Source organism: Sorghum bicolor, chromosome 1, assembly GCF_000003195.3.
Source record: "Sorghum bicolor cultivar BTx623 chromosome 1, Sorghum_bicolor_NCBIv3, whole genome shotgun sequence".
NCBI lineage: Eukaryota > Viridiplantae > Streptophyta > Magnoliopsida > Poales > Poaceae > Sorghum > Sorghum bicolor.
The window spans coordinates 76,238,652-76,297,535 of NC_012870.2; the positions used below are offsets into that span (position 1 = coordinate 76,238,652).

The following is a 58,884-nucleotide window of genomic DNA, read 5'->3' on the forward strand; positions in this document are numbered from 1 at the left end:
ACCCAAGGTGGCTTGGGGTCGGGGTTGGCGCTGGGGCGGAGCGCTGGCGCAAGGACGAAGGTGCCCGGAACGACGGCGCTTCGGAGAGGAAGTCGCGGGCGGTGCGGTCCTCGACGTAGGTGCCGGCGTAGGTGTTGTCGTGGCCGAAGAAGTCGTCGGCGTTGTAGGCATCGCCGTGGTAGCCGTCGTCGTTGAAGCCGTCCATGAAGCCCTGGATCTGGACGCGTAGGCGGCGGATCCGCACGAAAACCCGATGGATCTGCTGGAGGAAGCGCTAATGGAGCGGCTCCACGGCGGGGGAAGAGAGGGATAGGGAGAGCGGCGGCGGCGAGAGGAGGGGAGAAGGGATAGGGTTTGAGCCGGGACGCGAGTGGGAGAGCGGCGGCGGAGGCGAGAAGGGTTAGGGTTCAGGGTGGACGCGAGAGTGAGAAAGGGGGCCGGTCCACGCTTTTATATGGGCAGGTCAGCACAGTATTTTCGGGTGAACAGTGCGGCCCGAAAACTGAAATTTTGGCCCAGGCCCGTTTAGATGCGGAAAACGGAAAAGTGGCCCAAGGCCGAAATATTTTCGGTTTTCGGCCTGATCTAAACAAGGCCGAAATGAAAATGGCGATCGAAGTGATTATTAGGAACAGGAGTTAAGGAAGGATTATGGGATGGATGAAATTGGTACAGCAGATGCCTTCAACTCTCCGACTCCGAGAGGGACGCACAACCTCCTTTAATGACCAATGAACACGCACACACACACCCTAGCACACTATCTGGTCCGCCGGTCCGCTGCGTCGTCTTTTTCATCTTTCTCCCGGCAAATGCGCTGTGTGTGCGTGTTAGGTCGATGAGGCGATCGTGTATTGAGGCCAGCTCTTTTCTGATAGCCTAGCGTACTTGCCCCAACACCGACCGCCGGATCGGAGAGCCCAGAGCGGCCGCGTCGCCGTCGCCATTGAAGCGAGGGCGAGGGCGAGGCCCGGGCCCGTTTCCTGGCAACCAGGGCAGGCTCCATTGCGATGCAGCTAGCATAGATATATTTTTGGTTCCGGCCGGATTGCTGTTCGAGAGCGGCAGCAGCCGGCTGCCGGTTGCTGGCACGGTTGTTGCTTGTGGGTGGTGAAAAGGGATACCAGATCGTGGAAGCAAACGCCGCGCGCGGCAACGAACCTGTGGAGCAGTTTTTTGGACCTGGGACTGGGAGCTGTGGGCGGCAGTTGACGGCAACGCCACACTGCTGGTATCGTTGTTTTTCCTGGGTAAACCAGGCGTGTTGTTTGTCTGGAGTGCCAGGACGTACTCTCGCGACGGCTGGAGTGTAGAGTCTAGTAGCCAACTAAGGTCTTGTTTAGATGCAAAAAGTTTTTGGATTTTGACACTGTAGCATTTTCGTTTTTATTTGACAAACATTGTCTAATTATGGAGTAACTAGGCTTAAAAGATTCGTCTCATGATTTACGAATAAACTGTGTAATTAGTTATTCTTTTTATCTATATTTACTACTTCATACATGTGCCGTAAGATTCGATGTGACGGAGAATCTTGTAAAGTTTTGGGTTTTTTTTTGTTGTATCTAAACAAGGCCTAATATTGTGCCTAACCCGAACACATGTTCCCAGAACGCACGGGCCAACCACCTGGAGCTGACGTCCCGTGCCATGAATAACCCACTCCGTGCACACCTCGGGGCCTCGGGGGTTTGCTTGCCGTATGCCGACAATAACACAGACAGTGCAGTAGACTGTAGACATTCTGAATCTCTGATCACATGCGGTGCGGACATGCCTGATTGAGGCATGCAACGATGTACGGATTCACAATCCCGGTACATGAAAAGAGACCATGAGCAGTACATGACCCGTAAATGGAAGCGCCCGGATCGTACTGCGACCCCAAAAGGTCGTCTCAAGACAGGTTAGATGATAGGAGTCCTGCAAGCAAGTCTGCAACTTCAGCATAATCCATTCATAGTACACCCTTTACCGCTCACCAACCGATCGGTTATTCTGTCGTCCGTCCACGCGCAGGCACCCAGCGCAGCCGACCCACGTCGCGCGCCGCTATATAATCCCCTCCACGGTCTCGCTCCCGCCGCCACGCAACGCAACCGACCGAACACGCAGCTCCACTCCACAGTCCACAGGCCGGCTAGCACCAGCAGCAACCCATGCATGCAATGCCGTGGTGGGGCGGCGGCGAGGGCGAGCAGCCGCCGTTCCCGTCCGTGGACAAGTGCGACGCGTCCCGCCTCGGCCGGGGCTCCACGGTCGTGGCGGACCTGGACGGCGCGCTGCTGCGGTCCCAGGACGCCTTCCCGTACTACGCGCTCGTCGCCTTCGAGACGGGCGGCGCGGCGCGCCTGGCGGTCCTCCTGCTCCTCGCGCCGCTGGCCGCGGCGCTGCGCCGCGCGGTGTCGGAGTCCGCGGGGGCGCGGGTGCTGGTGTTCGCGGCCACGGCGGGCGCGCGCGTGGCCGACGTCGAGTCCGCGGCGCGCGCCGTGCTGCCCAGGTTCTACGCCGCCGACGTGCACCCGGACGCGTGGCGGGTCTTCTCTGCGTGCAGCGGGAGGAGGCTCGTGCTCACCGCCGCGCCGCGGGTCATGGCAGAGCCGTTCCTCCGGGGGTACCTCGGCGCCGACGCCGTCGCGGGGACGGAGCTCGCCGAGTGGCGGGGACGCGCCACGGGGTGGGTGGACGCGCGCCGCGGGGGCGTGCTCGTTGGCGAGAGAAAAGCACAGGCGCTGAGGGAGATGCTCGCCGCCGGGGAGATGCCCGATGTTGGGCTCGGCCACCGGAGATCCGATTACTCCTTCATGAGCATCTGCAAGGTCTCGCATATATATATTATCAGATAAATAAATTGGAACAAACATATGCCAATACCTGCAAATAAAAAAATTAAAATATTTGAATGTTAATTATAGTAACATAGTTCTTCAAAAAAATTATAGTAACATAAAAAATATATATATGCGAGACATTGTGAGTGAAATGAGTTGCTGAGAGTTAACCCGTCGTTCTTTTTCAGTGGGACGCCTCACCTTAGTGTTGGAACACTTTGATTCCTCCTCTCAGCGGGCATGGTTTCACCCCACTCTTGGTCTTAGAGGAGATTTTTTGGGAGATAGGTAGGCCAAACAGTGGTTACGAGAGAAACGGTGGCAAGGTGGAAGCGGTGGTGACGCTGTGGGAGTAGGCGGAGGAGGAGGTGATTGGACTAATTTAGGGCAAGGGTGGTCATGGCAATGACGTGGTGAGGAGATGGAAGAAAGGTCTCTGTGGGTGTCGTAGGGTCCCTACTGTAACGCTGCAGGGCGGTGGACGATGGCGGTGTGTTGGGAGGAGAAGATGCAAATATAAATGAATCGAGTGTTTCGGGGTCCCAAAACACTAGGGCTAGGGCTAGGATGGACAAACTCTTTTCATTTTGCATGTTTTCCTCCTTATTAGTTTTTTCCTCCATTCTAAATTATAAGATGTTTTGAGTTTTGTAGATACATTGTGTTTGCTATGCATCTAGATATGGTTGTATATTTAAGTGCATTTTAAAAGACATAAATCTAAAAAGCCAAAACGTCTTGTAATTTAAAACAGAGGGAGTAGTCAGGACCGTTTGGTTTAGACCATGTTCAAATATATTAGTTGCTAATAGTTACTCCCTCTATTCCAAAATGTAAGTCATTCCAAGAATTTTGAAGAGTCAAACTTTCATAAGTTTGATCAAATTTATATGATAAAATAATTATTATTATGATACCAACTAAGTATCAATAAATTCTTTCTTAATTATATTTTCATAGTATACTCGCTTTACGTTATAAATCTTAGTATTTCTCTTTATAATTTTGGTTAAACTTGAATATACTTTGACTGTCCAAAATTCTTATAATGACTTATAGTTTGGAATGGATGAAGTAGTTAACTAATAGCTCGTAGCTAATATTAGTTGTTATTTCTTGATTTTATTCAACTAGTAAGATAGTTGTTAGTTAATAATTAATTGGACCCGTTTGAGTCCAAAAAAGCTAATTATTAGCAGCTAAGAAAATCTCTAAAAGTTTTCAAAACCCACTCTCAATTGTGATTTTTTGGCAATAAAAAAACTCTCAAACAACTTCTTATCTCAACTCTCAATCTTTGCACTCTTAGAAAATAAATCCATTAGCGGCAGAAAGATATGCGTGCAAATCCAATCGAACGTCTCGAGGTGAAAGAATGTGGTGCAAAATAAGGAGAAAAAAGGGTTACCAATACAATACAAATGTATAAAAAGACAAAGAAAATATAAAAGTGACTAGGGTAATTTGGGAATAGTTCATGATTCCTATTAAAAATAACTATTAGATTTTAGAAGTGAGAAATGTTACAGAAAACCTTTTTAGAAAAAAATATTTATTTTGGTCTCTGCAAAAAGGTGCGACAACAGGATTTAACTCCTATTGTTTTTTTACCTTTTTAGTGACTTAAAAATATCATTAATTTACTAATTATTTTAAGAAATTATTGGAGATGCTCCTACTATCACTAGATCCGAACAAGACTTTAAGTATCGTCGTTACCTTTTAGGTGCACCCTCGCTAAAGCAAGTGAACACCATCGTTCTTCACAATTACAAAATTCAGTATGTACCACAAAAACCTGTTGACTCATACAGACATTTGATGAACCAGTACACCTCGGATCGTACGTACTATGTAGTATATACGTAGAAGAAGTTTTGTGCAGATAGATGGGGGTTGCATGCTGCACGCATCAGTTAACAGTGATATGACTTTTCTGGTTGTGCAGGAGGCCTACCTCGTGCCGCCGACGCCGGTGGAGGCCGTGCGCGCGGACATGCTGCCGAAGCGGGTCGTCTTCCACGACGGCCGCCTGGTGCAGCGCCCGACCCCGCTCGTGGCGCTCCTCACCGTGCTGTGGTTCCCCGTCGGCCTCCTGCTCTCCCTCGTCCGCGTCGCCACGGGGGTGCTCGTCCCGATGCGGTGGCTGCACGTCGCGTTCCACGCGCTGGGCGTGCGCGTCGTCGTTCGGGGAACGCCACCTCCGCCGCCGCGCGCTGACGGTGACGCGGCACGCACGAGCACGGGGGTGCTCTTCGCCTGCTGCCACCGCACGCTCCTGGACGCCATCTTCCTCTCCGTGGCGCTAGGCCGGCCCGTGGCCGCCGTCACCTACTCGCTGTCCCGCCTGTCGGAGTTCCTGTCCCCGATCAGGACCGTGCGGCTCACCCGCGACCGCGCCGCCGACGCGGCCACCATCAGGCGTGTCCTCGCCGAGGAAGGGGACCTCGCCATCTGCCCCGAGGGGACCACGTGCCGGGAGCCGTTCCTGCTGCGGTTCTCGGCGCTCTTCGCCGAGCTCACCGACGACGTCGTGCCGGTGGCGGTGGAGTGCCGGATGAGCATGTTCCACGGCACGACGGCGACGGGGTGGAAGGGAATGGACCCCTTCTACTTCTTCATGAACCCGAGCCCGGTGTACACGGTCACGTTCCTCGACAGGCTGCCGCCCGAGCTCACCTGCGGCGGCGGGGGCAAGTCCAGCCACTGGGTGGCCAACTACGTGCAGAAGCTTATAGCCTCCACGCTGTCGTACGAGTGCACCGGCCTCACCAGGAAGGACAAGTACAGGGAGCTAGCCGACAACGACGGCGTAGTCCCTGTAAACACCGACGATGGTGGGAACAAGCGCATGGCTTGGTAGCAGAGTCAGCAAAAAGTCTACCACAATTCCTATCTATCAGATGCCTGATTAAATTTTAGTCCGTTCAGGCGACGGTGCTTGTGCACCGGCCGCGGCCGCTCAGCGCATCGATCAGACACCCAATGCGGCAGACGCCTTTCGTCCCTCTCACGGTTTTTACATGGGCCGGGTACGGTACGGGTGGCCCACGAAAAAAGTGCATGCACAGGTGATGCAAAGCAGCATCTGCACTAGAGGTTGAAGGCGATGAAATGCAGTGATTCAATCAAAATTCAACGGCTGTAAAGCATCATCTAAAAGATTACTACTTTTCAGATACCTGTAAATTAGTATCCCCAAACTCTACTGTAGTTAATTTGTAACTTCACCGCAAAATTATTTTTAACTTTTTATTATTTTTGAAGAATGGTAAAACAACAACATTTTACTAAGTGTGAACAAAATTGATGACCTAAAATGGAGAAATGGGAGCCGCACCTAGACCAATGGTCGTACTAAGAGAACCGGGCCTTCCGTCGGCCCAAAACGAGCGGCCCATTTTTGGCAGCTTTATTAGAGCTAAACACTAATGATAATTGGTAGAACATCTTCAAAGACTTTGGCAAATTGACTTGACATTTGTTGTTGTTTGCAAACTCTCATAACAAAATGCAAAGGATAAAAATAGGACATCTCCAAGGGAATTGACATTTGGACTTGACAAAGGATAAAAATAGGAGGTCTCCAGACGCGCGCGCTTTCCTCGCGTGTGACTTTGCTCGCGCGATCAGGTTCGCAAAGCCGTCCACAGCTTGGCATTTTTGCCAAGTTTGCTCCCTCATTTGCCAAGTTGCCCAAATTGCAAACTCCAAATGCAAAACTGTTGGATACCTCTTTTGGAGCTTTTTGGCAAATTACTCAAATGCAAACCTCAAATGCAAAACCCTTGAAGATGCTCTAAGGGGTGGCATGGCAGTGGCGCTCCGGGCTTCAAACTTTTGATTCACTGGTGCTGGTGCTACCTGTTAGGCGCACCGCACCCGCACCCCTAATTTCTTGATCGCGGGTCCGGGAAACAGCAAAGCACACCCGCCCCGCGCCGACGAGCCCCACCGTGCCTGGACACCGGTTCGTCGGCCTCCTTCAACCGAGGCTCCTCGCTTCTCGTTGTTCTCCTTCATCTTAGGCTCCTCGCCTCTCTCTCAACACGGACGATTCCCTCCCCGCGGTCCTGAACAACCACGGCACCTGCTCCTGAACATCGGCGAAGCCCCTTTCTCCCGCAAGCCGGAGGTCACAGTCGAACGAAATCTGATACTGTTATTTCTGACAAAATCATTCTTGCTGATATGTGTTTTTCTGTTTTCTTTAGCAGTCGACTGGGCCAAGGATGACTTTTCTTTATTAGATAGATCTTTCTCTCTTTAGCCCAAGCTCTACCTACACCTCTAACCAATTGCTACAATGCTCACAGAGAATTAGTAATCAAACGATCATGATAAATGTGGAGTCGTGTGCTGGTTAGGTTTAAACTAATCTAGGGATGGTTAGGTTCCTCCCACTTCTTGATATCATGTTGTAATATTGTGCTAGAGAACAAAGACCTCAATTATAGTAGCGAACTATTTAGTTCAGTTGGGTTGGGGAAACAAAATCAAGTTTGTTGTTGTTTATCTTTAGCAATTTTATAATTCTTCAGACCAGAAAATATCAATTTACTAAATCAGTCTTGGTAGTTCACATGCTGCTGGTTGGTATAAAGATAGTTAGGACGTCTTGTCATGTTAAGAGTTGTTAAAAAAATCATATTCTTAGCATACACACAATCACACAAATGAACATAGTAGAGAGGGAATGGAGCACTTTATTTCTTTGTATTTGTTCTATACATGTACATCAGATGGAAGCACCTCCTATTTATAGAGGATGGAGGTTGGATATATGTGTGTGAACTCTTTTGACTTTCCCACCTCTCTTCATTAAATTTGGCCACACTCAAAGTCTTTTATTCATATATTATTTCTAGTCTTGCAAAGACTCTAATTTTCAACACTCCTCTTGGCCAAATTTATACTATGTGTATGCCTCGTTAAAAACTCCCCCAAAAACCTAGTGGGAAAAAAGGGTAGGAGAAAAGAGTACATCACATGCATCGCTTATATTGCACTTGTCGCCCGTTCCTCATGCCAAGGCATGGCACGCTATGGCAGACTATTCCAGTCATGGTTGTTTACCTACTATCACGTGTGTCGTGGGCATACAATGCGTGGCGTGGCCTTCGTCCTTGCACCTATTATCTAGGAGGGACGATGTGGCGTCTGGACGGAGGAATGACGATCATCCTTATCCACCAACCCTTCTGGTGGTGAGAGTGTGGACTCTAACTTCTTGGGGTTAGGTCAAGGCTTCCTTTGGCTTGGCCAATCCTAAGTGTACTGGCCCCTAGTCGTGTGACCCATGCCCATAGTAGGTGGGTTAGAACGCCCATGTGTCAAATTAGGCTGGTGTTGAGCCATGTTTGACGCTTCTGAGGTAAGGAGTGGCCTTGTCCAGCCGAAGGGTGGCGCCTTGTCCAAGGATCTCATGGTCTAAGGGGCGGTTGTCCCTTTTTGTCCAACTAATATCAACACTGGTATCACTTCATAGATTTATTAAACAATATATTTTGTTATATAGAAGTGAAATTTATTATGCATCATAAATATTAGTATTATATATACATGCTTGATTATAGTTAAAAGACTGATTAACTTCTCGAGAAATGAAAATGACATTCCTTTTCAAGGAGGGACTATGACCCAACATCAATTATGATGTATTATCATCCCAATGCCTTGTCTTGCCGATCCTATCATCTTCTTCAAGTTCTCATTTTCTCTCTGCCCGTGTACATCACCTACCACTTGACCTCCCTTCACCGCATCGTCGAAGTCCCCAATACTGATATGCCTTCCACCACCCCCTCCACCGCCTCACCTCTCCCCTTTAGTTGCTTGCCCCTCCCGCTATTGTTAGCCTTTCTCTAGTCAAACTCTGTCCAAGCCGACGGTGGTTGCTTTGCCTCCACCATTTTTTTGAAAAGAGAATATATTATAAATATCTCAACCTCTGCATCGACCGATGCATATAGTTGTTCCTTATTATAGACACCAAAACTGTAGCCCACACAAACCCAAACACAAAGTTCACGTCCAAAGAAACAAAAGGAAAAGTTCCCAAGCTCGACATTTAAAATGCAATTCTATTACTAAATTTCCAACTGTGTCTCGCAAACACTTCCATCGCAATTGTCTCAATTGTACTGCATCTCATTTTTATAAATTGGCGATCCTCCTCCTTCTATAAAAGGGACCAGAACCTGATCCAGTAAGTCCCCTTGAAGATAACCTGCAAGTAAGATGGTGTTGTGGCCTTGTCAAAAATTATATCATTCCGGGTTAACCAAATTGCCCAACAAATTGCAATTGCCGCTACTAAAATTTTAAATTTCAATTTCCTATTTATCCCATCTAACCAGCCTGTAAACATATTATGGATGCTAGTTGGAGGTAATAAATTAAAGGAAACATGAACAGTAGCCACATAAATTTAGCAAAATGACAGTCAAAGAATAGATGTTGTATAGACTCATCAGAAGAGCAAAAAAAACATTGTCTATCTCCTTACCACTGTCGTCTTACTAAATTATTTTTTGTTAAGATACTCCCTTATACAAGTATCACAAGAAAACTTTTATTTTGAGGAGCAATTTTAGTTTCCAAATAAGGGTGTTGAAGGGTACAGTTGTGCTATCAGTAGGGCTCTGTACATGGATTTAATAAAAAATAACCCATTTTGGTGTAACCCCATACAAAGCGATCCCTTTGGTTTGTTAATTGCACACTGACAACCATTGCAACCACCTGATGCCATGCTTGTAAATTAACCCCAACCATGGATCTCCTAAACGCTACCGTTCTTATCGACGCACTTTTTTCCTAACAATATTATATAGTGCAGGAAAGATAGATTTTAGTGGACATGATGCTATCCATGAGTCCTCCCAAAATCATACTTGAGACACCGGCCCGCTTACATCTCGCAGCTTTTCTAGGACATAGTCAGCCCTCACAGACCAACACTAGTCTTTTCTGCACACTTTGTCTTCACTCGTGCACACCCGGGAAGTACTTTCTGGTCGGTCACCCATCCCTGAATTTCTCTAAGCCAAGCACGCTTAACTTTTGAGTTCTTTAGAGATGAGTTTCTAGAAAGAAAGTTGCAACTTGTTTATATGAGTCGTTCTATTAATCCTATTAAACCCTGGGCCGGGATGTTACACCCGTCATCTAGATCAAACTTACCAAACGAGAGAAACTCCTCCTTGACCTTCATAAGGCCAGTCCAAAACTTAGAATCTCCAGGCAAGTGTTGAACTTGTGTCAATGTTTTGTCCCTTAGATATTTATTCTTAAGAATTTGTTGCCAGAGCCCTTCCCCATTAATCAACTTGAAAATCCATTTACTTAGAATACATTTGTTGTGGACATCTAGATTTAGGACACCCAACTCTCCTTGGTCTTTCGGAGTACACACTGCCTCCCATCTAGTTAATCTATATTTTTTCTTATAACCATCACTTTGCCAAAAAAACCTTGACCTAAAGTCCTTTTCCAGAACCCCTTTAGGTACTTCAAAAAAGGAGAACATGAACATGGAGAGACTACTTAAAATAGAATTAATCAGAATCAGTCTTCCTCCCACCGACAACAACTTACTTCAACAATTTAACATTTTTTGAAATCTTTCTTTGACATGCTTCCAATCTTTATTTAAGAGTGTTTTGTGATGCATAGGAATTCCTAGCTAGCGAAAGGGGTATGACCTTAAATCACACCCAAAGATTTGCGCAAACTCAGTTTGTCTATCCATGGTTGCCCCATAACAAAACAACTCACTTTTATGAAAATTGATCTTGAGTCTTGATAGCTGCTCAAAAGCACAAAGTAAAAGCTTCATGTTTTTGGCTCTCTCAAGATCATTATCCATAAAGATTATAGTATCATCTGCACACTGAAGAATCAAGAGTCTCTCGTCTACCAGATGTGGAACAACCCCATAGATTTGTCCCAACTCTTTAACCCGTGAGATAAGGACAAACATCATATCAACCACTAAATTAAACAGGATCGAGGATAACGGATCCCTGTCGTACTCCTTTTCTGGTTTGGAAGAAATGTCTGATATTATCATTGATCTTAACTGCAACACTCCCTCTAATTAAGATTTTTGATATCCATTCACACCATGTTGGTGAGAATCCTTTCATCCGAAGAACCCGTTGCACAAAAGGCCACTTTTATTTATCGTAAGCCTTCTCAAAGTCTAGCTTTAATAACACTCCATCCTGCTTTTTCCTATGTAATTCATGAATTGTTTCATGTAAGACAACAATTCCCTCCATGATATGGCAACCCGGAATAAATGCTGTTTGTGAAGGTTTTTGGCAATGCACATAAATTTTATATCTGAGAGGACAAAAGTTTTGCTAACCCAAGGTACAACAAAAGTGAAGAGAGTTAAAGAGATAACCGAAGATCTAGGCCCGTTGTAATAAGGATATATATAGGTGACCGGTGACCCATCCTCTTGTTTTAATCATGCAATTTATATTGTTCGTCCTCAAAGTTATGTACCTATTATATTGCATGACACTCACTAGATTAAATTGGATAAGGAGCTTAGCTCATAATTTAGGCTTCTTGTTAAAGTGCGCATAGCCACACTAGGTGAAGGAAAAAAACTTCACCGCCTCTTAGTTTATTTCGAGAGAAAAACAATCTCACTATGGTCTTATTTGGATAAAGTCGGATTCACTTTAATCCACGTGAGTTAGAGTGGACCATAAAATCTGAATGTAGTCATATTTATATCAATCGGGTTGATATGTATTGGATTGGAGTGGAATTTAAACTAAACTTTAGTTCCACTCCAACACACCCCAATCCACGTGGGTGAGGTGAAGCCAATAACATCCATTTAACCTGTTCGTTGGTCTAAAAAGTCATGACTAAAGTACTGTTCGTTGATTTATCATGAGAGAAAAAACACTGCTGGCAAAAAATACAGCTTATAAGACAAGTGAACATACTTAAAAAAAATCTAAACTAAATTTCACTTCATCCACACCAGCACATATGGACTGAAGTGAATCCGATAACATCTATATAGACCTATGTACAATGGACAAGAGCTAGATCGGAAGCCGCTCACGGTTGTAGCAAAGGGCATAAAAAAGAAACGATTTTATATTAGAGCATCTCCAAAAGACTAGATAAAATTATATTTTAAGCTACAAGATTTAGTCATTGTAAAAAATAAAAACCCACCTAAAGTGTAGAGTTCCACAACAAACTTTATATAAGATAGCTAGCGAGAACGGCGTGCTATCAGTGGTAAGCGAAAATTTAGGGATAATAAACTTTCTTTTTTAGCAAACTAGATATCACACCTATTAGACTTTAATTTTTATTTTAAAAATTTAAAAATAACCTAGATAACGTGGATAGAGTTGCTCATACTATTAAAAAGAAGCACGTGTATAGTTATCCAAATAAAAAGAAGCATAACAATATTCCATAATCTTGAAAGAAACAAAATTTGCGAATCTCCAGGCAACTGCGCGGCCAAATCCGTCCCTCTATCCGAGCAGCCGCCACGGATGCCGTTAAACCCTAACTCCAACCTCTTCCTCGTCACACTATTTCTAGGGTTTTACCCGCCCCAATAGCACCCCTTCCGTCTCTTCCCCTTCAACAACAGCAGCGCCGCCGCCGCCACCTACACCGACTCGCCGGTAGCGTCGCCGGAGGAAAGCGCCATGGATCGGTACCATCGGGTGGAGAAGCCGCGGCCCGAGGCCGCCGCCATCAGCGAGAACGAGATCCGCATCACCACTCAGGGCCTCATCCGCAACTACGTCACCTACGCTACCTCCCTCGTCCAGGTACCGAGCTCCTCCGGTAGTCTTTGCGCTGTTTGGACGAATTGTCGACCCCGCCCACGCTTCCTACATCGCCGAGCTCGGGCTCCGTGCGTCAGACCAGATCTTGCTGCCGCGTGTGGAGCCGGCAATAATTGCTGAACGCGGACGTCCTGCGGTGTTGAGAAGTGAGGGCTTCGGATCGGAGCGTACGGGTTTTAGAGTAGGCGTGGTGGATTACGGTGTGTCCTACTCCTATATGGTTGCCTAGTTGCGGGTGCGGTTTGTCATCAGTTTGGCGATTTGCTCCCCGTTGTGTTGTATCGCATATAATAAAAAATTAAAAAACCCGAAGTTTTGCAAGGTAAGGTGGAGCATGTATCCATACTTGAGCTATGGAACCGTGTAGAGTGGTGATTTATCGACCATTTATTCAGAATATAAGGTGGTTGGAACTGTGTACCATTGAGTGCCGATTTGTCGACCATTTATTCAGGATATAAGGAGGTTGAGACATTTTTTTCATTAATGGTGCTGACACTCTGGTCTAGTACTACTATCCAGGTTTTAGCTACTCTAATGTTGTGTGTAATGTGGTGTTACTGATACGCTTGATTTTGTAACTGGTGCGTAGTGTTGGTTAAGTGCTGTAAGGTTTGGTATCAACAATTGATTGCATGTGCCCTTTTTGGGTGCAATTGAAGTGTGCCGTGCAGTGTAACCATTAGCACATCTTTTGATGGTCTGCTGTTCATTAAGCTATTGTTATTGAATTGAGTGGTTGACTGGTTGTTGCCCATATCAATCGACAAAGGTGGATATCCCCTGATACCATGTTGTGCTGTCAAGATTGACACTTTTCTTGATTTGAATCGTTTATTCCAAACTAACCATATACAAAAGTTATCAGGATCTGAGGTCCAAATCACAATAGGAAATATTGCTAGTTATATTGACATTATGTCCAATCACTTGCTCATCCCCATATCTTGTATGTTTGTGTCTACCTTTCCCAGCCCTCTTTACCTTAGTTTTTAGCATACCTCCTCTTGCCTCAGAAAATGCTTGATGATGAGTCTGCAATTTGTGAGCAGTGTTGGACATTGACTGTCCTCAGTTCACCTCAACTTGTAGGATGGCATCCAGTGTAGACCTAACACATGACCTAAGGGATCCCATTTATACGATTACGATAACTCATCCAGTGTGCACCACAGCTCAGATATTACACTCAGTTGGTTCATGTCAACTGTTGTTTATTTGTTTGTTTGCAGTATTTCTCAGTAATCCAATGGATATCATCTTAAATTCCTTGAGACATTAAACAACTGTTGTAGACAATGGGAACTGTTACCTATGTTGATGTTGTATTAGTGGAGAAGTGTGATTGCAACCTCAAATTTGGGATCGGGAATGACAATGTCAAGCCAGCCCATAACACAATACTCGTGATCATTTTTTTCTTGTACAAATCTGATTTTTGCAATTTCTGCTTATATAGATAAAATCTGAAGTACAGACCATCCATATTAGTCACCTAATTATTCATATTATCTATCTTATATTAGCTTTTCAAATCAGGAAAAACGGGTGAAAGAAATTGTGTTGAAGGCTATGGGACAGGCTATAAGCAAGACTGTGGCTATTGCTGAGATCATAAAGGTTGGTTTGCCAATTCCATAAACTGTGTAGTTTTAGTCACCATCTCCTAGTCTCTTTTGTGTGATTCGTATCTCTACCGAACTGCAGAAGAGGATTCCTGGTTTGCATCAAGATACAATAATAAGTTCTGTCAGTATTACTGATGTATGGGAGCCCATTGAGGAAGGCCTTGTACCGTTGAGTACTGAGTTTCACAGCACTGGTTTTTTGGTTGATATATTGTTGGATCATTCATTTGCTTTTTATTGATTTATTATGTCGTATGATTGCAGATTGGAGATGACTCGTCATGTTTCAATGATATCAATTTCCTTGTCACCTAAGGAGCTTAACAAGAATTCTCCCGGGTATTGTTTGTTTTGCTTCCTTTATGATGCCATTTTTTAGTTTATCAACTGATACCTAGCTGGGTTATTAGAGTGCAGCATTATTTAGACTATTTGGAAGTAATATTTTTGTTCTTTTGCAGGTATCAAGCTCCTCTGCATTTAGATCTTAAGCCACAAAGATACCAGCAACCTCAGCAATATCAACAGCACCAGCCAAGACAAAATCCAATTCAAACAGGTGAAAATCTGTCAGCAAATTAATTCTGTTTTTTTTAACAAGTGCTAATCTGTTTATAACGTATTGAAGATTCATATGGACGCGGCCGAGGTAGAGGCAGGGGGCGAGGAAGGGGCTGGGGTAGCAGGGGTGGTTATGGTGGAGGCTATGGTGGATATGAATATGATAACCAAGGAGGTTATGGTGGGTATGGACACCAAGGTGGGTATGGACATCAAGGTGGATATGGAAACCAGGGAGGATATGGCCACAACCAAGATGGTTATGGTGGCTATGGTTACAACCAAGGTGGATATGGAGGCTATGGTATGTACTAAAATGGTTCAGCTTTTAAACAACATTGCTCTTTTCTTGGTTTCACTACGCCAGGAGTTCAGTCTACCAGATTGTTTCAGTTCATATGTTTAGCTTTTCTTGGTTTCATCTTGGTGGTTCTATACAATCATGTATGATGATCATGTTTTTGGTATCAGAAAATGGAGGTTGGAACTACAACCGGAACAGAGGTGGTGGTGGTGGTGGTGGCCGAGGACGAGGCAACTGGGGCTATGGTGGTATGTACAATCTGTCATTCTGTCAGTCTCAGTAATTTTTGCTCTATAGATTTTTGCATGAGTTAGACCTCACCTCACTGACTTGCTCATCTGACCATGACTGTTGTTTGGGTATATCAAGTAATAAATACTATATAGGGGATCAAGACTGTTAGTTTTCTTTTCTTCAGCAGACTCTGTCTCTCTGACCATGACTGTAAGATAGATTGGATGGCGACTATACTGTAGCAAGAAGGTTCTTAAAAAAATGTAGAATTGCAGCATGGTTGGTGTTTCTATTTTAATCATTATCTCATTGGTGGTTATCCCTTCAGATTAAGAAAAAGTTTGTGGGGTCCTTTCTTGTTGTGCACTGAAAGCCTTAAACAACTTGTGGCACTATTACACAGGTCCTGGATATGACCGGGGTGGCAGAGGCGCAGGTGGCCCTGGCGGCAGGGGCTATGTGCGAGGCCGTGGACGAATGGGTGGCGGCCGTGGGCGGGGCAACCAAAACTACTAGATCAAGGGTTGGATTTGCCAACCCGCTCTTGAGGTTCTGTATGGCATTGGAAAAAAACAAAGAAAAAAAAAGATAAGGGCATTTTCCATGGCTGTACTGCTGTTTCTTTGTCCTCCCAGATTTTAGTATAATGGCCAATGGTGCCTGTACCATTGCTTCAATTCAGTGGGATTTTGACATGAGTTGTTCAGTTTTCCCTGGGACATCTTTCCTGTATTTAAGAGTGCCTTTTTTTGATAGTCTATCAGTATCCAGTTACGCCTTTTTCAGCCCTATGTATTTTGATGATAATTTCGTCCACTTGATTGTTGTTTTGCTCCTGAAAAAAACTGTGGAATCTGTTGTACTGTAGTGATTTTATGGCCCAGATTGGAATCGCTTATATAATTTGATTCTTGGTGGCAATAATTTTGAATTCCACTCAAAGGACTTGATGAGATTCTTTGTTAGAAAATAATTGAGAATCCTACCTAAAATTACTCGATTCTTTCTTAATTATCTAAAATTGATTATTTAAACTTACTCGATTATTTAAAATTCAGGTGGTGAAAATAACCTGAAATTAAACTAGCACCTGACAATCCTGTACCGCGAGGGGCTTTCTGGATTATTTAAAAATTAGGAGAAAAAAAATGTGGAATTGACCTGGCACCTAACAATCCTGTACCGTAGGCTTTTCCCCACCGTCGATTCAGAAGAAGGCACAACTCGGCTATTTAAGGAATTATAACCGCAGTAGTGACTTGAGCTTGAAAGGAAACTATAAATCTCGGTTTATGCTTTTACCAGTACTCTCTCCGTTTTATAGTTTGTAAGTTGTTTTAGCTTTTTTTTTCTTCTAAATTTATAGTTTTACTATGCAGTTAGACATGGACACATGGTGTATATCTTAGTGTAAAGTCACATTAGCTTTGTCTTAAGTCAATTGTTGTTATCTTTGACCATCATTTAAAAAAAACCTTAGTTCCATAACATATGAAAAATATATTATGAAAGTACTCTCTCCATCCTAAATTACAAGACGTTTTAGCTTTTCTAGATATATAATTTTTGCTTATGCACCTAGATATATATACTACTCTACATATACCTAATAAAAGAAGTGTATTTAAAAAATCTAAACACATAATGTCATGAGCTCACCGTTCGCTTGTCTTATAAGTCGTACCTTTTCTACCAGCCAATAATCATGACTTTTCAGACCAGCGAACAGACATATAAATTCTTAAAATCAATGGCCAAAGGTACGACATCTAATATGAAAAAAAAATAAACGGAGTACGACCTTTGTCTCAAAAGTGACGAGAGGTACCAATATGGACAAATGTTTGTTTAGATTCATAGCCAAAGTGTCACTGCGATAGGGGTACCATGTATCTTTAAATTTCAAAATGACTTATAATTTAGAACAGAGGAATTAACGAATTTACTCAATGCACTACAGTGAAAAAAGGCTACTTATTAGTTTTACACCAATTTAATTTAATCATAATCATAATCATAATCATAATGTAAAAAATGTAAAATTGGGACAATTCAATTGGTTGGGATAAGTTCGGAAAAAAAAATGGTTGGGATAAGAGAGGTGTTGTCTCATTCTTTGTTGATCGAGTTGTTCATCAGGATGGTGATATATGCTTGATTATCAATGATAAATTCATCATAAGAATTTCTGGTGTTGAATACTACTCATTAGGCCGGTGAGATATGTTTTATTATATCACATGGAATTTCTGGCGTGGGCGATAGATAAAGCTTCTTTGCAGTCCCTTATCGAAACCACATCATTTCTCCGTGAGCTGTCTGAGGATGGGCACAGTAGTATCGAACGGTGGAAGCTGACGAGCCGGGCGTCCCACACCGCCAGTCGCCACACGACACCGGCACTCCGGCGGCAGCGGCTCATGATCATGACATGATGGATGAATTTTGTTCATTGGATCCCCCATCCCCTCCAGTCCAGCTCCAGTCTCCAGTCTCCACTCTCCAGTGCCACGTGCATCTTTTGCGTCACGCGAAGGGGTCGCCGGGTCGGGGCAAAACCGGCTGCGCTACTGGACACGGCCCGATGAACTTGCCCAGGTATGCAGGCCCCGGCGGCCCGATCACACTGGGTCGAGTTCTCAAGTAAGTGAGGAAGTGAACCTGGACGGGTTCCCGGCCTTGTGCGCAGCCCGGGCAGGTACACGATCTGGGGCGGCACGTCGCTGGTAGCTGCTTGCGCTGGTTATAAACAGGGATCGGACAGCTCCTCCTCCCTCGCCGTGGTGTCTGACCGTACGTCGTCGGCGACGAAGCATCGATCCGGCCGGCCGGAGAGGTTCATCATTACACAGCTGGATCGGAGGAGCTAGCTAGTAGGAAGCAGAGCAGGCATGGATCAGCTGGTCACCATGGCGATGGCCGCTCAGCCGGCGAGCCCCACCTCGCCGCACGTCGCGCACAAGATCCCCGCCGGCGACGGGCCTTACGCTAGGGCCAAGCACTTCCAGGTAAAAGCCTCCATCTATTTTGATTCCTGTATATATATGGGCAATGCTTGCTTTTGCTTATGAAGAATTTTGAGTTGGTTTTTCCACTTTCTTCCAGGATCTATATCGATCTATCATTACCTGTTAGCTTATGCTCATGCTCACGCTCATATATACGATATAGGTTGAGTATGTGAGATGGGACTCTTTTCCTTTTAATTGTTTGTCATTTTCTGTTTTTTGCGTAGCGCTAGCTTGTTTATCGCTTTGATGTCAACGCATGGTTGGTCTAGTTTAATTATAGGTCTCATTACTCATTATTGCAGTTGTAACCTGGTGATTAGATTAATGCCACACACACAATCACATATAAATCTTGAGATCTATAGGCACTTTCTGAATTTTGTATTACACGAGTAGAATTTAGCAAAGTCATTTCGGGTCCATTTTTGCAACAAAAAATGGTGAAAGAGCAAGCTTCTTTCCAGTAAGACTATCTTCAATGTTCAATCCAACCAAAACAGCACTACGATATGTGAAAACTATAGCTAGCTTATTAGCTACCCCCTTCGTTCCAAATTCTAATTAATTTGGTCTGATTTTTCTAGATATATACAAAGTAGCCCTTATTACGTATCTAAACATGATCTATATCAAGATTCATGCATAACAAAAAAAAATGAATCTAGACAAAACCAAAACCAACTTCCAATTTGGAACGGAGTGATGAGCAGCTCGAAATCAATAATCATTGTTAACATCTAGCTAGCACTAACTGACATGAACTTCATTCGAAAAACTAAGCTGGTGGAGAAGGACCTGGACGCGTCGATCGCGTGGTTCTGGAAGGCGATCAGCACGGGCGACAAGGTGGACAGCGCGCTCAAGGACATGGCGGTGGTGATGAAGCAGCGCGGGTACCTGACGGAGGCCATCGACGCCATCCGGTCGCTCCGGCACCTCTGCCCCAAGCAGTCCCAGGAGTCGCTGGACAACATCCTCCTGGACCTCTACAAGGCCAGTGGCCGGACCAAGGAGGAGATCGAGCTGCTCAAGCAGAAGCTCCGCAAGATCTACCTCGGCGAGGCGTTCCATGGCAAGACCACCAAGCGCGCCCGCTCGCACGGCCGCAAGATCCACGTCTCCGTCAGGCAAGAGACCTCGCGCATCCTGGTGCGTGTGCGTCTCAATCCCCGCCGCCGGCGGCTTTATATATATTGTTCATTCACTTCCGGATCGGAAGTTCCGGTGCCAGTGCGTGCCATTATATATGAATATGATTCGATCGATCTGTCTGACGCTAGCTAGCTTCAATTCGCCGACGGACATGCATGCATTGCAGGGCAACCTCGCGTGGGCGTACATGCAGCAGCGCAACTTCATGGCGGCGGAGGTGGTGTACCGGAAGGCGCAGATGATCGACCCGGACGCCAACAAAGCCTGCAACCTCGCGCTCTGCCTCATCGAGCAGACCCGGTTCGCCGACGCCGAGCTCGTCCTCGCCGACGTGCTCGCCGGGAGGTACCTGGCGCGCGACCAGCAGCAGGACGGCAAGATCGTCCGGAAAGTGGAGGAGCTGCTGGCCCGGATCGTGGCGCAGACGTGGCCGGGCGGCGGCGCCAACAGCGGACGCCGCCGGGACGAGAGCGGGAGCGAGAGCGACGACGACGATGACTGGGTCGAGAACCAGATGTTGGCTCTCCTGGACGTGGCGGTGCCGTACCGGAAGAGCAGCAAGAGGCTGCCCGTGTTCGAGGAGATCTCGCCTGTCTACAGGGAGCAGGTGGCTTGCTAGAAGCCATAGATCAGTAGCAGCAGCATGTTTTAGGGCCGCGGGAGTGTGTGTGCCGATCGAGCTCCATGCCTCATCGAGTCTCTTGTCCAGCTCGAGCTTTTGGATGAACTCCGTGGCGCTAGCAGTAGCATCAGCAGCAGAAAGGTAAAGCGTACAAGTGTGTGTGCGCCTTGTGAATCTGTGGAGCTGATGAGATAGCAGTGTGCAGTAGCATCAGCAGAAAGGTAAAGCGTGTGTGCGTCAGTGTGTGCCTGATATGCATCTGTGGATATTTTTTTGCATGCATGCATGCTTGTGTGGATATTTGATGTCATAGTCGTGTGTTGTATGTGCTTGTAATGTGTACATATTTCTTTGTTCTAAGTGCAAACCGGACCGATCCCATTTCTCAGCTAGCCATCAGAATTCAGAAAGTGGTACGTTTGAATCTAGATGTTCTAAAGTGCTCTCCATCTGGCACTGATGCAGACTATAAATAGATTTTTCTTTCTAGCAAGGCGAGTTTTTTTTCAAATTCACAGTGGTACATTTTCTAGCCGTCAATCAGCTAAGTGAATGTCTGTTGGCGAGGTTACTTGCAGGAGTGATTCAGCTTGTCTTGTATGGGATTGAGAGAGATTGAAAGAGAAATTAGTTTATTTTTCTGTCGATCTTAGCAGGATATTTTGGGCCTAAGGAAAAAAAAAAAGATATTCTCTCAAGTGGCGATGGCATAGAACAACTCCGAACTACTAGAGCATTGGGTTGGGGCTAGTCATTAGCTTTGTGACACCATTTTTGGTTTAGGTGGGGTAAGAGCAGTGGCGAAGCTAGAGTAAATTAGAGAGTGATGTACTTAGCTTGTGGGTGCATAGACGTCTTCCGTGGAGGATGCATATATGGTAAAATTTTGGATCTAATCACCGTTTTTATATATTTTTTGGGGGTGCCCTTAGTTGATGTGTAGCTTCGCCCCTAGGTAAGAGCAACTCAGCTAGATATACAATTGTCACCTAGCCTCCTCTATTCCTAAAACTTTGCAACATAAGAGGTGTAGCATCTCTAGCAAATCTCGTGTCACATTCTTTTTCCTTTTTTTTGAAATATCTCTTAAATCCCTCCTCATCTCTACTAAAGATAGGAGAGAAACTGAGAAAGTGAAAGGGTTGAGATGTGGGAGGAGCAAGGTGAAGACCCTAACAACAAAAAAGCTTACAAAGATATTAAGGAAACTCAAGTGTCAGCAACACAACTAGAAGTGGGTACATCAACAAGCTCTGCACTAAATTGCAGAATAATAATTACTTTATCGAATCATGATTCACAACATATTTGCTACTATTACAATTATTTAAAATATGAGAGAGCCCAGTTATAAATTTGAGCCCAACGATCTAGACATAACTAAGAACAATGTGATCAATGTCAACATCACACAAACGATGGATTTTGGTCCTGCATTGTGATGGAAATGCACTCTCTATGTTTTTCTTGCTCTTTCCTTTCTTGTGTTTCCTTCATATCTGTAGGAACAACAACATCAAACCAGAGGAAATCATGGCTATAGACGTAATAACATGTGAGATGGGCTCTATAATTTCACATCACCAGCAATTGAAGTCCTTGCAAATTGTCAAGACAATGAGGAGGATCAGTGCAACCACGATTCCGAAAACAATGAGCTTCATCTTCATATTCTCCCACCACATCTTTTGTCGTATCTTTGTTCCCTGTTTCCGGAAATCTTGTGCCTATATGCGGAATTAAAGGATGAGTCTGGTGATAGTCAAATAGATGGAACTAATGGATTCCACATGAGATCAATGATATGAACCTGTGATCGGAGATCCTCCGTTTTATCAACGAGTAGTTCAATTTTTTCACCACGATCTAGTACCTAATAACCAATGTGGAGCCATTTGAGTATCACATCGTTAGTGAAAGTAAAAAATAGTTGATTCGTAGAGCTTCATTAATCGACATAAGATCAACAATTGATAGCCACTATAGTAAAAGGACACATCCACCTTCTCAATGTTTTGCATCATTACTCCCTTGACCTCTGTGACCTGAGCCTTCACTTTTGCAAGTTTGTCAATCTCCTCAGGGTGCTGGTCACAATACCTCATGTGCTCTTTAAGTTTAGGCCTAAAAGAAAAGACTTTAAGTTAGTACTAAAAGACACCCAGAACATATGAAAAAAGGTAGGGAGGTTAATGAAAAGTATGAGGAGGCGATTAAGTACCCATATTCTCGCTTGAGGCCATTGGCATTAGCAGTTTTACCTTTCCCTCCGCCATATTTCTTGAAAAAATCTTCTTTCACTCTCTCAATAAATCCAATTGGAAGTTGTCGACCAGCTGATTCAGTAGCAACAACGCAATATGCTGTAGATCAAAGACATCGTCACATGAAAAAGCATGCACAACTCTTCTAGAATTTGTTATTGAGGAGAGTGATGCTGTTATCTTGTTACTACATACTGAAACAGAAGTACGTTGGAAGTGGAAGTTAGTGGGAACTCATGCCCGTATATATGAAAGGATAAACTCATGGTCCAAACTCAAAGCTCAAATATAATTTTTGTGTAGATGATTATTCTAGATCGCTATGAGATATGAATTTTGTGATAATCCTCGTATGTTCTACAAAATTATTTTATTATTATTCCTACATAAAAAGTTACTATAAAAAGCTAATGTTAACTACTTGTGTCAGAGTTATGTTTACCCAAGATATTAGAAAGGGTATATGCTCTAGACACACGTCTTAATCTATTACACAAGGTGAAAAAACCTTAACACTGTTGTTATGAAACCGTAAGCTTCTTCGTTGATTAAAAATATCTAAAACTTGTCCCGCAACCTACAAGTCAATCATACTATGACATTTTTAACCTCATTCTTAGATAAATAATAGAATATTATCATGCTAACAACATTGATCAAATCAAACACCGTAGGTAAAGTTTGGTACTACAATTATAGACACAAATTGTTGATATAATCTAAAATTCACTCCCCCAAAATGCAATACTGGACTTGGTTTCTTCATTATCTTTATCAAGTAAAAATTTATAAAGAAGGCAAGCTTTAATTCACCAATGCACATAAAAAAACGCCATCAAAAGATACAGAGACAATATATAGGATCACGTCTACTAACTTATAAGCGCACGGTGGGAAAGTGTGAGAGTAAAGCCAGAACAAGGTGCATTACTGAATCCATCATGAATGTGGTAGTTGAATGTGTGCCCATCACAGTTGTAGTTGAAGCGATTGTTGTTGGTAGGGAGCTTCTGCAGGCACTGTGCGGCGACGGAGGCAAAGTTGCCGGAGACCTCAGCGTGGTCTGCTAGCACAACGGTTCCTCGCGCCACGAAGCTGTACACCAACGTACTTTGCTTCCCCATCTCTCCGACCACCGACGACGCCGGCCTGTGAAGGGGGGTCTCGGAGGTGGTGGAGCGAAGGGGCCGGTGGGCAGGAGTGGTGGAGGAGGGGAGGATGGGGGAAGGTTGTGGTGTTTGGAGGTGGTGGAGAATTGTGGTGGCTAGGAACCATCGATGCTAATGCTAAATTTAGACTTGTGGTGAGTATCATGTCACTTGTGGTTGCATGCTCCTTGCATATTTAGTTTAGTTTTTTTAAATACTATATTTATCCTTAATTAAGAGAGGAGATTACATAGAAAAATAGGCTAATGCGTGATTGGTTTCTTGTGCTAGTGCTAACATGCATGGTATCTTATTATACAGTGAAGTACAAACCAGCATATAAACTATGCAACACGTTGGTGTTTGGTTGTCCTGGACATGCAAGCTATACGTTTAGTAGGATTGTACTTGTTTGCTAACATTGTGTTGCACATAGGGATGGCAGCGTGTCAAAAGTAAGGGACAAGTGGAGTGAAAACTTGTCTACGGCAAATTGAATGAAATGACATACTCACAACTTTTAACTATAGAGGTAACATTTTTCACACAACATTTCAAAAAAAAAGAACATTTTGCACCCATGCCCATGGGTGTTCGATCTTTTCTATTTTACACACGGCACGATTGAATGAAATGACATACTCACACATGTCTCAGCGATAGAGTTCTATACACATGTATAGCTCGGTCTCCAAGCTTCCATAGGGCTGGTTATTTGTTCACTAAGTTCGATGATGTACCTCATCTCGGTTGGGCCTCATGCCGATGTCTTCAACCCACCCTGGTGATAGCCATGCAAACTCTTTCATCATAAATGTAGTGACTCCACCAAATCTCAAAATCTATTGGCAAACAAGATTAGAGTGACTTTATCAATCTCTGTTCGGTCCGTGGAAAGTGCTCATACGACTGGGGTGCATGCTTGTGCATTTGTAGGGTCAAGTAGATGCACGTGTGTTTACTAGAAAAAATAAATTATTTAAAGCCATGTAAATCAAGTTCCCAAATTGTAAAGAGCGCATGACATACGGGCAAGTCCAGTACTCAATAGATAGTTTCATGTCGTTGTTCATAAAACTACCATTTTATATATAATGAAGTGAAACTTAGATGAAACATCAACTCTCATTGCAATGCTTCATTCTATAGTTCTATAGACATTTAATTTCATGACTCAAGAAAATGTTAACCCCATAAAACTCACTTATTCTCTCTTCTTAAATACATTGTCATGTCATAAAAAAATACCTTTGTGACAACTACTTATAAATGTAAATGAAACTCACGAGAAACTCCCATTAAAACTGACAGCAAAGCTGTGCATGCTACTTCAAGTCTTCCATTGCCAATGACCAATCATAAAATTTGTAGTGTGCAAGTATGTTTTACTCAATAGACCAGCTTACATATAATTAGTATTTTAAGGTTTAGCGGTTAGCAAAATTACCCTAATGATATTTTTGTTTCTAGCACATTTCATAATCTTGTACAAGATATATTTGTTCTTTCGGATCAGATGCGCAATCGCGACATGTGCTCAATCCAAATGATGACAACCGCATTGAAGTAGTCAATTTTGTTGCATCTCATAAAGTTGAACGTGTGATGATGTTCAATTGTAGGTATCGAAGGGGAGTCATCAATTAATCATAGCCTTTAAGTCTAGTTTGCAAGTTTTAACAGTACCCTAAAAATGTACATGTCAAAAACACTTTGAATATATACTATTGACTATGATAGACCTGATTATGGACTACCTAACCAGCAACAATCATCATGTCAAGTGTGATCAGTGAATTTTAACCCATATAACCCGAGCCAAATCATAACCAATCTTGTGAAACATTGCAATGCATGGGTAGATTATTGTACTACTATAATAATAGTCACTCGGTTTTCAAATACTTGAGACGACCATAATCAAATCAAAACATGTAAAATCAATACATATATTTGTCGGACTCAAATTTACCAAATACCTCCTTTTTATATTATTAGCAGCTATATAAGAATAATCTAGGGACCCGCTTGATACAACTATGTTTCACTAGTGAAACAACTTTTCTCAGTTTCGGTTAGTGGAGCAGCTCCACTAGTGAAGCTTGCGATGCTTTAAAATAATGTTAGGTATAATTGTTTTTTCTCGTCGTTTAAAAATGGCACATGTCTATAATACTCCTCTTTTTTCCTTCCCTGTTTTCTTCTTTTATATGTTTCATCTCTCCTGGTTTTCACATTCTTTCTCTACGCACGAATGCGCCTTCTGATCCGTCGACTATCCCATCTCCTCTAGCTACAACCCATGCCACCTCCGTTGCCCACCCATTGATAGAAATAATCTGTGCATAGGATCGACTAGTAGTAGATCTAGACGGGTACAATCTTTAACTGGTAAACAACAAGGTACATATTCTATACAAGATCTAAAAAGGAAACAGTAAATACGATTAAATGGGTCGGGATTAATAGGATTAGACCGTCGAGAGAAGTAGCAGCAGGGGCGGCGGAAGACGATCCCGAGGCCATCACGTCGGTGGTGGAGTGGATCTTCGAGGACGTCGATGGTGGCGGTGATGCGGATGTCGAGGTGGCGCAGATCCGGCGTCGGTGAGTTTTCCCGTCGCTGGCTGCGCTTCCCTGATCGGCTAGGGTTTTCTAGGGTTTGTGGATGTCGGTGGGGAGGAGTGGCAACTGTTCAACTCGTGAACAGTGCCGCCGGCCCCCACCTCTTATTTATAGCGCAGTGCGACGGGGGCCCACCAACCATATAGGGTTGGGCGCCCCCGATCAGGGCGCGAGACAAGGCCCAATAAGGCCGTTGGGCCATATTGGTGGGAGATCAAACCAACATTCTCCCCCTTGATCTCACTCTATTCTTTGTCTGTATTCTTTCTTTTCAAACTCTTTTACCTTATTTATTTCATCACAAATTAGTGCATAGAACTGCGTCATCATCACGGTCTATCGCCGATAGACTTGACAGCTACGAATACACTTCTCTGATCTGAAACAAATTCTGTTATTCTTTGGGCCTCTTTGTCCAGGAATCATAGGCTTTCCCTTAAACCCATGCCGGCTACGTGTTCTCTAAACACGCTGGGTGGTAAGCCTTTGGTAAGCGGATCCGCAAGCATCTTTTCAGTGCTTATATGCTCAAGCTTTATGACATGATCCCGGATCTTATCTTTCACAACATAGTACTTTATGTCAATGTGTTTGGCAGCACCACTTGACCTATTGTTGTGTGCATATTCTACTGCTGGATTATTATCGCAGTATAACTGTAGTGGTTTAGAGATGTTATCAACCACTCTCAAACCGGGTATGAACTTCTTTAACCAGTTCACCTGCCCCGACGCCTCAAAACATGCTACAAATTCGGCATACATTGTGGACGATGTAGTGACCGTCTGTAATTTACTTTTCCACGATATGGCTCCATTTGCGAGAGTAAATACATAGCCTGACGTGGACTTTCTGTTATCTCCCGCATAATCTGAATCTGAATATCCTACTATCTGTAGGGAATCTGATCTCTTGTATGTAAGCATGAGGCTCTTTGTTCCTTGCAAATAACGCAAGACCTTCTTTACTAATTTCCAGTGTTCCACACCTGGATTACTCTGAAATCTGCCAAGCAACCCGGTAACAAAAGCTAAGTCAGGGCGAGTACATACTTGAGCGTACTGTAAACTTCCAACAGCCGAAGCATATGGAACTGATCTCATCTGGTTGAGCTCATACTCATTCTTGGGACACTGAAAATCCCCATATCTGTCGCCCTTGACTATCGGTGCAGGTGATGCACTACATTTGTGCATATTGTATCTCTCTAGAACTTTTTCTATATATGCTTTCTGTGATAATCCCAATACCCCCTTCGTTCTATCTCGGTGAATCTCTATGCCCAAAACATATGATGCTTCACCAAGATCTTTCATGTCAAATTTCGAGGACAAGAATTTCTTTGTTTCCTGCAGTAGACCGACATCGCTACTTGCGAGTAGGATATCATCCACATACAAGATTAGGAAGATGTACTTCCCATTCTTAAACTTTGCATAAACACAGTTGTCCTCTACATTCTGTTTAAACCCAAAACTTCTTATGGTCTCATCAAACTTCAAATACCACTGTCTTGAAGCTTGTTTTAATCCATAAATGGATTTCTTTAGGCGGCATCCCATTCGCTCTTTTCCTTCCACGACAAAACCTTTCGGTTGTGCCATGTAAACATTTTCCTCCAAATCCCCATGTAGGAAAGCCGTCTTAACATCCATCTGATGTAATTCTAAATCATAATGTGCTACTAGAGCCATTATGATCCTGAAGGAATCCTTACATGAGACTGGAGAAAAAGTCTCATTGTAATCAATCCCTTCTCTTTGCGTAAAGCCTTTTGCCACAAGTCGCGCTTTAAATCTTTCTACGTTCCCTTGGGAGTCATACTTGGTTTTGTAGACCCATTTACAGCCTACTGTTTTGGCTCCTTTAGGAATTTCTTCTAAATCTCAAACTCCATTGGAGTTCATGGATTTCATCTCTTCTATCATAGCTTCTAGCCACTTCTGTGAGTTGGCGCTTCTCATGGCCTCATCATATGAGGTGGGATCACCCTCCATATGAAATTCCTCTGTGTTAAAAACTTCATAGTCATCTGGGATAGCTGACCTTCTGATTCTTTGAGATCTTCTCGGTGCCTCCACAGTTGGCACTTGATCTGGTTGGGGCTGTTGTTGCTCCCCCTCGCCTGTGGCAACTGGTTCTTCTATGGGCTCCTGAAGGACAGGTTCCTCATTTTCATCTGTTGTTGCCACAGGAGAGTGAGCAATTGTTTCTGGCATCACAGTGTCGGGCACTGTTGGTGCATTCACAATGGGTAATTCAAAAAATGGCTCTTGAATCATCGGAGTGGGTGCATACACCCGCTTCTCTTCAAGATCAATCTTTCGAGCTACCACGCTCCCCCTGATCAGCTCATCCTCTAGAAATACGGCGTGTCTCGTTTCTACAAACTTTGTATATCTGTCTGGACAGTAGAAACGATAACCCTTTGATTTTTCTGGGTAGCCAATAAAATGGCAACTGACTGTTTTGGGATCTAGCTTTCCAATGTTTGGGTTAAATACTTTAGCCTCAGCTGGGCTCCCCCACACACGCAAGTGGCTTAGCGAGGGAACTCTTCCTGTCCACAACTCATACGGTGTTTTAGGCACCGATTTACTGGGAACTCTGTTTAGAATGTGAATGGCGGTTTTTAATGCCTCCATCCACAAACTTAGTGGTAATGTAGAGTAACTAATCATACTTCGCACCATATCCATCAGGGTACGGTTGCGTCTTTCAGCTACTCCATTCTGCTGAGGCTCGCCCGGTGTAGAATACTGAGCTACTATGCCATGCTCCTGTAAGAACTTTGCAAAAGGTCCAGGAACTTGGCCATAAGGGGTGTGCCGACCATAGTACTCCCCTCCACGGTCGGATCTGACTATCTTAATCTTTAAGTTGTGCTGATTTTCAACTTCAGCCTTAAATATCTTGAACTTATCTAATGCCTCTGTTCTTTCTTTAATTGGATAAATATACCCAAATCGGGAGTAATCATCTGTGAATGTTATGAACGAGTCATAGCCATCCATACTTTTCACAGGAAACGGTCCACAGATGTCCGTGTGGATTATTTCTAAAATCCCAGTGCTTCTTTTGGCATTCTTTTTAATTTTCTTTGCAAATTTTCCTTTAATGCAGTCTATGCATTGATCTAATTCTGAGAACTCAAGTGGAGGAAGAATTTCATTCTTTACTAATATCTCTATTCTCCCCCTCGAAATGTGGCCTAAACGACAATGCCATAATTTCGACGATACATCTTGAGTTCGCTTTCTTTTTCTATTCTCACTCTGAGACAAGGACGTGTTTTCTGTAGCATCACATACGGAATTCACTGTTTCACGAAGCGATAATAAATAAAGATCTTGTTGTTGGAATGCAACACCAACACAGTCATTATTACAATAAATCTGGCACTTGCCATCACCAAAATGACAAGCAAAATTATCATCGTCCAAACGTGAAACACTAATCAAATTTCTCTGAAGCGAAGGAACATAAAGGACATCTCTAAGTAAAAGTGTGAAGCCACTAGCAAGCTCCAGGGAGACATCGCCAACAGCTTCAACATCTGCTCTGACTCCATTCGCCACTCTAATGTGTCTTTCTCTTCTTGTTGTCGTCCTTGTCGAGCTGAACCCCTGTAAAGAATTAGCAACATGAACAGTTGCACCTGAGTCAACCCACCAAGTGGATTTAGAATAACTTATATACAGGGATTCATTTACAAAGGTAATAATATTCTCACCACATGATCTGAGTTTCATCTGTAGCCAATCAGGGCATCTTTTCTTGTAGTGTCCTTCTTTCTTGCAGTAGAGACATTGGTTTTGGTTCACTACAAACTGGTTCTGTTGAGGGAGATGCTGCATGGTAGGCTGAGACTGGTTCTGGCCCTGGTGCTGGGTGGAAGGCTTGCCCTGTTGCTGCATAGGGCCCTTTCCCTTGTTCTTTGAAGGAGAATGGTAAATCTTTTTCTTGTTGTCCCTCAAATGGTTGATTGAACCACCATTTGAGGCTTTGATTCTCTCTTCTTCTTGAGCACACATAGCAATAGTCTTTTCTAAGTCCCATGTTTCTGGTTGCATGTTGTAGTTAACAACAAAGGTTTCAAATTCTTTTGGCAACGACGCAAAAACCAAATGAACAAGGAAAGCATCAGTGATGGTGAGATCCTTGAACTTTTTGATTTTAGATGCCAAGTGACTCATTCTAAGGATGTGCTCTCTAATACCAGTGCCACCACCAGTATATTTCTGTGAGATCAGTTCTTTGATCATTTCTGTTGCATACGTTTTTGTAGAGCCAGTAAACTGCCTCTTTATAGTATCTAGGTAATCTTTAACGCTGTCTACTACTGGAATGGAATCTGATATGTGAGACTCCATCGTGTTCTGTACAAGCGTTTTACATTTCTTGTTTGCTGATTCCCACTTTTTCTTTTCAAGGTCATAAGACATCTGGATGGGAGCAAACTCTCTTTCTCTTTTCTGCCATGCATCATCTGTCTCATCTGTTGCCCGCACAGGTGGCACGGGCTGGACGGGACGCTCTGTGTCAAGGACCCAGTCCACCTCAGCAAAGGTGAAGGCCATGTCGATCTTTTTCCTCCACTCAACGTAGTTGTCCCCTTTGAGTGGTGGAATGGTGTTGATGAACGTCATCAACGAGTAAGCTCCTGAAACACAAACCTCTGGGTGAGAACATAAATAATCACAATTGTATGCCTTAGTATCAACGTTGGTCAAAATTAAAACATACAACTGTTTATGCAATAAAACTATATCACCGTTGGGCAGAAATAGAATTAATGCATAATAATCTTTTAATTACATCATAATACTGCCATTAATCAACGTTGGTCAGAATAATAACAATATTATAATAATCTGGAAAACATATCTATTTTCAAAATTAAATTCTCCCGTTGGTTCGAATTTAATAGTGAAACAAATATCTGTAAATACGCAGCGGAAACTTTAATAATTTCTTTATCTATTTTCTAGAAACATCTGAATACTTTACTGTTCTCCGAATAAAATTATCGTTGGACAAAATTATACAGAGAAAAGCAATAAAATCTGTGCAAAATTTAATCAAATATGCATACAATTGCTTCTGAAAAAAAAAAAAATCTAATTTGTCATTTCGGTCCGCATCCAGGGCAGCGGCCCAGCCGGCTGCAGCACTGGCGCGCGCGTACATGGCTCTGTACGCGGCCCAGCCCGTGCTGCGTCACCTCTTTTTTTTTTTTTTTTTTTTTTTGCTTCTGTTCTTTTCGGCCCAGCAAATTCGGCCCAGTCGCCAGAATCGGCCCGAGGCCGAGCCGCACGCGGCCTCCTCTCGCGCCCAGGCCGCAACCTGGGCCTGGGCCGGGAAAGTTTCCACCCGCCTGGGCCAAATCTGGCCCAACTCGGTGGAATCAAATCTGATCCATCCATTTCGATCCGACGGTGAGGAGCGAAAATCGGTGGTATAAAAACTCCCCAGCAGCTGGCCACCTCAAACCCTAGCTCATTTCTGTTTTCCCCTTTCTCTCTCTGTCACAGCCAAGAAAAAGGGCACGGCGGCGCTGGCCATGGTGGCCAACGGCTCCTGTGCCGCCGCCGGTGGTGGCCAACAGCGCCCGCTCCCTCTCCCTTCTTCTTTTTTTTTTCTTCTCTATTATCTTCTCTGTGCGCTGCGCGCGGCCGCATGGGGCACAACTGTTGCAGCGACTGGCGGCCGGTGCTGAGGATGGCGCCGCCGCGCGCCCGTTCGCCGGTGTGCGCGTTCCCACAAGGTTGAGCGCGCCACCGTCGAGAGGTCGCGCGTTGGTGCCTGCTCGCTCAAGGCCGAAGCGTTGTGCTGTTAGGGTTAGGGTTATCTGTTCCTGATTTTTTTTTTTTTTTTGAGTCGATTTTCGTTGTTTGACGGCATGCCATGCCATCTCTGTTTGCAGTTTCTGTGTGTCGATTCAAAAAAAAAAAAAAAAAAAAAACTTTTCCTGATTTAGAAAACTGGATGGATCTAGTAATTCTTGATTTAAAAACCGTCTGTTCTCTTTTATACCCCGATCTGGATCTACTAGCTAGGTAGGCTTCTGATACCATTGATAGAAATAATCTGTGCATAGGATCGACTAGTAGTAGATCTAGACGGGTACAATCTTTAACTGGTAAACAACAAGGTACATATTCTATACAAGATCTAAAAAGGAAACAGTAAATACGATTAAATGGGTCGGGATTAATAGGATTAGACCGTCGAGAGAAGTAGCAGCAGGGGCGGCGGAAGACGATCCCGAGGCCATCACGTCGGTGGTGGAGTGGATCTTCGAGGACGTCGATGGTGGCGGTGATGCGGATGTCGAGGTGGCGCAGATCCGGCGTCGGTGAGTTTTCCCGTCGCTGGCTGCGCTTCCCTGATCGGCTAGGGTTTTCTAGGGTTTGTGGATGTCGGTGGGGAGGAGTGGCAACTGTTCAACTCGTGAACAGTGCCGCCGGCCCCCACCTCTTATTTATAGCGCAGTGCGACGGGGGCCCACCAACCATATAGGGTTGGGCGCCCCCGATCAGGGCGCGAGACAAGGCCCAATAAGGCCGTTGGGCCATATTGGTGGGAGATCAAACCAACACCCATCTCCTCCTACCATCGCTTGTCCCGCCCTCCTCCAATGATGCCTCCATCATTCCTCTGCTTAGCCCCACCCCTATGGCTGCGGTTTGTCCTCCTTGATAGAGCTTCTCCACATGATAACACCACTCCGCTTGACGGTGCCGCTCCGCCCTGCTGACGCCCTCTACCTTGCTTGTCGTTTTTGTTCACCCCGTCCATGCTGAAATTTAACCCACACGAAGGGGCATTTTGGGATAGGCTCATAAGCTCGAGGGACATAGGCTCATAAATATCTCACAACTCCTCGATGAGTAAATCTGAAAACTAGGTGATATACAATTTTTTTAAGGTAAAAACAAGTGGTATTGGATGCCATGTACTCCCTCTACTTCAAATGGCAAGTTATCTTGTCTTTTCTAGATTCATAATTTTAACATATACACCCTCTGTCCTAAATAAGTGTCGCTATGGTATACATACCGGTCAAATTTTTGTAAGTTACTTATGTTTACAGAAAAATATTAACAATATTGTATTTTAAAATAAGTTTATTTGTAAATGGATTCATTAATAATACTAACTATATACTATTACTATAAATATTAATTTTTTTGCATATATTTAGTCAAAGTTAAAAATAATTGATTCCTTGAAAAACAAGAACGACACTTATTTTATGATGAGGGAAGTATCTAGAGTTCTAGACATATCGTATATTTATGTGTATATAAAAATGATGTACCTATAAAGAATAAAATGATTTTTATTTTGGAACGGAAAAACATTAAAAAGAGGCGAGGAGTACTTTTTAAAATGTTACTCCCTATATATACCTAAATAAACAGATTATTAGTTAAAAATTTGTCTATAAATAAATCCATCTTTTAAAGTTTAAATGGTACACCAGCCTATTTATTTTTCTAGAAATCTCCTATCTTCCAATCTAGGCCTTCTTTAGTTTTCAAAATTTTTCAAGATTTTTCGTCACATCGAATCTTGCAGCACATGTATAAAGTATTAAATATAGATAAAAAACGAATTACGAGACAGATTTTTTAAGTCTAGTTAGTCCATAGTTGAACAATAATTGTCAAATATAAACGAAAGTGCTATAATAGCCAAACTCAACAATTTTCGTGAACTAATCAGGCTCCCACGAGAGTTTCTAGTGTTGGAACAATCATGTCGTACTAAGCGGTGTTTGGTTTGGGGTGTTAAATTTAATAGGTACTATAATATTTTTGTTTAATTTGATAATTAGTATACAATTATGAATTAATTAGGCTCAAAAGATTTGTCTCTCAAATTATTTTTTAGTTTTACAAATAATATATATATTTAGTATTCTATACATATGTCTAAATATTCGACGTCATAAAAAATAAAAGAACCAAGACCTTGTTTAGTTCCAAATTTTTTTGCAAAATAGGAATAGTAGCACTTTCGTTTGTATTTGACAAATATTGTCCAATCATAAACTAACTAGGCTCAAAAGATTCGTCTCGTCAATTTCGACCAAACTGTGCAATTAGTTTTTATTTTCGTCTATATTTAATACTTCATGCATGCGTCTAAATATTTGATGTGACGGAGAATCTGAAAAATTTTGTAAAATTTTCTGGGAACTAAACAAGCCCCAAACAAGACCTGATCTGTTCTGAACTGCTAGGAACGACGATGCATGTCAGAACGTATTGTGGCATCACAGGTGACGACTGTGACGATGGTGAGGTGACAGTGAACTAGAAACCAAAGTCCTTGTTTAGTTCATCCAAAAATCAAAAAGTTTTCAAAATTCTCTGCCAAAAAGTTTTCAAGATTCTCTGTCATATCAAATCTTTCGACATATGCATGAAGCATTAAATATAGACGAAAATAAAAACTAATTGCATAGTTTAAATGTAAATTGTAAGATGAATCTTTTGATCCTAGTCAGTCTATGATTAGACAATATTTAACACAAACAAACGAAAATGCTATAATAGTAAAATCCAAAATCTTTTCGCATCTAAACGAGACCATAGCCCAAAAGAAAAGAAAAACGTGGCCCATGGACCCTGAACGAATCACCGGTGAGAGAAAGCGCACGCGACGTACGCTGCCAGCAAGTCCCCATCTGCCGTACACTACCACATCGGATCGGCATCGGGTCGGCTAGGCGCACGCACCCCGCACGCTCGTGTTAGGTGGCAGACCTAGACCCGGACCCACCCGCAGACCCGCAGACCGCAGACCACACCCGCACCGCAGCGCCACTAGTCGGTCCGGCTGCGCGTCTTCCCTTGTTTTATAGGGTCTCCCCGCGGCGCACCGGTTCGCCCCCAAATCTCACATTCCCATGGGCCGCAAAAAGCGAACCTCCGCACCAAACCCTACTCCGCCACCGCCGGACGCCGCCCGCCGGCCGGCGGGGAAGGCGGCCGGCATCGGCGGGGAAGATGCCGCCGTGCGCGCCGAGGTCGATAAGGCGCTCGCGTGCCTGCAGCGGGGCAGCCACGCGCGGGCGCTGCGCCTCATGAAGGATGCCCTCGCCCGCCACGGGGAGGCCTCCTCGCCGCTGCTCCTGCGGGCGCACGGCACCGTGCACGCCCGCGCAGCCTCCGTCCTCGACGACCCCGCAGCCCGCGCGCGCCACCACCGGGCCGCGCTCCAGGCGGCCCAGCGCGCCGTCGAGCTCGCGCCGGAGTCCATCGAGCTGGCCCACTTCCACGCTATGCTGCTCTTCGACGCCGCCAACGACGCCCGCGCCTACGAGGAGGTCGTCGCCGAGTGCGAGCGCGGCCTCAGCATCGAGGTCCCCTCCGACCCTTCACCCCACTCCCTCAGGCTGCCCGGCCCCGACGTCGACCAGGTCCAGTCCGAGCTCCGCAGCCTGATCCAGAAGGCCAACCTCGCCTCCATCTCCACCTGGGTCAAAACCCTGGGCGGCGCGGGGGACGATAAGCTTCGCCTCATCCCTGTGCGCCGTATCGCCGACGAACCAATGGAGGGCCGGCTTGTCCCCACGGCGCCCTCCCCGCGCCGCCCAAACGAGATCAAGAAGGCGACCAAGACCCCCGAGGAGCGCCGCCAGGAGATCGAGGTACGCCTGGCTGCCATGAGGCTGCTGCAGCAGCAGAAGGAGCAGAGCAATGGTGTTGTGTCTGCCACCCCCGCTTCTTCCCTGTCACAGGGAGATGAGGCCCCCTCATCGTCTCAGTCATCAGTGGGTGGACATAGAGCTGATCGGAGAAAAGGCGGGTCTAGGAAAGCAACAGGCTCATCTGCATCTGAGCGCACTGATCAGGTGCGTGCCTACTGGGGCTCCATACCAGTGGAGCAAAGGCTTGCATTCTTAAACACTAGCATTTCCGAGCTCAAGTCACACTATGCTTCTGCAATACATAAGGAGAAAGATGCTGCCAGTGCAGCATCTGATGTGCTCAATGAGGCGATACAATTTGCCATCAAGCATAGCAAGTGGGATTTCATGGTATGTGGTAGGTGTCGTGATCAGTTTGCAGATGTGGAGGCACTCCGGTGGCATGTCACGGGGGAGCATGTTGGGCTACTGTCATCTGAGCTGCAGGAAATGGTGCCGCAGGAGATTGATGCTGACTGGGCAGAAATGCTCATTGGTTGGAACTGGAGGCCATTGGATGCTACTGCCGCACTGAAACTGTTTGAGGAAGATCAAAACGACAACCTTGGAACAGATAGGGACAAGGAATCGAATTTGTTGGATAATTGGAGTAACAAAGACAAGTCGGACATGTCAGAATCCTCAGCTTTGCCACACAACGAGGGGTGTAATGGTTTTGGAGTGGTGGTGAGTGAAGGTGATGACAAGTGGCCACTCTCAGATGATGGCGAAAGGGCAAACATTTTAGAAAGAATCCATTCATCGTTCAAAATCCTTGTGAAGAGCCATAATCTTTCAGTGGGCAATCTAAACAGGGTGATTCGATTTGCTGTAGAGGAACTCAGGGGGTTGCCATCTGGGTCACTACTGCTTAATCACTCTTTGGACGAGTCGCCACTTTGCATTCGCTTCTTGGAGGCATCATCACTGCGGAAAGTAGCTAAATTCTTGCAGGACTTAATGCAGGCCTCTGGACTTAATAGGAACTTAGAGAAGGCTGAAGGACTAGGTGACGAGGATAGTTCCCCAAAAAACCATTATGTACTGGAGAAGGTTACCCTTAATTCTGATTCATCAGAACTGATCATTGATGGGCAGACCTTTGGTGGAAAGTTTGACTCCGAGAGTGTTGATACTGATGCACTGCTTTCATGGTTGTACGCTGGATCTTCAGTTGGTGAGCAGCTATTGGCTTGGAATCGTATGATTGACGAAAGGTCAAATCAGTGCGTCGACCTTATTCGGGCACTTGGGAGGGAGTTCAACAGCTTGCAAAACTCATGTGAACGGAAGCTTGAACAGCTGAGAAATGAGGAGGCCTTTATTTCTGTAGAGGGCCTCTTTTATGAAGAGCAAACACGAAGGGAGCAGGTGGGGCGGTATGGATTCCAAACTTTCGAGGAGCTCCTCAGGAAGCGGCAGGTGGAGTTATTGGAATGCAATACTGAGGAGCAGTCCGACAGTAACAGATCTGAGATAGATACAATCTCAGCTATTTTGAAGGAACTTCACACATCACACTTTGGTTATGATGAAGCCCTTTCTGGCATGGCTCCACGCCTTTATGACTTTGATGGGGCCGAAGAAGATGAATGGAGGCTGCATGATTTTATACATCCAAATGATTCAATGGTACAAATGGTTGTATCAAAGATGAAGGAACAAGTTTGTATGGAGGTTAGTTTTTCTGGATTATATTCACTGCTGGAGTTACATAAAACCTTCAAAATACATTTACAATATATGTTTCATACCTTTTTTTTTTGCTTGTAGATTAGCAAGGTAGATGCTAAGATTATGCGAAATTTCTGTGTGATACGGCAACTAGAGCACAAGCTTGGACCTGTTTCTGCTCTTGATTATCGAATGATTCTTTTACCCCTTATGAGATCGTTCTTGCAAGTAAGTATACATCATCACAAGTTTTGTTCCAGTGCCTTGTTTTGCACTTTTGCCTTTTCTTATATATGTCAGTGCCTTATGTTTTTGTTCATTGCTTAACTGTCGCTATGTTATGCAATGTAGAGCCATTTGGAAGAGCTGGTGGATAAGGATGCAAGAGAGAGATCTGATGCTGCAAGAGAAGCCTTCCTAGCCGAACTTGCCTTGGATGCTAAGAAGAATGCAAACAAAGGGGGTGATATGAAACAATCCCATGAGAAATCAAAGGATAAGAAGAAGTTTAAGGATTCTCGTAGATCAAAGGAGCTCAAGGTGGATCTGATTTTGTGTTAGACCATACACTTTACTCTTTTTCATGTTCACATGAAGGATTTTTTCTTCTTACAATTCTTCTGATTTCTCCCTAGGATTCAAGCTGGAGTGACCAGTCTCTCAGTCGCCAAGACAGTGCTGACGAGGAAACAGCAGAGACATTGTAAGTGATTCTTGCAGTACCTATGTTCTCAAGAACTTGATTACTAAAGAAGAGCTCTTTGTTAGGGCACATTTGTTCAAATTCCTTAATTGGGTATGGTGCTTTGGAATCCTTAGATTCCTTTTCTTTTGTGGTATCTGAAGTAACTCTGTACTACTAATAACTGGCATTCTAATCAGCATATGGTTGTTTTGTAAGAAAGTCACATTGTGTCAACATAATTTACTTGAGGAAAGATGTGCATAATTACAAGCTTGCTTTCTTTGATTCTATATTTTCTTATCCTACGTAAAACATGTTATATCATCTTGCAGAAGTAGGAAGCAGCCAATTTATGTGGTATGCTTCATTTCTATTATTCTATACTTGCCGAATCATGTTAACCTTGCCCAGTATTTTTTGTTTTGTTTGAGTTAGTCATGTGAATTGATAGGTTTGCTGGATAATATTGAAACATGGTACTACATATGTAAGTATTATTTTTAAAGCCATAAATTCCAGTTACTCATTATGATCAGAAGGTTACGAAATATGCCTACCAATACCCCATCCGAGGGATTTATTTGATTATTTTGGTTTTAAATGCCATCCTGATAAGAAATCTAATATAAGCTGTTCTGTTTGCGGTGATCAGTAGCTAGTGATTGCAGAAGAAAAGCAAAATCTATCTTATACTCTCCCTTTATATGACCTTGTTTTTGTGGCCTGCATCAACATTTCACATTCAATTCGCAGCCAGCTACAACACTTACCTAGCCCCCATCTGCCCACCCTTGTGTGTAGATATAATAAGTGAATGCTCCAAGTTTATCTCTACATGAGGTCACATGTTACTTGATTGTGACATAATGGCGAATGCCTTGTTGCCGTGTGGAGTCACCCAAACTTGTGGGCATTGTTGAAAAAGAAGCTGAGGGTTGAGGCCATTTAATGTTTGGGTGACGCCACATCTTGGAGGGTTGAGGCCAATCTTGTGTCATTAATGTCCCTCTGCTCTGAGATGTTTGTTTGTCTCTTCTATGTCATACATATGCTTGTATGTGTTTCTAAAATTCACTGCAAACTTCATTGTCAGTGCCAAACTTCTGCTGGTATTGTTGAAAAAGAAGCTGCAATATAATGATCCTTTCATCGACCTAATTTCTTGGAGGTAGTTATATGCCCTTTAATTTTGACCATGCTATTTTCTTTATGCAGTCAAATGCTTGCTGATTGTGATGATTTGGATTGCAAACTCTCGACAAGTGATGATTACTTGAATGAACAAGAGGAAGAACTTAGGCACAGGGTACAACTTGAAGCAGAGGAAAGAAAGCTGGAAGAGACACTGGAATATCAACGGCGGATAGAGGAGGAAGCAAAGCAGAAACATCTTGCAGAACAATGTAGAAGTACATATGCATCTTCTGTAACTGGTACACCTTGTCTTTCAAGCACTGGGAATCAGGATAATCATGAAAGTGCACTCAATAACTCTTCGCGTACTTATCTCGAAGGCATAAAGTTTGGTGACTTTCGCTACACCGAGAACAATTTCAGCCAGAAACTTAATGGATTGGATTCATCTGATGCACAGGCATTAACCAGCAGTGATATGAGTGTTTCTAAGTTGACATTGAAAATGAATGGGGTTTGGAAAAATGCACAACCTATAAAGTCTCTCAGTAATCATGGCACCCAAAATTCTAAGAGAAGCTCTAGCGAACCACAAAATAAGTACTTCCAAGGTTGTGGGTTATGCACTGTACTAAGCTTTTTCCTATCAATTTTGTTAACAATTTTAAAATGTATTACTATATGTTTCTTGTTGCAGGTGTGCCAGGTGCTATTTATGATGATAATGACAATGATAGGGCATCAGGGCCACAATTTGGTTCGAAAGCTCCTAGATGGAGCAGCTCTTGTAAAATAGCTCCCTATGCAAACCACAGCTATCAAGCTGGAAAACAGAATCAGCTACATGTGTTGCCTTCAGATGATCTGCAATTTGTTCATAGAGGTCACTCTGCAGGAACAGAGAAGCCAATTTTTGAGAAAGGTAGCTATTTTCATGGGTCCATAAATCTTCGTAGTGCAATATCAGTTTTTGAGTACTGGATATACTAGTTGAAGACTTGGAAGTTTAAACAGACTGCTAAGGTTTACGCACTAAATTAGCATACAGTGGCATGTACAATTATAGTAGTTGTTTCTTCTTAGCTGCATGGTATCAAATTGTACAAGTACCCTAATATTCGTGGTATGAAAACATACAAGTATTACAATGTCCTTCCTATATCTATATGCCCTAAGTAGCCACTTGCCTATTTGGTTGAATAGGAGGGTTTTTCTTTTTCTCTCTCTCTCCCTACGATACAAACTTGTTCATGAATAATAGGATTCACTTAGCAGATTGATAACAAATAAGTTTACCACATTTAGGAATGGCTCAATACAGCTGAAAGCTTATAAAGGATTGAAATACATCCAAGCATCGGTTAGTAATTATTATATATTTAATTCTGTTTTATAATGTTCTTGTTCTTTCTTTAAGCATCTGTGTTGACCAAACCAACTAGTATTGTACCTTGTTTACTATGGCCGTTTTTGCATATTCATTCCAATTATTCTTTAGTTTCTGGTTCCTTGACCTGATATCATGTCCTGTAAATTACCAAAAAAAATAAATTGATTCTGTATTTATATTTTAAATTTTGTTTATGATTCCAACTTATGTAAAATTGTTCCTTTCACATCCAGTTGGCAGTGGTGCAATACCATCAGCGGATGTGTGCATCGAGGATGATTTTGATAAAAGGTTTCAAGAAGATCTTGATGAAGCAATGCGCCAAAGCCTTGGTACCCTTTTATTATCACTGCATCCTTTCTCTATGAATATGCTCGTATCTTAGGCTCTTGAACATCCATGGACATTTATATTCAACAACTCTTGTACTATCATAAATATATCTCTCTGTGTTAAGGCTTGTGCAGTCTACAATATTCTGCTTTGCATGAAATGTGCTTTCCTCATGTTACGTGCATGCTGGTTCAATGAGTTATTTATATTTATGCCGAACGTTCCATATCTATATCCTGTTGCCATGCCGAAGAATATTTTGATAATTATTCAACTATAATACCATTAAACATTATTTATGTATGCAAGTTTGATTATATCTAGAAGAGTATGCATTTTATTGTTACCTGCGCTTCATCACAGTTATATACTTTGACCGATGCTGCAGAGGGATTTCATTAATTATTTTATATGTTGAGAGATCATTAAGTATATATGATGATGTGATGTTATGATGATTGTTCTCTTACTGTCTTCTTTCTCTGTTTCTACAAGATATTTCTGGTAATGATGTTAGTTTTGTCTTATGGAATTTCAATGATTTCTTACTTAAGTCCTATCATTTAAGGATACGATGCTTATCCTGCTGGTACGATAAGCACTTCGAATGGGACAGAAGTGTATGGGACTGGCCTTAAAAATGCTGCTGGTGAATACAATTGTTTCTTGAATGTGATTATTCAGGTAAGCTTAGATTCATAATGTCCTATTCTCTAGGATTAGGCAATCGTTCTTTGTTTACCTAGTGTTCTATTTGCAGTCATTATGGCATATAAGGCGGTTTCGAGACGAGTTCCTTAAAACATCATCACTGCACAAGCATGTTGAAGATCCTTGTGCTGTCTGCGCTTTATATGGTATCTTCATTGACCTGAGCAAAGCAGCCAAGGGACAAGGAGAAGCTGTTGCGCCTACTTCATTGAGGATCGCTTTGAGCAAATCCTACCCGAACAGCAAATTCTTTCAGGAGGTATATTGATGTCCTCTCTTGATAATTTATAAGGCTTTACATATGTTGTTTCAGCATTTTAGCATCCAAATTCATACTTTCTTATATGTATGTTCCTTGGCTGTAAACATTTATGATCATGGCAGGGACAGATGAATGATGCATCTGAGGTACTGGGTGTAATCTTTGAGTGTTTGCATAAGTCGTACACTTCTCGTACTGTCTACCATGGTAAATCTCACGACAAGAATTCTATTGGATCATGGGATTGTGCAAATATTTCTTGCATAGCACATAGTCTTTTTGGGATGGACGTGTATGAACGGATGAACTGTCACAATTGTAAGATGGAGTCTAGACGGCTCAAGTATACTTCATTTTTCCACAATATCAATGCTAGTTCACTCCGAACTGCCAAGGTTAGTTTTCTTTGTTTGGTTGAATCTCATGATATGTTCCCTATTTTTATTTTTGTGTTATATGTGGTTTCTTATATAGTGCAATCATGATGTTACTGGTTCCGCTAACAATTCCTTCTTCAGATGATGTGTCCAGATTCTTCATTTGATGAACTTTTGAAGGTTGTCATAATGAATGATCAACTAGCTTGTGATCAAGATGTTGGTGGCTGTGGAAAACCGAATCATATACACCACATCCTTTCTACATTCCCACATGTCTTCACAGTTGGTAAGCTTTTTTTTGGCTCTTGGATGTTTCAGGCTGCAATTTTTTTTGCAGTGTAGAGTTTCATGTCCAGTCTAGCTGTTGTTTGATGAATATTTGATCTCACAGTATTCTCTTAGAACGTTTTACATGTTTTATTATTGCTACAATCATGTAGGATAGATTGCTGTATTCTCTTAGTTGACCATCTTCAATTGAGCAATTGTGATCTAGCTTACTTTTTTGCATGTTAGAGCCTTGTGAGGGGATGATCCTGCACTAACACTTCCATGTTCTATATATTTGGTTAGATAATTTGTTGGCATATCCCTCTCCTTACCTATTGAACTTTCATTTTAGTTTTGGGATGGCAGAACAACAAAGAGAGTGTGGATGACATATCTGCAACTTTGGCTGGTATTTCAACTGAGATAGACATTAGTATATTCTACCGTGGTCTAGATCATGGAAGCAAACACACCCTGGTGTCAGTGGTATGGCCAAGGAGACCCTTTGTTTTGTTTTATCTCATTCTTGAATGTGTGGTTTTATTGATTCTAGTTTTCTTAAACCTGTAAATTATCTTCTTCCAGTATGTGTATTTATATTATTTATGCAGCAGCAAAAACATGTTCAGCTGGCCTGTGCTTTTTGCAGGCCCAGCCCGACTTTTGCTCAGGTCTAGGGAACTACCAAAATATCTCCAGTTTGAGAATAAGATGATGTCTCCTTGGGATACTGTTGTTTCTGTTTCCAGGGAGCTCATTGTGTTGTCACTCGTTGGTATTAGATGTGTTATCAGCTGATTTGAGAACTTGCTTTCAGTAATTACATAAACTGGGAGCTGATAGGATATGAAGTAGGTTGAATATTTTTAAGGCGAATAGCAAATTGAGTTCAGCTGCATATAACGTCAATGTGGCTGTATTATTGCTGTTCACATAATTGTGGTAAAAAATTTCACTTTGACCTGATAATTGCCACAATAACCTATCTTTCCATTTGTTGTCAATTTTTGTTTCATTTAGCTTCATTAGTATTACTTACCAAATGATTTATTTTCTCCAAATTATGGATTCACAGTAAGGTGTGTTGCATTTTTAAACATCATGTCTTTACATAGTCTTTTATCTAAATCTGGTGTTTGGGTATCTTTCTGTCAATGCAAGGATCATTAGATATATATTACTGCTTTTTACACCTGCAGGTTTGTTACTATGGCCAGCATTATCATTGTTTTGCCTTCAAGGATGGACGTTGGGTCATGTATGATGACCAGACAGTCAAGGTAACCCAATAACCATATTACTTTTGAGCATCATTTTTACTCTTGCTTAGTGGCCCAATTTTGGTTCCATGTTATTTGTGCAGGTTATAGGTAGTTGGGATGATGTGCTCGTGATGTGTGAAAAGGGCCATTTGCAACCCCAAGTGCTTTTCTTTGAGGCTGCAAATTAATTATTCTTCAGAGTGGTAAAGTGCTGTGCAGTGGTTAACATGCCCTCAGATATAGGGTTTTTCCCTGTGGCCGTGAAGATTAGAAATAGAGTAGCAAATTTGTTGAGCGGGGGTATAGAGTAGCATTCTACAGTTGCGTTGGTTTGAGCTGTTGTCGAGCCCTTCGTAATAAGCAGTCACCTGAGCATTCTAGAGCAAAAATGGAGCTTTTATCACTCGTTTTTTGCTTTAACCTTCGGTATAGTTGCTGAACTTCTGATCCTTCATCTGCCAATAAGATTTCACTGCCGATCAAGTGGGTGAGGCATTCGACATGAACTGCCATCCAACAATTCTAGCCGAATCTGCCAAAAGCTCTTCATTATGCACCAATTATGTATAGAATTTTGTGCTTACAATGGGGAGGCGGGTATAGGAGTGCCTGTTTTGAGGCTAGAGGGTTTAGAATGGAAGGAAATGGAATGGATGATGCGGTGTAAACTGTATTTATCTGTGGAGGGATTGTTTGAAAAGAGGAAGGCTATCTGGAATACGGTACTGACTTTGAGAAATCTGTAGTACACGAGTCTACTATATATATACAATGACTCGATGAGATTATGTGCGATGATTATAGCGATGAATACCAGAATCCGTATCACTACTGTTGGTAACTTTGACCTTAATGTGACAGCAGCATTGAATTGCCGCAGTTGACTCCCTGCGTTTGTGGTTTTTCGTTATGGCAACCACAATTGTGTGGTACATCGATTATTTTCCTCATGGTACTGGTGCACTGTCTTGCACAGGCTGATGGTTGTTGATCCGTATGGTTTTGCTCTTGAGCTCGATCCCTTCCTGTGTTTAAAAAACTGTAGCGTAGTCAAGGATATACAATTTGCTTTAGCGTTTTGTCAACCTCACACATCATGATTGCGCTATTATTATTTAACTATTTGTTATCGAAAGTGGGAGCCCAAATGTTTCTCTACCCATACTGATAGTGATTCAAGGTGAGGGTGTCAAAGTTGGTTTAATATCCTGTGCTGTGTAAATTTGATTTAAGTTCATCACCTCACAAGGCATGTCCCATAACGTTATTTTGGGACAGAGGGAGTAGTGTTGTATATTCTATAAACTTTGTCACTTGTGATAGTTTGATTTAAGAAAAAAGAAATCAAGGATTTACATCGTGAATGAATGGAGATTTTGGTCCCACCACTTGTGATAGTATTAAATATATTCTATAATTAATTTAGTGGTACGTATTCTATAAATTTAAAATGCATATTGTTTAATTGCTCGAAATTGTTGTCGATGGAGGTAGTATAATATATAGAGAAATAGTTGGAGGGAGAAAAAATATAGAGAATGGTTATATACAAATGATTTGTTTCAAAAAAAATAATAAAGAAGTCTAAGAAAGATTGTCGGAGAATTGGTGCCACTGTGAAAAACTGAAAGGGCCGTCGAGAACCGACATCCGCTCTGGTTCTGGTTAGAGATAAGATGTCCCCTTCTCGCAGCAAGTGATTTGGCTGTTGCCATGGAGCTGCTGCCGCTCTCCCGTCCGCGCGCCCACGCAGGCCTCCTCACCTGCAGCTCCACTCCCGTCGTCCTCGGCCTCCACTCCCACTCCGCCGCTGCTCCGAGCCGGCGCGCGTGGCCGCTCCTCGCCCGCAGGAACCGGAACGGCCGGACCGACGAGGAGACCGCGGCGGAGCCCAAGATCATCACGGTCGGGCGGGCGGGGAAGAGCCGGCGGCGCCGCAACAGGAAGCAGCAGACGCCGCCGAAGGAAGAAGGAGACGACGAGGAGGACGACGACGAGCGCGACGCGACGATCCCGGAGGTGGTGACGAACCGGATGATGCGGCGTGTGGGGGCGTCGGTGGGCCTGCCGCTGGCGCTGGGCGTGGGGTTCTTCCCGGTGTTCTACTACCTGAAGGCGGTGGCGAAGGTGGACGTGCCGACGTGGATCCCCTTCGGCGTGTCGTTCGTCTTCTTCGGCGCGGCGCTGGCCGGGGTGAGCTACGGCATCGTCTCCGCGAGCTGGGACCCCGCCCGGGAGGGATCCCTGCTGGGATGGAACGAGGCGCGCCGCAACTGGCCCGTCTTCTGGGACTCGCTCCGGGGACGCTCTCCGTCCCCGCCTCGCCGGGGCTAGGACTAGGAATAGGACAGGCCACTTCCCAGTACATTTCTTCTGCTTTTTTTTTTTCCATGTCGATTATATTATTGATGAAGCGGATGCAAGTGTAGAGATCGTGACTGTTTTCGCGTGCGTTTGTCTCCGAATCTTGGGGTCTTGCATTGGTGTTCATTATGTGTACATTCATGTCAATCGATCGCCGTCGTGGTGTGCTTGGGACTGAGGTTCAGTGAGACTTTGCCTCTCTTAGTTTGACGTCGGCAGCATGCTTAGACAGCTTGGTTCGACCCCTACTGCCGATCATCGAATTTCCAGATCGAACAGGCCTGAATTAGATAAAAGCGGGAGACATAATTGCCGACGGAGAGATCCCGATCGAACAGCCACATGTATCTGATTAGATGTCGCCGGAGCCTTCGTCGTTGTCGGTGCCTTCATCGTCGGTGACATGAAATTCTGTTGGTCGGACCAGCCCGGCAGGGGCACAGTATCGATGTGCTTTTGCGTCAGCCTGCGCATGGCCGTCTTTTCTTTCCTCAACCCGCGTACAGGGTGCGGCGGTGCATAATTTTCAGCGGGAAAAGAAGTCCCCCTCAACTTTCGCGAAAGTCTACTTTTCATGCCTGAACTTCAAAACCGGGTAAAATACATCCCTCAACTTTTCAAACCATGCATATTACGTCTCTGACATGGTTATGAGCGGTTTTCAAGGCAGTTTTGTTTTTTTATTTTTATTTATTTTGGCTGAATATTTGTAAAATTATAGTAAATCACATAAAATTCATAAAATAGAAAATCTGATTGTGGTGATTTTTTATGTTGGGCTAATTATTATATGTGTTAAACTGTGATAAAAATTTCATAATCATTAGATCATGTGTAACTTAGTTATAGATTTATTAAGATTTAACAAGCATAAACCTAAATAAATCTATAACTAGTCTAATTAATTACATAAAAGCATAGATCTAATTAATTATAGATTTATTAAGATTTAACAAGCATAAACCTAAATAAATCTATAACTAAGTAATAGATGATCCAATGAGTATAATTTTTTACTACAACTCAAGCATAGAATAATTAGCCCACCATATAAATTTCATCACAATTGGACCATAGAAACTTTAGTTATAATTAGTCTAATTAATTACATAAAAGCATAGATCTAAAGCTGCATCAAAAAATTTGTACTAAAACATACTCAATCCATCCCAAATTGTAAGTCGTTTGACTTTTTTAATATCAAGTTTGACCACTCGTCTTATTCAAAGTTTTGTACAAAATATCACTTTTTTTTGTTGTGTATTGGTTTATTAATAAAAGTTCTTCAATAATGACTTAAATTTGACTATATTTGCAGAAATTTTTTAAATAAGACGAGTGGTCAAACTTGGGGTAAAAAAGTCAAACGACTTACAATTTGGGATGGATGGAGTACTATATTATATATTCAATGTGTAGATCTACTCGTCTGAAGTCCAACAAAATTGACTTTTTTATTTTATAATTTTTATGTGATTTACTGTGATTTTTCAAAAATTCAGCCGAAATAAATAAAAAAAAGACAAAACCGTTTTCAAAACCAGGTTAGGGATGTAATGTGCACGGTTTTAAAAGTTGAGGGATGTATTTTATACGGTTTTAGAGTGCACATGGTTGTATTTTACTCTCACGTAGTGCAAAACATACATGTTTTTTTTTGGGTGCACATGGTTATTATTATTGCAAAACACAGTTTTACTTGACGTCGGTCGGGCGGTCGAGCCAATAGCTTACACAGTTTGGGTTTGGGCCTGCTAAGACCTGAGCTAGCCCAACTCAGCAGTAAACAGCCCGTTCGGTCACCGTACCATCATCGTTAAAGAAGGCCCGCGAGCGAGACCAGCACCGGCACCGCCGACGGGCCGTTTGGGGTCAGGTCACGCTGAAAAGGAAAATACATCCATGTGCACTCTAAAACCGTATAAAATAATAACCATCCATGTTTTGTTTTTATTAGACAAAAAAAAACCGTATAAAATAATAACCAAAAAAATTCGGATTTCGCTACTGTAGCACTTTTGTTTTTATTAGACAAATATTATCCAATCATAAACTAACTAGGATCAAAAGATTCATCTCGTGATTTACAGACAAATTGTGTAATTAGTTTTTGTTTTGGTCTATATTTAATACTTCATGCATGTGCCGCAAGATTCGATGTGACGGAAAATCTTGAAAAAATTTTGGATTTTGGAGTGAACTAAACAAGGCCTCAATAATAAAACATTGTCCGGTCAATCAATCAGACTCAGATTAAGCTCAATCTTGTCGACATCCAAACAGTAGAGTAAAAATTTATCGTATGGCAAGCTGAGTGTAACTGGTTAGGTTACTTCTAGCGGAACCTTGATGCTGATACTTATATTTTTTTTTCTCAATTCTCAATTTATTTGTTTATTTGAGAAGTTAACTGTGGTATTGTTTTTTGATTTAATTTTAGAATTTAACGTGTGTAATTTTTTTCACTAGGAGGTGTGTATGGTGATTTTGTTTTGTACTCTGTTTCGTATAAAAAAGAAAAACTGATGTTAAGAGAGGGTATTTGTGTCGGGCGGTCAAATTTCACAAAGCCACCGGAATGGCGCATTAACCATGTGCGGTGCAACAGATGGATGGACTACATTCCTTTTGATATACTCCGTGTATAGTTCCAGCTGCCAGTGCTCCTGATCCGAGCTAGGTGTACTCAAGGAGTATAATGCGTTTACTTTAATTTGCAGGAGCCCAATCTAATCTAATGAGCAAATCTCAGACGACTCGGATCACGAACTCTCCTGGACTTATGCAAAGCTAATTAGCAGGCATGGTCGGGCCCCCTCCGGTTAAAGTAAACCGAGCTGTGTGCAGATCCAGATCCGTACGCGGCGCCTCTCTCAACAAGTCACAATGTAATGTAATGTAATGTAATGTAATGGGGGTAATACTATACTACTATACCTACTAGTGGTACGTACCCCGTACAATAAGCCAGTTAAGATGGAGTGTGTGCAACCGGCGCGATCAATGTCCCCCGCGCTCCGCTCAGTCCGTGGCTACCTCAGCTGCCCTCTTGAACAAGAAGAAGAAGCGATGCATGGAAGAGATCCAAGGATAAAAAGACCATCAATGCTTACAGTTCCTTGCTTCCTACGTACTCCATATATGTATATACTAATACTCCTAACTCTACACTACTACTAGTAGTAGAATAGTAATGTACCAGTGTAGGACGAGAGTACCTGTATCTCGGTGCCTTTGTGGCGTCTCCCACCACCACCGACGCAACGCGTAAACGCAACCGCCGTGACTGATGAATGAAGGAAATAAGGCCTTGTTTACTTATAATTTTTTTTGCAAAATGAATACTATAACGCTTTCGTTTGTATTTGACAAATATTATCTAATTATGGACTAACAAAGTTTAAAAGATTTGTCTCAGAAATTACAGATAACTGTATAATTAGTTTTTATTATCATCTATATTTAATGCTCCATATGTGCGCTTAAAGATTTGATATGATGGAGAATGTTAAACAATTTTGTAAAATATTTTAGGAACTAAACAGGCCTAACTACTACCGCTAGAAGGCGAATGGCAGAAAGTGTTTTCGCTGATTTATTATGAGAGAAAAATATTATTAAATAACTAGTAAATTTGACTAATAAGTTCAAGTGAACATGCTCGCATACATCTCCAAGCTCAAAGACGCATAAGCGCGGGCCTGACTGAGCCAGCGATAACGTGTTTGGAGCCTGTTCGCTTCAGTTTAAGGGAACATGCTCGCATGCATCTCCAAGCTCCAAGACGCATAAGCGCGGGCCTGACTGAGCCAGCGATAGCGTGTTTAGAGCCTGTTCACTTCTTTTATCAGTTTTTTTTTCTTATAATAAATCAGTCAGCTAGTAATTTCAACCATGACATAGCGCTTCGCGTGCCCGTCCATCTCCATCCATGTGTGGCGTCAGGCACCGCACGGGTCAGCAGCAGTATCAGGCTACCAGCCGATCGGTGCCGTGCATGCTCTCCTACCGCCGATCGTGCCCCGGTGCACATTCCCGCTGGTGCTGCTCTTCGATTCACATTCCAACTGATTATTATTATCGTGTATTTTCTCTGTTCTAAAGACATTTTGGATTTTTTTTAAATACGTTGTCTCGAGTATTATATATCTAGAGATAGTACTGTAGTTTATCTTAGACTTTGTTTAGTTCGTAAATTTTTTTGATAATTAGACTTGAAAGAATCGTCTCTTAATTTATATACGAATTATATAATTAGTTATTTTTATCTATATTTATTATTTGATGTATATGTGACGGGATGAAAAGAAAATTTTTTAGAGCTAAACAGGACCTTCAACGTACAATAAAAACTAGATAAATTAAAAATACCTTATAAATTACAACAGAGATAGCATTGTTCATATCACAAGCAACCCTTCAATGCACAAGTACCGTATTACTCGTAGTAGCCAGTAGGAGAATCTCTCTGCGTGGCCGATAAATGGCGCTGCCGTACACACTCCTCCGATCCTTTGCTCTGCTAGACTGCTAGTGCGGCTACCGGTGCCGTCGCTCCAGAGTTGTCTTGTTTTGACACGAAGCCGCCGTATGTATTCCATTCTGCTAGCTCTCATCATTGCTCTGAATTAACTCTGATTATGGTCTTACTTAGTTTTTACCTAACAATTTTTCATCCCATCACGTTGAATATTTAAATATAATATAAAACACTAAATATAAACTAGAAAATTAACTAATTGCACAGCGTTGAGTGAAAGTTTCAAGCCAAGCAAACAATCACCCAAACATCGCAAGTTGAACACAGAAAAAAGACTATATTCATATTCCGAACTCTCACTGTACATGTCGGTGGAGGTATTTATAGGGCCTCAACTTCGTATTTCACGCCTAGATGACTAATCTACCCTTGACACAAATGATTACAAACTATCTTTACAAACAAGGGCGAAGTGGTCATTCATTTTGAGTCTTCAACTCTTCAGCTTTGTTCATCAAATCTTGGATTTGCTTTTTGCAAACTTGACCTAGTCGGAATTCAATCAGCTGACGAAGACTACTTTTGGTCTTCGTCTGGTCTTGTTTCATCTGCTAACTTTTTGATGAAGGTGAAATAGCAAGCGAAGCTGAAATGCTATCGGCAAAGTCAAACTTTTATCTTCACCATATTTCCTTACCTGCAGGCAAACTTCATGGTAGAAACTAGAAAGTTAGCTTCGAAGTTTCAAACTTCAAAGTTTGGGACTACTTTTTATGACGAAGTTGAATTCCCAACATACAGTTTGCATGTAATTCACGATATTAATCTTCTAAGTCTAATTAGTTTATGATTAGATATTAACTACTATAGTTATAAATATGCTAAATTTTTATTTTCACGAAGTAAACAAGACCTATGCACTGGACGGAATCATATTAATTTTTCAGTGCGCCCGGTGGAGATCCACTGTCCACTCCACCACCATCTGCGTTGCGTCGCACTAGCTGTGCTAGTGAACATCTAGAAGCTCTTTCTTTCCGGGAACTTCTAAAAGAAAAAATACATATACTCCACAGCACTTCCATGAGGCATGAGTTCATGACTGCACTGCATGCATGCGCGAGCCACATCGTGATGTTCTCTTGATTTCCTATATTTAGGCCTTGTTTAGTTTCCAAAAATAATTGTAAAATTTTTCAGATTCCCCGTCACATCGAATCTTTAGACGCATAGATTAAGTATTAAATATAGACGAAAATAAAAACTAATTATACAGTTTGGTCGGAATTGACGAGACGAATCTTTTGAGTCTAGATAGTACATGATTGAATAATATTTATCAAATAGAAACAAAAGTAGTACTATTTCTATTTTACAAATTTTTTTGAACTAAACAAGACCTTAGATATAATAATACTAATATAAGCAGCACAAAAGACGGGTGATGCTTTTAACGAAGGAGAAGACAGAAGATAGATCCCTCAGCATCAACTCAATCCCTGCCTGATTCAGCGCTTGCTGCAGGCCCCTCCCTCCACCGGTCCAGCAGCGTCCAGCGTTTTTTTCTTTTTTTTTGAAGCGGACGACGGAGGCCTTGTTTAGTTCGCAAAATTTTTCAATATTCCCCGTCAAATCGAATCTTGCGGCACATGCATGAAGCATTAAATATACATGAAAACAAAAACAATTTGTACAGTTCATCTGTAAACCGCGAGATGAATCTTTTAGGCCTAATTACTCTATAATTGGACAATGTTTGTCAAATAAAAACGAAAGTGCTACAGTGCCGTTTTTCACATGTTTTTGCGAACTGAACAAGGCCGGAGTTAGCGCCGACACGCGCGGCAGCGAGCCAGCGACTGCCGACGAGGACATGCATGTCCCTTGGCGCCCCAGCCGGCGGGGATACCGGCCGCTGCCTCTGGCATTAGCATTTTGGCAAAATGGCAAGCACGGGTCGCGCTTTCGGCGGCATCAATCAGAGAGCGCTCTCGCGCTGCTCAGGCATGCATCGGTCGGACATGTGCATGTGAACGCGGCAGGCAGCGGGTGTGTAAAGATGTCAATGGGGCCTATGACCCGCGACCCGATGGGTATTTACTCTATTAGGGTTCTAATATGGAGTGAAACCAGTACCTATGGGTACACAAACGGAGCAAACCCTTCACCCATTGGGTACGCGGGTATGGGGACGTTCTAGTAGTCCCCATACCCATTTACCCATGGGTGAAAAATACCTAGCCTAAAACTAAAGAAGCCCACCAGCCACCAGTCCACCGGCAGCCCATACACTGAAACTCTATGTAGTGCTAGCAAAGTACTACTCTCTACTACGTGATTTGTATGAACAATGAACTATTATGGTGTTGTGACTAGTGGTTACAGCAGAAATTATTATGTTGCTATTTGCTAGGTATATGGTGAGGTGGCTATTGACGATGCTTGTGAATGGCTATGTGACGATGCTTGTGAATTGCTACTATATGACTGGTGCTTGTGAATTGTTGATGTTTGGCGGGTATGGATGACCCGCCGGGTCTAATTTACCCACCCGAGTATGGGTCTGGGGAAATTCCCTCACCCATCACTGTATATGGGGATACCCGTGGTGTCATATTGTTGTCACGGGGATGAATCTGGGGAGTTCATACCCGACGGAAATTTACCCATTGCCAACACTACGGGTGTGTGTTTAGGACGATCGACACGGCGAGGACGAGGACATCTCTCCCCCTCTCCTTCTCTGGTTCCCACGATGCCGGGCTGGGCTGTGGGCAGCAATGCAAGCGGCCTGGTTCACGCGCGCCTGTACGCAACGGTTTTGACCATTCCTTGTTTAGCCCTCCCATCCTACTGTACTGTACACGAACGTGACATCTGGCATTGGAGTAGTGTACTGTACATGTGACGGCCAGGGCCAGGCTAGGACCCATCGATCGTACACGTCCTTTCCTTGTACTGGTACGGCCGGGCGGTCCTTGCAAACTGCTGCAAGCAGCAGAGGCCTAGAGAGCCCACGCCACGCACATTGGACGGAGGAATGGATCGCTCATCGCTGGATCCTCCGCTGCCACTGACCTGGTCACCGCATCCTCATCCTCATCACCACACACCGTCCCCGTTTCGGCTCGGCTGACGGCTGTTACATTTACTACTACGGAGTAGCAGCAGTACTTTTCACCGGCCGTCACTAGCTGCTGTCGCCTGTCGGGAACGGCCCGGGGCGTGCGCACCGGCGTGGTCCGTGGGCTACGGCGGCCGGCCACGATTTGAGCAGCACCGACAACGGGCTCACCTCTCCTTTCCATGGAGTCGCCAGTAGGAGTAGGCTAGCACTGTCGTACTACAATACTGTATACGTACTCCTATACCTCCACCTGTGCTGTGAGGCGACGACGTGCTACCGGAACGACAGAGAGACGTACGCAGGCCCGCGGACCTGGCGCCGCTTTGCCTTGAATGTACTACGGGCGGCGTCTGTGGAGTATATGGGTGTGTAATTTGGTTTCATGGTCAACTTCTAGCCTGGCTAGGATTCTGGGCAGAATTAGCCTGCTCTCATCAAACCAACCACTAGCCTCAGACTATGTTTGGTTGCCTGTTTTATTTTGATACACTTACCTTTTCTCTGAATTGGTAAGGTTACCTCTCTGGATGGTGTTTGGATAGTGAGTAGGATGCAAATCTAATTAAGTAAAAAAAATGGATGAAATGCAAAGACATTTCAGTAGTGCCGATTGCCCATTGGCCATTTCTGATTCCTGAACCAAATTTTTAAAAGGCTTTTGTGACTTTGTCATGAGAAAATAGATTCTGAAGAGCAAAAATATCTGAAAATGGGCAATCCGCAAATGCAAGAATGGAGGCATCTGCACCTTCTTTGACTTGCCTTTATTTTTCACGCTTGTTTTTTTTATGGCTTACTATTACAGCTCATTTCATGAGGATTTTCTGAATTAACATCGATAGCAAGTCTGAAGAACAGATATGATACCTTTCCTAATTATCATTCTGAACTATCAAAGAGGATTTTTAGCGGAGCATCTAAAGACGACCAGACAATCATACAGGGCTGACTTAACATCAATAGCAATAATCATACCCTACAACATCTTTGTATTATTCTTCATGATTTCTAGCTAGTTTGCATGCACTGATCGGAGAGCTTCTTCAGCAGCGTATACTGAACCATCACATGAAAGGTCCTGAAATCTTTTTCCACGAAAAATACAGACAAGCCAAGCGGTGAGGGGAACACGCATCAGAGCTAAGCCTAGCCTGGCCACGATTGAATCACCAATTTGGTCGTTCTCCTAGAGACAGGCTAAAGGATACTTTTGGCCAGCCTAAGCCAGGCTCCAGCCCCTATGCAGATAACCAAACAAATCAAAATTAGCTCTAGGAAGCCAGGGCCAAGGTTGGCCACCCAACCAAACACACTCTATATGGACCGCGCGCGGCGCCCTCACATATCCATATGCATGCATGTGTGTAGTGTAGTGTAGCGTATGTTGTATGTACGTAGTACGGTGTAGTAGGCGACTGGGGCAAAGCCGTATAGTACTCGTCTAGTGATGAGACGACCTTGCATTGAGTCTGAGTAGGGTTACCTTGCATTGTCCTGCGCGGCGCACCCAGCACAGCAGGCCCCGGATATATATATATATATATATATATATATATATATATATATATATATATATATATATATATATAGCGCGTGATACGTGGGGAGCCCGCAGGCGACTGGGGCAAAGCCGTATAGAGTTCAGATCCATGCATGATGCATGTCACGGTACGTCTCGTCCCCGTCCCCGTGGGTCGGAGACTCTCGGTCTCGGAACGCAAGCAAATTAAAGCGGTGTAGCGGTCACCTGCCGCCGCGCGCGGTGCGCGTGCGCGTGACGAAGGCAGAGCCGAGAGGAGATCGAGACCACGGTCGCCGCGAGAGGCACACGCGGAGATGGTCCTCCTTGGACACTTTGGCCTTGGTGCTTACTTTGGCCTTGGTGCAAATTAATACGCAATATGCTTTGGTGTGTATCCCTCTGAGCTGATCCACTACGTACCGATCGGAGCCGTTTTCCCCACCAGGAATCGCCACCTTTTCCTCCACACACACCATCGGTTCCACTTCCACCCAAGCTAGCTTTCTAAAAGCTCCCCATGGTGGGTGGTGGGATGATGCGTGGTGCCTGCTGCCTCGGACGTTTTGGCTTATCCTCTCGTACGTGGATGGATGCTATCAGTATCACGCACACGACGCTAGTACGTACGTACGTACGTCGCACACGGACAGCGCTCCACCGCTGTGTTCTTGGCAACCTCAAACACTCAAAGGCTATATACTACACATCTAGAAGCAGAAGAAGAAACAAACGGCACCGAGGAACGACAATCCAACGAGGTCCCCAACTCTGCTCTTCCAAGTCTCTATTATGTACTCCATAACGAATATGAATGGAGCTAAAGCCTTTCAGTATATCACAGATCCATGCACACGCCCCTGCCCGCCCCAATTGAATGGCATGTGCTGATGTGCTCTACCTCTGCCTCTGCTCGTTTATTACAGCACCGCCACGCACCGTATTGAAGCAACTATCCTTAACTCTTCACTCAAAACCAAGGTGGTTTCGGGTGAAGGGTAACGATGGTAAATCTATAAGTCACTCTCTTGGATCTCGGGACTTCCTCCGAGAACCCCATCCGTTTCTACTGTAGTTGTCCTGCCAGTTTGCCTCGTGTAGTCATATCGCCCGGCCGGCGTGGTAACTGCATATAACTAACTTGTCAGTCATCGCTGTGTACCACACGCACCGGCCGCCAAAAATGGGATTTTCCGTTCCGGGCGTGAGTGACGAGACTGCTGCACGTGACAATGCATACCACACCGATGTGTCAATGCCAACTGCCAGGTGCCAAGCATTGCGCTTCTTCCTGGCTAGGCTGGCTAGTAAAAAAATGATATAGTTAAATCAAACGGAACGAACATTACGTTGACTGCCAAACACAGAGTAAACGAACATCACTTGTCGAGATCGCTACGGCAAGGACATGTAGTAAAAAGCAAAAAAGACAGGTATATTTGGACTTGTAGTATTTTTATCAGCTACGAGTAGTATAAAAAGCGGTCTTGATGGTTAAAGGATGGAGCACACGAGCACCTTTTTTTTTTTTACGCAGCAAGCTTAGCTCTTAAGTTCACTGGTGTGGTGTCTTTTGCTTCTTTGGCCTGCTTCGGAAGTACATCTTTGAACATGCACGACACTATTCCGACAGACTGAATGTGTACACAGGTGTAGTACCAACGCATCGCCGTCCATGTATTTCGGGTATATTTGTTTTTTCTCTCCTTTATTACACGTGTAAAGCCACTAACACCATAACTTGCAAATTAATGTGCCAATATGGAATCCAGCGAGGCTTTGATGCTATTGTTCAGATGAAACTCAGCATTCTTCTATTTATCTAAAAGCTGTTAGTTGCCGGCGCATTAACGAATAATTATCTATGGTCTATGCAACTAATGTAACCGTACCTTGCTCTGTTTTCCTTACATTTCAAGGATAGTGTAATTGCATTTGAGTAATCGTATTTCCACAATGAATGCTATCATATAGAGCACGTACAACATCATACTTTTATGGATTCCTACCGTAGAGTGTCCTTGGTAACACAAGTTCCACGCTATCAATGATTTCACCTACTAATATAATGAAGGAGGTAAAAACAACCCACAAACTCGAGGTTTAATCCCTAACAAACAGTTGTTAGTAAGTATGATGTCTAAAGTTTAGTTGGCTAAGGTTAAGGACTTTATGATATAGTAAACTAAAGGCTTTTTTTTTGGTAAGGATAGCTAATCTTTAGGCAACACTTTAGTACGCTATTTGAAACCTTAATAGTTAAAGTGGTTTAACATTTAATCCCTAAATTTTAGACCATGAAATTTAAACATGACCTAACTATCTAAGTTTTTAATTGGTTCTATCGAGGGTAGTTGGTACAATCACCTCTTCTAACCATCTAATATATGGTTGATTCTCCACTTGGTAAGTGAATAGCCATGCAGTGAATCCACATAAATAATGGTATGTCTGAGGGCTTACACAATATTTCTTTTCATACGAAGCGTTCTATATGATCGGGATTTGGCCCATCCGATTTGAGAATTATACCTTATTTGGTGTAACCTTCATCAATGTAATTTTTTCACTTACTCCTTCCATCATCTAATATAGTGCATTCAAGTATTAAAAAATTATATGCAAATATAAAGGATTCTAGAAAGACAAAATAGTTTTGCTTCAAATAGTTATATAAATTTGGTAGGCATTATATTGTTAAAGAAAACTACTCCTATTTAACTATCTATCTCAACCCAGTTCATAGCAGCTATAGATTGCACAAAAAACATTTTTTCACATTTTCACCTGCCTCTGTCCACATGTCCAACCAATATTCATAAACAAGACTACAAATACGACCTTTTAGCTAGTGGGTTAAAACACAAACTAACTATAATAGTTAACCATCTAACTAGTAGTTACGATTTACTACTATTAATCAGCCAACTATTGGCTTTTAGTGAATGACATCGGTACCTAAAGTTGCTAAACAAAGCCAAGTAGAAAAACCGAGCCTTAATAATTTCTTCCGTCACAGCTTTGACTTTTACCTCTGGAAACAGCTTTGACGGAGTAGTAGGGAGCTTGCCAGCTTGGAGCATGGGCCCCCTCTCCGGGGCTTTTTTTTCAAGCAGAGTGCTGGTTCCGTATGGATTTGCAACGCAAAAAAAAAAACACGAGCGCAAGGCCCTACTGTCAGAATTAGCCATCTCTACTGTAGAGATCGCAGTCGCAAGAGGAGAGGGGAGAGGGGCCCTGCCCAGACACCCAGCCAGCCAGCAGCATGATGAGGTGCCATCTTTTGTACTGCTCCTCCCCTCCGGTGCGGAGCGGCGGTGCCCTTCGCCCCTTCCCCGTACAACACACGGGCCGCGGCTAGCCGG

At 43.3% G+C, this 58,884-nt stretch overlaps 6 protein-coding genes and 1 pseudogene across 10 annotated transcripts; 5 read left to right on the forward strand and 2 right to left on the reverse strand.

Moving 5' to 3' along the window:
- On the forward strand, window positions 2,169-5,694 carry LOC8059838 (glycerol-3-phosphate 2-O-acyltransferase 6). The gene is made up of 2 exons (XM_002465758.1): window positions 2,169-2,819; window positions 4,780-5,694. Exons 1-2 carry the CDS (start codon window positions 2,169-2,171, stop codon window positions 5,692-5,694), a joined length of 1,566 nt encoding a protein of 521 aa, XP_002465803.1.
- LOC110434046 (protein argonaute 18-like) lies at window positions 12,403-16,204 on the forward strand. The gene is made up of 8 exons (XM_021457676.1): window positions 12,403-12,658; window positions 14,216-14,296; window positions 14,384-14,472; window positions 14,569-14,643; window positions 14,766-14,863; window positions 14,933-15,169; window positions 15,337-15,417; window positions 15,807-16,204. The coding sequence occupies exons 1-8, from the start codon at window positions 12,533-12,535 to the stop codon at window positions 15,917-15,919; spliced, it is 900 nt and encodes a 299-aa protein (XP_021313351.1). The 5' UTR covers window positions 12,403-12,532; the 3' UTR covers window positions 15,920-16,204.
- LOC8082136 (protein SULFUR DEFICIENCY-INDUCED 1) lies at window positions 18,000-20,567 on the forward strand. The gene is made up of 3 exons (XM_002465759.2): window positions 18,000-18,411; window positions 19,195-19,563; window positions 19,733-20,567. Exons 1-3 carry the CDS (start codon window positions 18,295-18,297, stop codon window positions 20,183-20,185), a joined length of 939 nt encoding a protein of 312 aa, XP_002465804.1. The 5' UTR covers window positions 18,000-18,294; the 3' UTR covers window positions 20,186-20,567.
- Window positions 21,388-23,664, reverse strand: LOC8082137 (annotated as a pseudogene).
- LOC110432711 lies at window positions 30,487-32,639 on the reverse strand. Its single transcript, XM_021453499.1, has 3 exons — window positions 32,454-32,639; window positions 30,611-30,888; window positions 30,487-30,492 (listed from the first exon to the last, which is right to left on the reverse strand). The coding sequence occupies exons 1-3, from the start codon at window positions 32,500-32,502 to the stop codon at window positions 30,487-30,489; spliced, it is 333 nt and encodes a 110-aa protein (XP_021309174.1). The 5' UTR covers window positions 32,503-32,639.
- Window positions 35,121-44,882, forward strand: LOC8059839. 5 transcript variants are annotated; one of them, XM_021451015.1, is made up of 15 exons: window positions 35,123-37,605; window positions 37,702-37,830; window positions 37,954-38,142; window positions 38,238-38,305; window positions 39,503-39,720; window positions 39,802-40,032; window positions 40,119-40,343; window positions 41,045-41,143; window positions 41,713-41,828; window positions 41,905-42,114; window positions 42,240-42,512; window positions 42,636-42,783; window positions 43,120-43,253; window positions 43,967-44,047; window positions 44,131-44,840. In XM_021451015.1, the coding sequence occupies exons 1-15, from the start codon at window positions 35,146-35,148 to the stop codon at window positions 44,215-44,217; spliced, it is 4,668 nt and encodes a 1,555-aa protein (XP_021306690.1). In that variant the 5' UTR covers window positions 35,123-35,145; the 3' UTR covers window positions 44,218-44,840. The 5 variants fall into 5 exon arrangements, 3 of the variants coding, with proteins under 3 accessions (XP_021306691.1, XP_021306690.1, XP_002465805.1); XR_002449117.1 differs by having other exon boundaries at window positions 35,121-37,605; window positions 39,503-40,032; window positions 42,649-42,783; window positions 44,131-44,882; XM_002465760.2 differs by having other exon boundaries at window positions 39,503-40,032; window positions 44,131-44,882.
- Window positions 45,700-46,577, forward strand: LOC8082138 (protein PAM68, chloroplastic). The gene has a single exon (XM_002465761.2). The coding sequence runs from the start codon at window positions 45,743-45,745 to the stop codon at window positions 46,361-46,363; it is 621 nt and encodes a 206-aa protein (XP_002465806.1). The 5' UTR covers window positions 45,700-45,742; the 3' UTR covers window positions 46,364-46,577.

Coding starts and splice junctions, on each gene's coding strand:
- LOC8059839 (XM_002465760.2), top strand. CDS start 35,146: ATGGGCCGCAAAAAGCGAACCTCCGCACCAAACCCTACTCCGCCACCG. Junction 37,831..37,953: donor TTATGAGATCGTTCTTGCAA/GTAAGTATACAT, acceptor TATGCAATGTAG/AGCCATTTGGAAGAGCTGGT. Junction 44,048..44,130: donor ATGATGACCAGACAGTCAAG/GTAACCCAATAA, acceptor TTATTTGTGCAG/GTTATAGGTAGTTGGGATGA.
- LOC110434046 (XM_021457676.1), top strand. CDS start 12,533: ATGGATCGGTACCATCGGGTGGAGAAGCCGCGGCCCGAGGCCGCCGCC. Junction 15,170..15,336: donor AGGTGGATATGGAGGCTATG/GTATGTACTAAA, acceptor TTTTGGTATCAG/AAAATGGAGGTTGGAACTAC. Junction 15,418..15,806: donor AGGCAACTGGGGCTATGGTG/GTATGTACAATC, acceptor ACTATTACACAG/GTCCTGGATATGACCGGGGT.
- LOC8059838 (XM_002465758.1), top strand. CDS start 2,169: ATGCCGTGGTGGGGCGGCGGCGAGGGCGAGCAGCCGCCGTTCCCGTCC. Junction 2,820..4,779: donor CCTTCATGAGCATCTGCAAG/GTCTCGCATATA, acceptor CTGGTTGTGCAG/GAGGCCTACCTCGTGCCGCC.
- LOC8082138 (XM_002465761.2), top strand. CDS start 45,743: ATGGAGCTGCTGCCGCTCTCCCGTCCGCGCGCCCACGCAGGCCTCCTC.
- LOC110432711 (XM_021453499.1), bottom strand. CDS start 32,502: ATGGCCTCGGGATCGTCTTCCGCCGCCCCTGCTGCTACTTCTCTCGAC. Junction 30,889..32,453: donor TGCTGCTACTTCTCTCGACG/GTCTAATCCTAT, acceptor TTTGTGTTTCAG/GAGCTTACTCGTTGATGACG.
- LOC8082136 (XM_002465759.2), top strand. CDS start 18,295: ATGGATCAGCTGGTCACCATGGCGATGGCCGCTCAGCCGGCGAGCCCC. Junction 18,412..19,194: donor CTAGGGCCAAGCACTTCCAG/GTAAAAGCCTCC, acceptor CGAAAAACTAAG/CTGGTGGAGAAGGACCTGGA. Junction 19,564..19,732: donor AAGAGACCTCGCGCATCCTG/GTGCGTGTGCGT, acceptor CATGCATTGCAG/GGCAACCTCGCGTGGGCGTA.